A 72,089-nucleotide genomic window follows, 5' to 3' on the forward strand; every position below is an offset into this window, starting at 1 on the left:
TCTTTTTTGCTGAAAGCTACTCAAATGTCCAAATGACTTAAAATTTGGAGCGGCTCTCACGCAGCAAATTGTCTACCGCATAAAAAATTGGAAATTTTTGAATTTTTTAAAACTTTTTATGAATATTTTTCTAACCAGATGCAGATGAGTATGGACACCGAAACGTCCTACTCCTAGTTTGACATGCTTTGCCTCAAATAGGGGCCGAAATGCACAAGCGACCAAACGAGCGGGCGGACCCACTCGCAGCTACCTCATGTGTTCATGGGCCGGTGAAAGGGTCAGGTGCCGGGCTGGGCCGTTGCGGTCTAATTGGACCGATTTCATATACCAAGCCCACCCTATCCATACCTCACCCGGCCCACACCCTAGCCCCATTTCCTCGAGGTGCTGCTTCTTCCTCCCCCAATCCGACGACACTCGCGCTGGCGATGCTGCGGGGCGGCGGCAATGGAACGCCGCCGTACGCGTGCTTCCACCACCCAGTGCGCCGGCCCCGGCGCCGGCGTGGTGGAGCCACGCGCGTCGGTCGCACGCGGCCGTGAGCATCTCCGGTGCCACCGACTGCAGGTAGCCGTCGTCCGGCTTCTTCACCCCCAGGTGCCAGCCTCTTGCAGCGATCCCCACATGTTGCTAGTGATCGATGCTAATGGTTTATCCGTCCAGTCCCTACCAGGTGGTGGCTGGAATCACTGTGTTTTCGCGTCCCGCCATTGCCGCAGAAATCAGGACGACGAGACCATTAACCATGAATTGCAGAGATGATTGAGAAGCCGAAAGGGCAGTTGAATGGACAATAGATGCTTTACAGGCTGGCTCCCCTGTCCCCTGGCCGTACCATTTTCCTGGTCCATGCCTGAAATCAAGTGTGCACTTGCTGTTCCCCATACACTGTTATGAGTCCTGATATACTGCATGATCTGAATTCATGAAATTTTGACCGAAGGTGTAAATTGTTAGCATCAAGATCACAATTAGATAGGATGCTATCAAAACCCCCCATGTTTTGATGCTTAAGTGTGGGCCATTTTGGACCTAGGCCGGTGCAGACGCAGCCACGGCGGAGCCACGCTTCTCGCCATTGCCGCAGAAAAACAAGATCGGAAGTAGATCTAGGAGGTGGCCATTAACCAATAATTGCAGTGATAACTGAGAAGCCGCAAGGGCAGTTGGATGGACAATAGATGCTCTACATACAGCTCCCCTGGCCTGTGCCATTTTCTGGGCCATGCCTGAAATCAAGTTAGCATTTGCTGTTTCCCATATACAGTTTAGGAATCCTTGTCACGCAGGACCTGAACTCATGGATTTTGACCCCATATACTATTTATCATTTGCTGTTTTCAACCGGATCGTAACTATGGGCTATTACGTGGGACGTTGCTGTGGTTTAACTGTCTTTCTAGTCATTTGCCATCGCCGCCAAAATAGGATGAGCTCATATGTGAACGTCACTAGCATAGGAGGTGAGGAAACCATTAGCTATTAATTGCAGAGATGATTATGAATCTGAAAGGACAGTTTGATGGACAAAATAGATGCTCTATAGACCCCCTGGCTCTACCATTTTCATTAGGTGTGGACCATATTGGCTGTCTCTGCTTGCTGTTCTCATGCATCTACTGACATGCAGATGTATACTGGCTGGTCCTGTCGAAATGGCAGTTGGATGGATAATATATGAGAGACCATTAATTGCAGAGATGATTGAGAAGCCGAAATTGCAGTTGGTGGACAATAGATGCTCTACATACAGGCTCACCTGGCTGCATGCATCATTATGATGCAGAGGCCGGGGCTAATCCTCCATTTCCAAAAAAAAAAAAAATAGATGCTCTACATACAGGCTCACCTGGCTGTACCATTTCATGGGCCATGCATAAGATCAAGCGAGCATTTGCTGTTCCCCTCCATATACTCTTTAGGAATCCTTATCAGGCAAGACCTGAACCCATGAAATTTTCACAACAGGGGTAGGTTGTTAAGATGCAGTTGGAGAGGATTTATCAAAATCTCCCATGTTTTGATGCTTGACTATGGACCATTTGGGACTCTCATCTACCATGGATACTGTGGCTGGACCTGTCTCTCTCGCCTACCGGCATTACTGTCCGGACCCCAGGCCAAGTGTCCAAGTCAAGTCTACTCCGTTTGGTCTAGATCTGAATTTCGAAGCCTTTAAAGGTGGATTGACAGTCTGATGGTCTTCCTGCGCTTCGATCTTCTACGTGGACAGTACATGTTTTCTGAGAAGCTAGCAGGTGCATCACTATGAATCGTCCCGGTTAGTACTCCAGCTCATTACTGCTACACTTTGTATGCCTCGTTCTGATTGAGTTCGAACTTGATGCGTTCAGATCCGAGAAGTATATGAAGTACGGTTTTTATATTTGGTATTGATCAAAACAAATGTACACACAAGTAGCTAGAGGATATCGCTTTGTATATTCTGAAACTTTGTATTGGGAGTCTCATGTACCGCCACAAGTGGCTGGTTGTGTTTTGGGTGATTTTCCCAAGCACTCGTAATTAATAAAGCTTAGCTTTTCCTCAAAAAAAAAGTAGCGAGCTTCTTTTCGTACGGATCAGGACTACGGGTTAATACATGGTCACATTGATCCGCTGGATCAAGGTGTTTTCTCAGAATTAACAAGGTCCCTGCTGTAGATGACTACACTTCTTTTAGCAAATATCAAAGTTAACATGAAGACGAGGTGGTTTGAGTTGCTGACACGTACATAACTCACATCATAGTATCAGTCTAAAAGGGTATGTTGTTGTTGTTTATTCCATTCTAAAATGGTTGTTTGTATGATCAGAAATGTCTAACTCACATGATGAACCGGAGAAGCTACAAGATTCAAATGCAACACCGATGTGTAGTTTACGTGATGAACTGGAGAAGAAACTACAAGATTCAGATGCAACACCGATGTGTCTTCGTCTAGAATTTTTGAGAGCCATCACATGTGATTTTTCGACTGAATCGGAACTTGGTAGAGGTGGGTATGGAGTTGTTTACAAGGTATAGCCAATTACTGACTCCACTGTCAATTGTTAGCAACAGAAACTAAACAATGTCAGGTGGACATCTTTTGAAGAGAGGTTTAACTTACAATGCAGGGAGTTCTTCGGAGTGGTAAAATTATTGCGGTGAAGAAGCTTTTTGAATTACATCTAAAAGAGGAGAATTTCCAGAATGAGGTCAGTTATCTTATGGGTATCAAGCACCGAAACATAGTACAATTTGTAGGTTACTGTGCAGAATCGCATTGGGAAGCGATAGAGAAACCAAGTGGGAGTAAGAAGCATATCTTTGCTGAAGTTCCAAAAAGGTTACTCTGCTTCGAGTATGTATCCAACAAAGGCCTCGACAAACATATTTATGGTATGTTAACCGAATACATTATACATTGTTATTTCTCTCTCCTTAGTAAGTTTACTTCCTCAGAAAACACCTCAAAACTATGTACTCCAACCATGCATGCTTTCAAACAAAATAATTATGTTATGTATTAGCCTAAGGGCGACCGGTCACCCACTCTCAGTTATTCACACACAAAGTGAGCACTATTTTGGTACACCCACGTGGAGAGAAGAAAATGGCTTGAAGAAACAAGGCATCCTTTTTCATGGGAAAGTGGGAAACGATATAGGCATCTCTTTTTATAGCAGGGAAAGACTCCCAAATTATAAATTCTGAGTGGGTTTACAATTTCGTTATGTTTGTTTATCGGTCCATACAGAAAGATCTTTGGACCTCAAGTGGAATATGAGATATGAGATAATCAAGGGGATTTGCAATGGCTTGCGTTTCCTTCATGACGAATGCCGTATCATCCATCTGGACCTTAAGCCTGAAAATATATTGATGGACTCTAATATGACACCAAAAATTGCGGACTTTGGTCTGTCCAGGATCTTTGGCGAACAGCAGTCACACATTGTCACTGATAATCATGCAGGAACGCGGTAAGCTATACCTCTTGCACCTTATTCTTTTTTCTTTTCCTCAGCTACTTGTTTACATTTCCACTGCTTGCACTTCAAAATTTCAGTGGATATATGGCACCAGAATACTTAATTCATGGCGTAATCACTAAGAAGGCAGATATTTTCAGCTTGGGTATTATCATCATAGAGATAATTACAGGTCAAAGGGAGTATCCTTATTTTGACCTCGATAGTTCCAAAAATGCTGCTACATCTTGTCAGCATTTCAAAGAGAAAGTAAGATAAACTATTCTAACCTTTGCATCAATATTATCATTTAGCTCATTGTGCAAGCACATATAGGTACTTAGAAGTTGGAGGAGCAAATTTGTATCCACATCGAAGTATATATCAATGAAAAAATATAGCCAACAAGTAGAACTATGCATCGCCATAGCCCTAACATGTGTGGACCCTGCTATGGAGAAAAGACCTACAGCAAAGGATATAGTCCAAGTGCTTAATGCAGCAGACCAGGTATGGTCAGCATTCTATATGATGTCCTAAATTAATTATTATGAAAGCCACTACAAGAATAATTTGCACTACAACAGCCCTCGTATTTTCACATCAAATTGCCTTTGTTCCTTTATCTTCCTTCTCTTCGTTTTTATAAAATGTGTCCAAGATTTATGAATATCAAATTTACAAAAACGTACACATGTGATCAATTTTATTTGTCGAAAAGTCTCACCAGCTGTTTCTATGCATAGATGGAAGCCTGCGGAGGGTTACCTATAGAAATGCAGTGCAAGGACAAGTCACTGATTCTAGACACTACTGTTAGCAAGGAGCACAGTATCATTGAAGATGTATTCAGCAATGAGACAGATGGTCAAATGTGTGGGGTGAAGCAATCACAGGAAGGTTTGTCACCAACAACGCCCTTGTGGGAGTCAAACATACGCACTCAGAATCACCAAGAGGTAGTAAACGAGTCCAGTAAGCCAGAACAAGCAAGTGACAAAACCAGTGAGGTGAGCTGACTAAAAATACTAACTTCCAAAGATATGTTTATTCGATAAGTGGTCAGCCCAAATGATCTTTATTTATAGTTGAGTGACAGATAGTATTTAGTTAAGATTCTGATTGGATTGATTCTTCTAAATTATATTAATGCCGCAATATAAATTACATTATACTATCCCTATTGTATGTAGATCAGACTGACTTACACTTCTATTTATTTTTTATTTTCAAGTATCAAATTAACAAGAAGAAACTTTACTCTGTGAGTCTTCATTTTGTTTGTTGACAAGTCTCATCAGTTATGTACGTATGTGTGCGTAGATTGAAGCCCACGAAAACTTGCCATCAGATATGCAGTACACGGAAAAGTTGCTGGTACTAAACACTAGTGCAAGCAAAGATCTCACAATCCTGAGTGTCACAGAAGATATGTGCAACAGCGAGATAGATGGCAAAGTGGTAGACAAGACTGCATCTGAGGGGTTTTCACCAACACCTTTATTAGAGTTGAGGACCGAAAGTCCGAATTATCAAGAGGAAATGAAAGCCGCTAGTGAGCCACAACTAGCTAGTGACACAACATCTGCGGTGAGCTCCCTAATTAATTTAAATACTAATTCTACTTGATTCTAGTCACCCTCAGACCTCCTTAGTTATTTACGTATCTAGCAACTTGTGGTGTTCATGGATGTATCCTGGTCTACTCATGTGTGTGTTTGTGTGTGCGCGCTCGGACGTTGCTCTTGGTAGACCTATGAGCACAACAACACCAAAGTCTTTTAGTACCAAACAAGTGGGTAGGCTAGAGCTAAAACCCATAACATCTCGAAACCTAGGCATGGTTCTATCACATGGATAGCTAACTTCCACACACCCCTGCCCATTGCTAGTTCTTTAGTGATATTCCAGTCCTTCAGGTCTCTCTTTACAGACTCTTGGCATGTCAAGTTGGTCTACCCCGGCCTCTCTTGACATTATCAGCATGCTTTATCCTTTCGATATGCACTGATGCATGTGGAGGCATGCATTGTATATTCCAAACCATCTCAAACGATGTTGGAGAACCTTCTCATCACTTGGTGCTACACCAACTCTATCACGTATATCATCATCCTGGACCTGATCCATTCTTGTGCATGGCCACATCCATCTCAGCATGCACATCCATGCTACACCTAACTGTTGGACATGTCTCCTTTTATTCGACCAACATTTTTTCTGCCATGCAATATTGTAGGTTGAATCGCAGTCCTATCGAACCTGACTCTTTTAACTTTTGTGGAACTCTCTTGTCACATAAGTTGCCAGAAGCTTGCCGCCACTTCATACATCTGTCTGTGATTTGATGGCTCACATATGCATCGATATCACCGTCCTTTTGCAGCATTGACCCCACATATCAAAAGGTGTCCTTCTGAGGTACCACCTGCCCATCCAAGGCTAACCTCCTCCTCATGCCAAGTTGTATTGAAATCGCACCTCATGTACTCAGTTTTAGTTCTACTTAAAACCTTTTGATTCCAAAATCTTTCAACTCTAACTTGCTGTTAACCTCTATTCAACTATCATCGATTAGTATTACATGATTCACCAAGAGCATACACCATGGGACATCTCCTTGTATATCCTTTGTGACCTCATCCATTACCAACGCAAAATGGCAAGAGCTCAAAGCTAACCTTTGGTGAAGTCCTATTTCAATTGGAAAGTCATCAGTGTCGCAATCATGCACTTGTTTGAACACTTGTCACAACATTATCGTACATGTCCTTGATGAGGGTAATGTACTTTGGTGGGACTTTGTGTTTCTCCAAGGCCACCACATGATCTTCCGCGGTATCTTATCGTAGGGTGTATGTGCACACATTTCCATTGTTCTTGTAATCATAAGAAAACAAATCAACTTATAGTTTAAGGAAAATTAAGTTACTTTTGAGGAAGAGCAATTACCTCAAGAATTAAACATGCATGAGTAGGAACTTCATCTGATGTTAACCACACAAGTTTGATCAAATTTAACATTTTAAATACAAAAAACTTTATATACTATAGCAGTTGTAGTGCATATAGATCAAACTGTCTTATGCACTTCTCCTTAATGAAAACATCAAGATTCATGAAATATGAAATCAACAAGAATAATCTTAATTATGTTATTCTTAATTATGGTGTTGAAAGTCTCTACATTAATTTGTGTCTTTGTATATAGGTGGAAGCCCGTGAAGAGTTTCCATTATATACTGCGAGCAAGGATCTCGCTCCCCATAGTGTGACTGAAGAGAATGTCATGAACAAGACAGATGGTAAATTGGTGGATGAGGGGAAAACAGCATGCCATACTGTGACTGAAGACAATGTCATCAATAAGACAGATGGTAAATTGGTTGCTGAGGCGAACTCTGATGAGGATTTGTCGGACCTTCCATGGGGGCGAGCAGGGGTGGCTGCCCCGGGTCTCCGGCGGCGGATTAAGGTACATCCCCTGCCCAGCCACGAGCAGGCACAACAGGCTCAAGCATCACCGCCGCCCGCTGCTTCGGTGTTTTTGCGAGAATCGAGCATAGGCAATCAAAATGATCTAGGGGGAGCAAAGGATTCCAGTGTGTCACAATCAGCACATGACACAACCACTGAGACTGAGGTGAGATCACTAACTAAGCATGCCATCCTGCAAAGCTATATCTACTTGATTACGGGCCAGTACAAATGAAACTTGTGTGTTCTGAATAATGTTGCAAGTAACAGTACCAATACGGCAGCAAATTAAGCAAGTAAAATGTCATAATGGGCTACTACATGTTCTCTTTTCTTGCAGGTAATCACAGGCTCCAGTGCCCTTCCTGACGTTTGCCCGCTTGAGCTCCACTTTCGCTTCGAACCCGACAAGTTGATCCCATGCTCACTTGAAATAACAAACAACACAGATGAAAATTTGTTACTTGTGCTCATGAAGAAGGGCAATGACCAGTCATGCTTCTTATGTCTGCCATTGTATGGAATTGTTGCCCCGAGGTCCACTTACACTCTCGTTGTGACAATGAATAAACACAAAAACCTACCAAAAGAAAGAACTATAGATTTAATCCTGCAGAGCAGTATAATTGGTTATGATTCATTATGTACTGATGCCAAATACATTTGCGAAGAACATTTTAAGGAAGCCGAAGAGACGGGGACTACGGTGCATAAGGTTTCATTGAAAGCTGTTTGTGCCCTACAAGCAGAGATGCCATTCGAGGTCAGTTTTTTCAAGCAAACAATTATTTTCTGCTCAGTGGGGATAAGTGCAGTATTGGTTACTAGGGATGTTCAACCTTGTTTTACCGAAATTGTGCATACCATATGATGTAATGCACTAGAATGGTTGTACTTTCTTCTGTTGTGAGTCAATGACTTGATGCCTCATCTATGCCATTAGTCGCTAGACTACCAAATCAAAACTTATCCGGATTTCGAATGCTACAGAATATGGTCTCTTACATTTTGGTTTACCTACTCAAACAGAATGTTTCAGCAGTATGGAACAAATATAACATGGATAGGTGAAGGATTGGCTATGGATATAACACAGATATAACAGGCTGGGAGTTTGGGGTTACCCGAATTTAATTCGGGATGGGTAATTCGGGTTATAAAAACGTCGGGTTTTAAAAAACAACACCCAAAAATTGTCCATAATTTTTTATACCCGACAATTCGGGTACCAGAAAAATCAGGTTCGGGTTCGGGTAATCCTCAATTACACGAAATACCAGACATAGAAAAGAGAAACCATAGTTCAGGGGCATCGTGAGGTGGCCAACGGGCGAGGTGAGCGCCTGCAGAGGCAGTCGAGCTCGCAGGCCAGAACTTGTAGAGGGCGGTGGCCTGGAGTTGGTGCGCATAGCGCTGTGGCTGTGCCGCAGCCGGGAGGCTAGCCAGGCAGAACAGGAGGCGGAGGAGGGCAGCTGCGGCAGTGCGAAGGAAGCGCCGGCGGGTGGCTTGCGGCTCGCTGGGCCGAGTGGTGGCCATGCGAGGTGGTGGTCATCAGCTAGCCCTGCGGCGCGCGTTTGAGAAGGGAATGAGGAAATCGGGTGCGACTCGTGTGTGGGGTTGGGGTAGGGGACACGGCACTAGACCAATGTTTTCGAGGAGGCTAGCGAGTAGCGAAGCGATTTCCGGCTGGACCTTCTCCATGCGTGAGGGAATTTTATTTGGCTGCCAATATATTTCGGGATATTTGGGTAATTCGGGTACCATGACCTTTTACTCGAATTACCCAAATAAAATCCTGGTTTCCAAAACTATTACCTGATATAGTGCTCGGGTTTTTCAGGTTCGGGCTATACGGGTTTGGGTTTTTCGGGTTCGGACTACGGGTATCGGGTTTTATGCCCGCCGTGAGGCTGGGCATTAACTACCAAGCCGTGAGCCCGTGAATTTTTTTTGGTCTGGGAAGTTTGGAAATGAAATACTGATGACTTTTTGTGAATAAATCTTTTACAACAAAAAAGGACATGCCCTAAGTTTGTTGTACGAATCAATCCAAAAGTGACTCATACCATCTCAATTGTGCTATGCTAAGTGAAAGAAGTCATTAATTGCACTATAATAGAGAGGATTCAAGATGATCCACAAAGAGATCCCAGCTAAATCCGTTTATGGGGCCAATTGTGTTGTGCCATTGGGATGAAGCTCCTACATTGACGAATTGAACTGTGCTGATGTTTCCTTTTGTTTCTCTTTTTCTTTCATCCATTGACGCTGCATTAGGCAATGCCCCCTTTAATAAAGGTATATCAGGTTTCGGATTTTTCTCTCTCTTCATTAGATCCATCTTGGAGGTCGTTTCTCTAGTGTTGACAAGAACTTCATTTTGTCAGATCATATCGGTGGAGAATACAGATTCGATCCATTCCATGGATGCAAATCAGACAGATCCATTGTGAGTGCATAGCATAATATGGGCATTTGACTATTTAAACCTCAATTTTCAAGTTAGTTCATTGGATGTGTTCTGATCTTCTTGTCATACAGAATTTTAACAGGTTCATTTGGGTATGTTCACATGCATAACTATGGCCTACAGGTATGTTACTGTATTATGTGAGCAGACATTTTTCTATGATAACAAAAGAACTATATTGCCTCCTGGCATCTCCATCGAAAAGATGCATGTGGCAGTAACAGTTAGTACATATGAACACACTGTTGATTAGCAAATAGCAAAATATGATTAAGTTTGGTGATGTTCGACAGAATAATATCTCTTTTCTCGTGGTAATTCAATTACCATGGATAAATGTATAGGGTCCTCACAAAAAGCCCGATTTGTATTGGCAAATGTACATTCTTTTGTTTACCTTGGACTAACAAATGATAATTTGTATTTTATTGACAGAAATCGGTAGGTTCGGTTGAAGCCTCAAGGTCGCAAATAGGTACCCTTCAGACTTATTCGTTAACACAAGTTTCTCCCACGGTACACTGATATGCTAATTAGATGATTGTTCTCACTGCAGTTTGTGTTAAATTCATTGCACGAAAGAGATGGTTTGTGGCTGGGTCAAGTGATGGTTTTGTCCATGTGTACAAATATGAGAATAAAATGGAAAACATCATGAGTTTTGAAGCTCACAGTCTTGGTGTTTGTTCACTAGCCGTTCATCCAACAAAGCCCTATGTGCTGTCAGGATCTCGCGCACAAATAAAGCTTTGGGACTGGGACCAGCACTGGAGCTTGAAGTGCATACAAACATCTGAAGAACACTGGGGCTATGTTTGTGGAGTCGCATTTAACCCAGAAGACACCAACAGTTTTGCTAGTTTCACTGATGGTTCGGAGGATCACGCAATACAGGTCTTTCTCCCTCTGTCTGTCTCTACGATGAAGTACGTTCTATTTTCTAAGATGTCTAGTGTTCAGGTTTGGAGTATTGATTCTCCCGAATGCAAGTTTACTCTTTCTGGGCATTCGCGTAATGTGAGGTGCCTGGATTTCTTCACACGGGATGGTCGGAAGTGTTTGGTTACTGGCTCTTTGGACAAGACTGCCAAGGTCTGCCATTTTGTTGTAAAATATATTAACACAACACACACATAAGATTTCTAATAATGCATGCCTTGTTTTCTATAATAAAGATATGGGACATGCAGAAGAATGCGTGCACTGGTACACTACCTCATAGGTCCGCAGTTCTTTCTGTCGTTTCCCATCCCAATCTTCCAATTCTAGTAACAGGTACAGAAGACGGCCATGTTTATTTGTGGTGCTCCATTAATTTCAGGTAATCACCAAAGTATGCCCTTACGAAACAAGCACATTCCCTACATCTCATGCAACTAATACTAGCATAGATTGTGTATTCCAAAATGATACTGTAGATGCCGGTTGGCAAGCTCTCACATATGAAATATGTTTCCCATGTGATTTGTTAACATTTATGGTAAACTAGTGAGTGCTTCATATTCCCCAGGCTCAAGAGGATACTGAACATTCATGGCCGTGAAAGGGTCGAAGGTCTCGCATGTTTGGCAGGGTCGCGAAGGTAACTAGTATTTTTTGTTCTTGTTATTATTTCTACTGCCTAAGGATCATCTTTACATACTGCTTGCTTAGGTATATCCAAGGTTTTGGTTACCCAACGAGGCAATTTTACCGAGGGGGACTGGTAAATGTGGTTACCATGGTTACCGAGAAATACTGAGAATATTTCGAGTGAATTTTGTAGTTGAATTTTGAATTCAAATAAGTGAATGAACGAATATTCGAACCAGAGACTTCCCAAAACACGAACTAGGTTGCTACCAACATGCCAGAACCAACTCTCATGGCATTAATTAGATCCTACGTACTTTACAGTAAATCGAGTGTTTAAATTCAAAATTTTCAAAAAAATGGTATTTTTTGTTCGGTATGGCGATTTACCGAGGGTCGCCGAAATACACAGTAACCATGGGAAATCTTAAAATTTCGACCGGTAACCAAAACAGTGGGTATATCCATGTTTTTGTTCCCTATGATTCTGGACAAGTACTAAAGTGCATGCTCCTTTATCTGTTAGGGTCGCGGTTGCACATAATGACGCCCTATCAGTGATGGAAATTGGCGATGAAGAACATGGTGGCGGCGAGGGCAAGAGTGAGGATTCTGTATCAGCAGCAGATTGGGAAATCCTGTTGGATACAAACGTCAAGAGCATGCATGCAAGAAAGAAAGAAAAAGCTAAAAAATGCTGACACCAGCATGATGTATTCTGAGGAGGGAGTCTCAGGTGCTACACAGCAAGCTCGGCTGAGATCCACGGTCATCCGAGGAGCCCCTGGACATGCGTGTAATTAAGGGACTTCTGACAGGCTTTTTGAAAATTTGTCGGAGCACCTGAGATGACCGTTGGACCTCAGATCCAACGTTTCAGAAGCTCCTGGAGCACGGGAGAATGCTCCCTCCCATAGCACCTGATATTCTCAGGTATTCTGAGATCTGAAGATTTGGCTGGTTGACTGCTTGGAGCACAACTAGGCAACTCTCTCGCCAAGATTAACTCTTTCTACCCACGACGAAGCTGCAGGGAGTAGTTAGAGCTCGAGAGCAGAAAATGATCTGGCTAGGTGGTCTTGTTGCTTGAGAGTTGCTCACTGCTGCTCGACAGTCCAAGTTATCATGTGTTAATTATTAGTTTCATTTCTTTCTTTGGACTATCTTTACGAGGTATATTACTGTACTTTGCAGTGCATCACACAGTGGATGATCTCATTATTATATCAAAGTCCAGAGATGATAATTTTATCACTGTAATAGATCATTCTAAATGGACAGTATGGTTTTCTAACAAGGTCAGTCGTCATTCCCTTTCAATTCGACAGTGCAACATATGCAGCTAGAGCAGAAGCTATTGGACTTTCGCAAGTTCGATCACTCGCCATTACTCGAATAATGGTTACTACTGTTCCATTTTGGAGTTTTAAAGTTCTTCGATCTCTCATCCTCCGTGTGGGCGCCGATGAACCAAGCACTGGTGTTTTGAGGTTCTACTGAGATCTTTGCAGATCACACACAACGACACCACACGTCCTCCAGATCTGATGCAAGGTCCAAAACAACTGGAAACACTTTGAAATTGATGCAAGAGTAGCAACTATTCCAGCGAATGTGATTCTAAACATAAAATGCTATTTGAGAGAATATTGTTCATCCCCACATTCAGTGAGGACAATCCGGGTTGCTGTCACCTACTTGTGGTATCCACAAGTGGACTGGACGGCTTAGACCAATCTCTGCATCCGGAAATTTGTATTCAGAGAACCACAAAGTGATGATATCAATAGCCTTTGAAGATCACTGTTCCTCACTGTTCTCTCGTGGTTGCACGTCCAGGGACCGATCACAAGACAAATCGTCTACACACCTGCAAAGTTTGGTGCTCTTGGGTTTTTGAGTTTCGGTGTGGTGTGCTGCGACTTAAGCTCAAAGAAGGAACGATGCCCAATCTTCAGAGCCTCAAACTAGGTTTCTATCCCCACTGAGGAGAACTGTATGGTGGTTCACTTTTCGGCATTGAAGACCTGGCCTGGGAAACTTCATGGAGGTTTCACGAATAATCGGGGCAGCCGAGCAACGTGGCTTTTGATCATGCAGGATTTGGATCCGTGAAAACCGTTGGCAAGCAAGGCAGAACGTGACCCGAAAACTGCGGAGACTGCATTCAAGAAAGCCATGGGCAAGCACCAAGATTTTAGAAACAACCAGCCTCTCCTCATGGATTTCCAGTAAAGAAACCGACAACAGTTTTACAAAGCTCAAACAATCACCTACACAAAAAGCAAAGCACAGATAAAAGGGAGGAAGCTCCTCTGACGTACGGCGCCTGCCGTTAGGCCACTGACAGGTGGGTCAAGTTTCAGTCGGGCCCATGAGTCAGCGACGGAACGGCACCCTGCCGCACGGCAGGGGATCCTCGTCCAGATAAAAGAGGTACAGGCCTACAGCTGCCCTCATCACCAAAGTACCGGTTTCACAGCAGAAACAAAGCTACTGATACAGCACTAGCAATCAGACCAACTCCAACGCACGGCCCCAAATGAACGTCCGTTTGTAGTAGCAATAGTCCACCGTGCGTGCGCCCAACGCAGCGAAATCATCCCAAACGCTGTCCGGTTTTGTCCGAGTCTGTCATTTCTTCAAACACTTCAAGGGCGCAGGTACAAAGAACACAAGCGAAGCTCCTAGTGGCCGTTGTCCCGCGCGTGGAGCCGCTGGTCGTCCGACGCTCACCTGCGCACGCAGCTCGTCCGAAGCTCGCCTGCGCACAGAGCTCGTCCGAACCCGCCGCGTCCTGCCGCGCCTCGCCCGCCCGCGCATGCGCTCGCACCCGCCTGCGCGCTCACCTGCCGTCGCAGGCGGCGCCCGAGAGCTTCGGCGCGAGGTCCTACTCCCGCTCCCGCGAGCTTCTGCCGTCGCGTCCGCGGTCACGCCTGCGCCCGCTTGCTCCTGGCGCCGCGCCCCGGCCGGCCGGCCTCACCTGCTCGCCGTCGCATACAGCTGTGCATGGGGTTGGTGGGAGAGAGAGAAAAAGGAAGAGAGAGAGAGTGGTGGGGGTGGGTGGGTGACAGGTGGGGTCACTCCAGACTGGCATGGACGGAGAAGGCGCAGGAAGCGTCCGGTTCTGTCCGCTTTGGCCCCAAATCCAGCCCAATTCTGGTCTAAAAATAGGGTCTAACGGACACAAAATGAACGAAAATATAAAATGGGGTTGCTCGTTGGGTCTGAAAATTTGTCCGTTTGCTACATAAGAACGCTGACGGACCAATTGGGGATACGCATTGGAGTTGGCCTCGCAGCATGTGATCCAACACCTATCAACATTTTTTTTTCAAGAAGGGGATTACCGCAGCCGCTGCATCACAAGATGCACACAACCATAACACTGGAGCGAACAATCTCTTTTAATCGTGTAATCGTCAGAGATCCAGTAACTGATGGCACGCTCATTCCCTGGTGTGCGGTGTGCGTGTAATCAGAGTGACTAGAAGAGCACTGCTGGTTAGCTTCCTACGAGTACGTATGCATTCCGTCCTGACCTGATCTTTCTCCATTGGAGCATTGAGGGCGGCCAACGGAACGGAGAACCGGACGCATAGTTTTAAATAGCCGGCTATAGCGAAGCTTTAGCCCGCTATAGCTCCTCTATAGCTGATTTGGAGGCCCGCCACTATTTTCCATAGCCCGCTATTTAAAACATTGACAGGACGTCATCGGTGCACTTTTCGGGACGGCAGGAGTAGAGGAGCCATCACCTCACGATCATTGCTCCAAGTTGGCCCACCCAAAATTGCGCCTCGGCCGCCTCCGGCAACAACAACAAATTGCTCCAAGCTCCAAGCCGGCGATTTGGGGTTCTCCTAGATCTTCTTGGCCCACCGGCCCCGCAGTTGCACCTTTTTTTCGACAAGGGGTGCTATATTACTTAACAGGTCTGCAGTTGCACCATTGGCTGTGAGGAGAGTTGCGATGGTCTCGTCCGTCCTTGTAGTTTCCTTATGTTGCTTTCATCTTCGGAATTGGCTTCTCTGGGTTCTTCATTCTAGAGGAAAATATGTATCTCTGTACCAGGGATTGCTCCCTTGAAGATGATCGATTGCTCTCTAGCAGATGACCGTAGACATGGGAAAATTCATTTTTAAAATTTTCCATCTAGCTTTGTACTTCACAGCTAGCTGAAACCTGACAGCAAAAAAAAAAATCAATTTTTTTATCGTCGACAGCTTGCTACCAATTTGTCCAAAGGAGCAGGACAGGATACTCAAAAAACATTTGTGGTCCAAGTACCATTAGACCCCGAGCAATTCCTTAGCTGTCCCGGGTTTGAATATTCTTTTTAAACCGGGCATAACCCCTTTCCATTAACTGAATAAGGGAAATACAACTGTCTACACCAGAAATAAAGAGAAGGTTAAAGGGGAAGCGTGTTCAGCGCATCGTCGGGAAAGCCACTGCAGGTGCTCGTCATCGAAACTCCCACTGTAGGACAAATATCCGATGACACCAACATCTATTCTATCAACTGTTCATCGCTCCAGCAGGAGCAAAAGAGTATTACCCACTCAGGGGCAAACCAACCAAAAACAACGAAACAGGGTACCAAGAGATAACCGGCTGAAACCAAACATGTCCTCTACCAGCTCGCTACCACGGCTTTGAATAGCAAGCTAGCTAGCAGATTGAAGGGCGTCACAGCCAACTCAAACATAAGTTGAACAATCGATGTCAACCCTGCAGATGCCACGTAAAACATAGAGATCTGCACGACGCATCCTCTTGCTTAATTTTAATCTGTAGAGTGTAGACCAGCCAGCTGATTGCCGGGCGCTGCACGCACCCCTGACCTTGTGTTTGTCATAAGATATTACTACTGTGATATATAGAGGTTGTGTGCATCACTTGACGCATACCCTTTGTATAATCCTCCTTTTCGAAAGAAAAATTACTATGAAATAGCGCTCACCGACAGGTGTACTGTGCACATCTGTCCTAACGAGGCAACAAGTTGGTCCACGACGAAACATTTACGGTCTCGATCCAGTGACGGTGTCAAGACTAATTAAATAGTCTATGATCGAGGTCTACAAAGTGCAGACTCACACGGCTCGACTACTTGTTGAAAAACTTGTTTCAATCAATTATACGCAGTTAATGCTTACGAGTGGCAGAGCCTGACAAGGAATGAGGGGAGGGGTGGGGGTGGAGGGGGGGGGGCAACTTTCAAATTAAAAGGAAAACATGCATGAAGATGGACACAACTCACATGATACAACATGGCAGTCGTCGACTTGTCATCTTGGCAGTTCTGCGCATCAGCACGAGACAGTTCGTGCAGTTCAGACTTCCGCAAAAAAGAGGGTAAGTACACATTCCGATCTGTTTTCATTGATCGCAAATGGTGCAGAGTTTTCGCACAGAGAGAAGCAATCTAGAGCAAAGCTTCAAAGTTCAGCAAGTTGCTCGTACAACAGCCTCTAAAACCGCGGCGACTATGTCACGCATTGAGCGAGACGATAGAATGTCTCGTTGAAGGGGTCTAAGGAAAGGGGATTCGAACCCAGCTCTCCTCGTTGACTGGAAGTGCGACTAACCACTGGTCTTGGCTCACGTTTGTGATGGACAAGTAGGGCAGTAGTTCTTAAGTCGAAACAAGCCGGGTTTTCCACTGTTTCTTCTCCTTTTTCCAGTATCTTTTTGTTTTCCCTCCGTTTTTCTCTCTTTTCATTGGCTTTTTCCTTTCTTTCTTTTTTCGTTGTTTTTCTTTGGTTTCGTTTCTTTTTTTTGTTTTCCTTTGTTTCTTTTGTTTTTCCTTTTTCCATTCTTTTTTGCATTTTTTTCTTTGGTTTATTTTCTTTCTTTTTTGGTTTTTTTGTGTTCTCTATTTCTTTTGGTTTCATTCTACATTTTTTCTATATGTCAACAACATTTTTCTAATACGTATTTAACATTCTTACAATACAAATTTAACATTTTTCAATACATGGTCAACATTTTTTCTATCTATATTTAGCATTTCCAAATGCTTGATTAGCATTTCTCAAATACTTGTTCAACATTTTTTCAAATAATTCATTAACATTTTTATATGATCATAAAAATTCATCATCTTCCTTAATACATGGTCAACATTCTTTGTATGCACATTTAACATTTTTTAAATGCTTCATTAACATTTTAAATTACTTGTTCAACATTTTTTCAAATGGTTGATTAAATTTTTTATATACATGATAAAAAAATTGATCATTTTTAATACATGGTCAAAAAAAAGTTCTAACGTTTAACATTTTTCAAATGCTCGATTAATATTTTTTGAATACTTATTCAACATTGTTTCAAATGCTTGATTAACATTTTTTGAATAGATGATCAAGTTTTTATACACTTTTTGTATACGTGATAAATACTTTCTCTATGCACAAACATTTTTTAAAATGCTTGGTCAATATTTTTCAAATATTAACTTTGTTTTTTGTAATATATATATTTAGAATATTTTAAAATGTAAAATAGTTAACAAAATAAAGCAAAAACTGAAAACTGAAAATCTAAAAAGTAGGCTGGAGCTTCCCGTGCAGCTTGGCCGGCCCATGTGAAGCTCCCCTTAGGTGAGGCTGCCCACTGTCTTGCTTGCAGCGAGACATAGGGGCACCCCTCTAAAACCTTGTTTTTTTTTTGCGGGTACCCCTCTAAAACCAACATACATAATAACTCGGTTGGAGAAGAGAATTGCCAATTGATCGATGGGCTGGGCCAGAAATATCTGTAGTCAAATTCTTTTTCCAGTTTTGGAAGGGGATGTGACGACGCCAGTGATGCTTAGTAATTCCTCCTTCCAGGTTGACTAGCAAATATGACGCAAAAATAATCGTATTGGAAACTTCTTTTGAATATGAATACAAAACTACTATGCATACGACACTTCAGGCCATGATTCACACACTATGCAGTGGACACCCTTGCTTTCGTCAGATGCATTGATGGCTTCTATACAAGGGGGGGGGGGGGTATCACATACTACGAACATCGCCGCGTCGTCAGAAGGCCACACCGGATAGAGAGACATGCCGCCGCCACCGCCGCATGGAGCAGTCTCCACAGCCACGATGTAGCCGGCCGACCGTAGCCCGCGCCACCCACGGGTTAGATTTGGCCGCATCCCCGAGCATGCTCCGCCCCACGTTGCCCACTGCGCACCTGCCACACCACCGTCGTTGCCTTACTCTTGCGCGCCGCCGGCGCCGCACTCTGGCCCAACAGCTCGGCCCACGCCTGAGTCCACCACACGAGAACAGTAGATCCCTGCCATCGCCGGCCAGCCGTGCTTCGCCTAGTCGTGTCGTCTGGCTGCGGTGAGGAAGGAGGACAGAGAAGGGGAGGCCCCAGCAACAGCTGGGTTTTCCCTCCAGTCGCTCGCGGGAGCGACGGTAAGGACAGAGGGAGGTACGGGCTTGAAAGTTTTTGGATGCCATGAATTCACCGGTGTTCATGCAACACCGGCTCCTCCTTGCAGTGATGTACTTTGTCCGTTTTAAAATAAGTGACTCAACTTTGTAAAGCTGGTACAAAGTTGAGTCACTTATTTTGAGACGGAGGGAGTAATTAATAATTTAACACTCTAAAGGACCTCACTTTTTAATTAAACAAAATCAAAACAGCCGAGCAAAAGTATCATGACATAGGCTTTTTTGTGAAAAGAAAGATGACCCCTGGCCTCTACATCAGGGTGATGTATACAGCCAATTTATTAATTATTCATCAAGTCCTTAAAAAGTGGCATGGTTTTTTTTTCCTGCTAAATGATTGCTCTCTGCCTTCATTCAATGAAAATTTAGGTGGGGAAACTCTTCCGCCTGGTGATGTTTCAAACAAAATAAGGTAGTTACCAAAGGACCTATATGCCACTTAGTGGCAATATTTTCCTCCTGTCAAGCAAATCTATTTGTCTCCATCCGTGAGATGAATCAGAAAGTGTTTTTTCTTTCGGCTAGATATCTGTGAGAAGTTGGTCACGATCGATCTTTTTCGCTACCATGTACGTCCTGCGTGTTCGTTGCTCCCCTGCTCATACGTGAACAAGACAACGAAGACTTTGCGAGCTGCGCGCAGCGTGCTTCGGCTATTTTCTGCCGCCGCCACCAGCTCCGGTGAGGTTAGAGTAAGCTGGTCATGTACGGTGCCGGTAGATTATCTCGCGTGGAGACAACAAGTAGTACAGATGAATGAACATGACTTCCATTTTATATGATTAATGAAATAATTGACAGGCTTGCAACTTCTCTCCTGAAAAATACAGGGAGAGTTTTATTATCTGCGATCCATCTGGTCATCTTAATTTCTTGCTCACATAAGTACAACTTGCTGCAATAATGCAATCGTTAGTTTATTTCCTTCATTTTGATTCGTGTGACCACACCAGGATAATTGGTTCTTGCATCCGATCGGGACAGCTTATTTAGTTCTTTAAGCAACTTCAACGGGAAGATCTAAACGGACACCGCTTCTGTCCGTATTTTGTCCATCTGGGTCACTCGTCCGCGCGTCCGTGTCTGTTTTTTCGTTTGAGTCACCCCGTGCGCCCAACGGGAGGCAGACGCATTGTGCATGTCCGCGTCGGCATTCAGTCTAACACATGGCGAGCGAGCTCCCGTGTCGCCCCGCCCCGCTCCGGTGTTGCAGCTCTCGCCCCGCCCGCGTTCTGCAGTGTCCCCGTCGCCTGCTCGCCGCGCCCGCCGTAGCTCGGCCCGGCCCCGGGACCGCTGCAGCTCGCCGCAGGCGCCTCGCTAGCTCGCTCCGCCCGCCACAGCTCGCGCCCTGCCCACCATAACTCGTGGCCGCCGTGCTAGCTCGCGCCCTGCCCACCATAACTCGTGGCCGCCGTGCTAGCTCGCCCCCGCCCCGGGACCGCCGCAGCTCGCGCCCCGCCGACCACAGCTCGTGGTCGCGGCGCTAGCTCGCTCCGCCCACCGCCGCAGCTCGCTGCGCTCCACGAACACGCCCGCCTCGCGCTGCAGCACACTGTGCGTCGCGCGCTGCCGTCCCCTCCGCGCTGCAGCTCACCGCTTCTCTGCACCTGCCCGACGCCCCGGCCCGCGCGCTCCTGCTGCTCCGCGCTGCAGCTCACCGCTGCTCTGCACCTGCCCGACGCCCCGGCCCGCGCGCTCCTGCTGCTGCGCGAGCTCCCGAGCCATGGCGAGCTCCTCCTGCTACGTGGCGGAGCGCCGCCGTGTCGGGCGCGCGAGCTCCCAAGCCATGGCGAGCTCCTCCTGCTGCGGGGCGGGGCGAGGCCGGGCTGGGCACACGCGAGCTTCTGTTGCTGCGTGCGGGGTGAGGCCGGAACAAGCACGTGAGCGACAGAGGCGGCCGCTCTGCATGGCGGGACGAGGCCATGGCGAGCTCCTGTGCATAGTAGCCGGAAACGGGGAACGGTAGGCCGTCCCTCGATCCCGATTCATCGACCCGGAATCGGATTCGGGAACGAGGTCGGATTCGGTACGATTTGATGAAGATTCGGCGTCCCCGCAGCCTGCTCCTCGATTCAGGTTCCAGGATCCAACAGCCAAAACGCGAGGCATAATTTACTCACGCCGTCGTTTCTTTTCTCAAGGACTCTTCGTTTTTCCTCCAGTCCATTAATTGCAAGGGATCCATTAACAACAAGGAATGCTGAACGTCAGGGAGTCGTCGTTCTTCAGGAACTGCGTTCCTCGATCCATGGTACCGTACCGGGTTCATCGTACCTAAATGGATTGGATCGCGTCCCCGCTATAAAAAATTCGTTCGAGAGATGTATACCTTCGTTGTATCCTATTTTTCTCAACCACCGACTCTCGTCCCTCGTTCCCGTTTCTCGTTCCCACCGTACCGGAAACATGGCAACTATGCTCCTGTGGCTGCGTGGCAGGACGAGGCCGGGTCGGACGTGAGCGGCGACGTGGCCGAGGCATGCGCGCGAGCTTCCGAGCCATGGCGGAAGTGCAGAATGGCATGCCGCGAGCCCACGCCCACAATACATCAGCTAGCTAGCGTGGGGCGCCATGCACAGGCCGGCATCCATGCAACTAAGCTAGCTAGCTCGCGTGGATGCTTGTACTGCCCCCGGCAGGGCAAGCGCGGTAGCACGGCGGCGTCCGAGCAGGGCGAGCGCGACGGCGTGGCAGCACCTGTGCCATGGCTGGGCGAGAGAGAGGAGAGAGAAAAAGTATTCCGCGAGTGATGGCAGGTAGGCCACGCGGTGCCGACAGCGGACGGATGCAGACGAGAGGGACACAGCAAACGCCCACTTTGTGTCCGTTTTGGACCCAAATGTGTCTTAAATTTAGGACGGAAATGTGTCCACACGGACATAAAATGGACACAAAAAATGGATCGCTGTGTTGGGCCGTTGTTTTTGTCCGCGCAGGTCCAAACGGACATGAGAGAATGAAATGGGTCTCTCATTGGAGTTGCTCTTATATATGCTCTCTCTCTATCTCCTCTAGTACATCACGGAGTTGATGGCAACTGCAAGTTGGCAAAGACAATGATGGCATTTTCAATTTTTTTCCTGAGAGACGGCAGATCGACACAGCTATATTATCCTACAGCACAGGGACACGGACCACGCAGCTGGCCCTTCACCACCTGGTTGTCAGTGCCGTTTCCTGCGCTAATAGTTAACCATATGCTTATACCTGCTTGTGGGTATATATTTTCTTTCATCTATATATCATGACGCAAGTGGTAGGCACCAAAATTATTTCCTGCCCCCTCCGTCCCTCTCTCTCTCTCTGTCCGTGTTTGGTATGTGCAAACCCATAGCTCTCCTCAAGGCAGTTTAATCTTCTTCATCCTCTCTCTCTGTCTCTCTCTCTGCGATATGTGCAAAGCCACAGCCCTCGTCAAGGCAGTTTAATCTTCTTCGTCCTCTCTCTCTCTCTGATATGTGTAAACCCACAGCTCTCGTCAAGGCAGTTTAATCTTCTTCGTCCTCTCTCTCTCTCTGTGTGTTCGTGTGTGATATTTGCAAGCCCACAGCCCTCCTCACGGCAGTTTAAGCTTCTTCTTCCTCCTCTCTCTCTCTCTCTGTGTGTGTGTGATATGTGCACACCCACAACACTCCTCAGGGCAGTTTAACTTCTTCCTCTCTCTCTCTCTCTCTCTCTGTCTCTCTCTGTGATATGTGCACACCCACGGCCCTCCTCAAGGCAGTTTAATCTTCTTCTTGCTCTCTCTCTCTTTCTCTCTCTCTCTCTCTCTCTCTCTCTCTCTCACACACACACACACACACACACACACACACACACACACAGACGAACACAAGGTTAGCTCCTAATTTTAAGAAGCTGCGCAGGCAGGCGCGGACGGTGTCTTCTCTTCCCAACTTGCTTACGGTCAGTCTTCCTAGATCTCAAGGTTCCTGATTAGTTTATGCAAGATCTGGCTGTTTTCAGATTTTAATTCGTAAAATATCCCATACTTATTTTAGGATCCTGTTTTAAAACAACTGTCGTGTTTTGCTAATGAGAAGAAGTAGCAAATCCAATAATAGGCTGCTCCTTCGCATCTCCCTTACTTTCTTAGATCATCAGAAATGGCAACTGAAGAGAAAACCGAAGGAAGCAGCTCCAGCCCCGAATTATCAAAGAAATTTCCATTCATGTTTCTGGAAAAAATTACGAATTGTTTCTCCCAAATATTCTGTAAAGATCCATTTGGAACAGTTTATAAGGTTCGATCTTTTTTCCTCATATTTTTTTTGTCTTTCTCAAAAGTTTGATGATCAAATAGATGCTAATATGTAGAACTTAAATGATCAAACAGGGAACTCTGCCAGATTCTAACAAAAAGATTGCTGTGAAGAAACTTGAGCAAAGCGAAGAAATTCCACGTGACGATTTTGAGAATCAGGTTCAGAGTATTGTGGGGCTTAAACATGAAAACATTGTAGAGTTGGTTGGGTTCTGCAATGAAACACACCAGAACAGTACAGAAAGGTTACTCTGCTATGGATTTGCTCCCGATGAGAACCTTCAACAGCATCTTTTTGGTACCTAACACACCTTGGAAATTCTCTTCTTAATTAATTCCCTTGATGTTTGCATGACTTGGAATTTAGGAGTTTGGACGTGTTTACATTCTTTATCTTCTAATTTCTTTAGCTTTTACCCTGATATATACAGGGACTGAAGAGACGGAGGATTCTTCTTCGACTGAACCTAGTAACAACTGGAACACATGCTTCAAAATAATCAAGGGGATTTGCCAGGGTTTACTTTTTCTACACAAGCAGTTAGATAATAATCCCATTACCCATATGGATCTTAACCTGAAAAATATATGGTTGGATAAAACAATGGTGCCCAAAATTGCCAATGTTGAACTCTCCAGAATCTTTAGCCATGAACAGATCACAAAGGAATCATGGTAAGCTAATCACAAATTTTGACATTATTAGTTTGTTCCTTTATTGTTGTAAATGACGGTTTCACCTCTTTGTAATTCATTCTAACTCTCGGTGCCAATAATATTCAGTGGATACATGGCTCCAGAATATATAAACGACACTCGCAATGCCATGTCATTTCAAACAGACATATATAGTTTAGGTGTAATGATAATACAAATCACCACAGGGGAGAAGAGTCGTGGCAAAATGGAGGACCGTGCCTCAAGGAGTTACATTGATAAAGTAAGAAAATAAATTACTTTATGTTTAATTTTGAGGATGAAACTTAGTAGGCTATGTTTATTGTTTGTATATTATCACTAGTTAATAATCATAATTTTAATTCTGCATACAGATACGTAGAAAGTGGACAGCAGAACACATAGCATCCAAGTACTCATCGTTGGATTCAGAATGCCTCCATCAAGTACATGCATGCATAAAAACTGGGCTAGAATGTGTGCAGATTGATCAGAAAAATAGGCCTTCCATAGAGGAAATTGTTGACAGGCTCAACACAATCTGAAAGGCAGATGAGCTATGGAAGCAGAGTGACACATGTTTTGAGATGATCTAATTTCACAAAGATGCGGAGAAGACGCTTGGTAGTCTTTTTGAAGGCCATGTTTGACAAATCCATTGTTGAATATACTCTTGTGTATATTCAATCTGTACCGGTATATTCCCTAAAAACACAAACATGTCATGTTCAATTATGTTTGTATCATTTTACTTCAAACTTGTGCATACTTACATTTGAACTACCATTTGGGTTTGTTTCCGTATTTACCCTTTGAATGGAAAAATCATGTCAATTGTGAGTGCACAATTGAACATGTAGTCCAGGCCATAGGTAGCACAGTTGAACTACCACTAGGTTCACTCATTCCAGTCCGTATATAGTCTATATTGAAATATCTAAAACAAATTATAATTATGAATGGAGGGAGTACGGTTTAAATATTTTCCATGTTTTTTATGTAGCTAATGTAAGTGATTGACGCTAGGAACACACATCCACACAAACACACACAAAGAATCAATTGCAACCACGGAAGAAAAGAAGTCTACGCACAGCCGCCGCCACCACCCAAACCCTAAGTCGCCGCCTCTACCTCCCTGTCCTCCCAGCCTTCTCAGCTGCTAGAGACTAGTGGCCAGACTAAACCCTGATACAAGTTGATGTAGGTGGCGGCCAGGAGAGCTCTAGCACTCTGCTATGCTATAGTAGCCTTCCGCGAGTTGCATTCTATGGGTGGCGGCTTGAGGTAGACGGTATGATTGTACAATGACATAAATAGTGTATTCGATTGTGTCGATGGTCTCTAGTGGCGAGGTGTCGGTGGTCGCGATCTCATCTGCTTGTACATGGGAACCTTATGCATCCCAATGAGGTGGTCCATGCTTCCACACTCGGGTGATGCTGTCTCCTGCACTTCTAGGCCATTGCCCCGACGGGCTGGAGGGTCCAGGACCTTCAAGCCTGATGGCTATGGCGAGTATGTTAGCGGGTCGATTCTACTACCCCATGCAAGCACGCGAAAGCAAGACGATGGTGCAGGACTACAAAGCGCCCCAAATTAGGATTTTTGGTCGTGCCGATGACTTTCAACCTCGTCAATCTTCGTCGCATGTGTGACGGCGACCTTCACCAATTGGAGCATTTGGTGGCGACCGACTGTTGCCACGGCTTAATTGGTTGCTTGTGCAAGCATGGTCTTTAGTTGTGTGGCATCTCACCGTGTTACATGTGTAGTTATTGAGATAACATAAGGTGGTGGAGACAACAACAAATGACTTTGATTTGATGGTGCTTCTCGAATACCAGGTCTCGGCTCGAGGGTGAAAATCCTAGGTTTGGTAATGAAAGTGTTTTTGCATCATTACCTTGTTGAAAGCACTGCTCAGATTTGCACAAACCTGATCTTAGGGATGAGAATGCACGATTTGACATTCGGTGGAATCTAGCGGCGATAATGCTCGAGTGGCATTCCCTTGCAAGAGACATTGCCGTTGGAGAACCATTCTCGTTGTGCTCGTAATGTCAAGGGATCGCTGATCATTGTTTTGATCACTCCAATTTTTTTCCTCTGGCTAGGCATAGTTTCAGTCTTGTATGATGTTACTATACTTGTCGACATGATTCAGGTGTTGGCGTTATTTGTGTGCATCCGAGCAGTTTTAACATGTACTTTCTTACCTCCTCTTTGCACATGAGAGATAAGAGTATAAAATAGATCTGAGTCGTTGATCTCATTTAGTTAGTGGCCCGATTAACTCTTAACTTTTTTATCTCACATGTAAAAAGAGAAGGTAAGAGGGACCATTTTAAAATTTATCGTGTGCATCCTAGTCATGAAGAAGCTGTACGTATGCTCATTTTTTTAGTTGCGTATGTACGCTTGTTATGTTTGTATCCTATTGATGCTTTATTTTATGTCAATGGTAAAATCAAGTGACTGATGACTGAAGGATAGAAACAACTACACTTGATTTTCTTAAGGCCGAGAAATCTTGAAACAGATTTTGCCAAGGGGAGGGATAATATCATGGGCATAATTAATTACGTTGTAGGGATGTACTAGTTCTACAAGTTTGGATATTCGGAACAACGGAACACTTGAGCTGAGCTCCACGATGTATACGTACTCCTAACGGATATGTACATATATGATAGTTTGGCCATGTGTCTCGATCTATATATATATATACTCCCTCCATTTCTTAATATAAGTCCTTTTAGAGATTCAAATATAAACTACATATGAAGCAAAATAAGTGAATCTACACTCTAAACTACGTCTATATACATCTGTATATAGTCTATATTGAAATCTCAAGAAAGACTTATATTTAAAAACGGATGAAGTATACGATAGTTTGGCCATGTGTCTCGATCGGAGACATAGTCATACAGATCTCCATCAATCATAGACTTAATTAATTGTCTGTTGATTCCATCAAGAACGTCAAGCGTTGAACAACAAATGCCTCGTTCGTTGCAATGAATATGTATCTGCATGATAAATCCACACGGCAGTAGCGGTGGTTTTATTGTAGCTGCTGGGATAGCGGAAAAGCGATGGAGACAACACATGTGAGATTTGGATGGTGCTGCGTGCACCCGCTCTCGAGCTTCGGGGCGAAAGCCCCGTGTGGTTATTCCTGGCAATGATGATGTTTTTTACGACGTTACCTTGTTGAAAGCATTGCTCGGATATATTCGAACTGATTCTTTAGAGTGAAAACTTTGATACCGGCCTTTGTGGTTGGATCTGATGACGGCGTCGCTTGAGTGTCGCTTCCTTTCTGAAGGTGTTGCTGTTGAAGATCCTCGTAATCCATGTGTTGCCAATGGTTGCTGCGGATATGGCCTCAGTTGTAGTTTGTTGGTCGTTCATCTGATCGCTTTGGGGCTTATTTGTTGTTTCCTTTTCTCTTTTTCCACACCTGCACATAGCTTTTGGTCTTATGACTTTGCTAGTTGTTGGTGTGTTTTCACGTGTGTGTTGAATTGGTTGTGTGCATCTTAGTTATGCAGAGGCCGGGTGTGTCCAGTGTGATGTATCCTCTTGATGCTTTATTTGAGCCAATAAAATTCACCCTTTATGGAAAAAAAATCCACACTGCAGTACTCATTTGACTCATTAATTTTCAATGACGCATCTAAACAGTCACGACATTAATTTATACTATAGATGCAATAATTCAAGATTCGTTACATGTGTAGCAGCAGTATACTGATAGTTGATGCTTTGCTACCGGGCCAGTCAATTTGACTGGGCAACCCTGACGCATGCATGCTTATGAGTTTGAGAACTATTGATCCTTGAGTGAGCTTAGACCATACCGTGTATAGACCAGAGAGTATAGTTACTTCCTCCCTTCTGATTTGTAGGGCTTGTCTAAAAATATTATTTTATAAGTCTCAGTTTCATTGCTTCTCGTCATATGTTCAGATTTCAAGGTGCATTAAATTACTAGATGCAAGATTAAAAGAAAACTTATCAATGAACGACTGGATATACTCCCTTTGTGCAGGCCCTCGCGGAGATCATGAACCTCTGGAACGTTCTTCATCACGTTGTGATTCAGCAAAATCTGGACAGCTTCAGGTGGCGGTTGGCCTCGAACGGAAAGTTCTCCGCGAAGACGGCCTACGCCGCCCTCTTTGCCAGCAGAGAGTTCTTTCCGGGCATGGTGGAGCTTTGGTCCTCTTGGGCGCCTTTGGAAGTCAAGATTTTTGTCTGGCTGGCTTTACATAATCGTCTCTGGACCGTCAATCGCCTTGCCAAGAGAAATATGCAGCACCCACCCCAATGCGTGATGTGCTGCTAGGCGCAGGAGACAGCGAACCATCTTCTGCTGGGCTGCCCCTTCGCTCGGCAGGTCTGGTTTTCGGTGTTGCTCCCTGGCAGATTGCAACATTTCACGTCGTGCGCAGATGGTGAACTAAGTGCATGGTGGCCGCGGCTAAGCTCATCACTGTCAAGTGAGCAAAGAAAGGAAATCAACTCGCTGGTCTGTTGCAAGCTAAGGTTGCTCTAGTTGGAAAGGAATAGCCGTGTGTTTGGTAGCATCGGGACGGTGGAATCTGCTGTAGTCGGTAGAATTCGCTCCGAATTTGAGATGTGGAAGCTAGCTAGGGTTTGTGGAACAGTAGAAGATGATGTGAGATATGATTAGTTTCTGTTTGTAAGGTGGATGCTCGCCTACGGGCGCGGCTTTGTAAAGGATCTTGTATTGTCTTTTTCTCCTCCCCACCTTAATACGGAAGACACACCTCTTGTGTGTTCATGAAAAGAAAACTCATGAATGAATGTAAAAGTTTTTATCATGCATGTATGCATCATAATTAATTCATTTGGTAAACACAATTCTCTTAGAAAAAAAAGCACATTAATTGAGCACTTTTGTAAACTAAAAAAATTATTCCACCACCCACCAACTACCTTCATTGGTGAGATTTTTTAATTAAGCTCTATAAACTGTAAGGAAGAGAGTATACGAGATCATTGAGTTGATTCATACACTCTCGAGAACCGAGTGCCAAGGAATTCATTGAGCCTTTCTACCGTGCATGCAAATTCCCCAAGCACCGTTAGGAGTAGCACTATCTGAACGAGCCATCTGGCCTTCAGTTCAACCTCATAGTCGTCTACTATGCGGATTGTGGTACTACCTACCATCATAATATATACTCCCTCCATTCCATACTGTAGTGCGCCCGCACTTTCTAAGATCTAAATTTGACTATAAGTTTAACCAACTAAACCGACTACGGCAGGAGCAAAAATTATATCATTGAATTCATATAAAAAATATAAATTCAATAGTATAATTTTTTTTCTCCCACCGCAATCGGTCTCGTTGATTAAATTTACGGTCAAAATTGAATCTCAAAAAGCGCAGGCGCACTACATTGTGGAATGGAGGGAGTATGTCAAAACATACCGCCAACTTAAGAAAGAAGAAAAAAAAACACCTATGTATACGTTCATAGAGCATGTGCATGCTTATGCAACATGTGTGTGCTCCTCCTAATGGATGAATCGCGATGTATAATTACTCGTAAAGGATGATAGCTGAGCTACGAAAGTCGTCGGTGAGATTCGTCTCGATCAGATCTCGATTCATCACCGACTTAATTAATCGTCTGTTGATCCCACCGAGACAGTGAAGTGTGGAATAGCTAATGCCCCGTTCGTAGCAATGAATATGTATCTGCATGTCACATCTGCACTAGTATCAAGCTTGTTTGATTCATTAATTTTCAATGACAACTCTGAACAGTCATGATATTGATTTGTACTATGGATGCAATAATGCAAGGTTCCAACATGTACTAGTAGTTGTTTCATTGGTCGAATCAATTGGGCAACTATCCATGCTTATCAGTTCGAGATCTATCGATCCTTGAGTTATTTATAGACTAGAGTGTATAGTTACACAAGATCATTGGGCTAAGGCTAGTCATAGTGAGGAGTAACTTAGACTAGTACTCCCTCCATCCCAAAATTCTTGTCTTAGATTTGTCTAAATACGGATGTATCAAGTCACGTTTTAGTATTAGGTACATTCGTATCTAGACAAATCTAAGACGAGAATTTTGGGACCGAGGGAGTAATATGCATATGTTACTAGTCTATATTACTACCTCTATAGTGCATAGTATTATAGATTAGTATCATACTCCCTCCGTCCGTGAATAAGTGTACATCTAGCTTTTGTCTTAAGTCAAAGTTTTAATACTTTGACCACCTTTCTAGGAAAGAGTAAAAGCATTTATGGCACCAAATTAGTATCACTAGATTCGTTTTGAAATGTACTTTCATAATATATCAATTTGATGTCATATATGTTACTACTATTTTCTATAAAGTTGGTCAAAATTTTAAAACTTTAACTTAGAGCAAAAGCTAGATGTACACTTATTCGTGGACGGAGGGAGTAGGTGGTCTCATTTATTACCATGCATGACACATAGTAGCATCACATTTATTATGTTACGGTATCTACCTATGTTACTATAACTATCTCTTTCTTCTTTAATTCCCTGCCACATAAGCATGTTTGCGAGTCTCAAGTGCATGATACTACTTATGTTACCCCCACTATAGCCAGCCTAATGCATACATACTCGAGAACCGAGTGCCATGGAATTCGCCGAGCTTTTCTACCATGCATGCAAATGTCCTCAAGCACCATTGATAGTAGCACGAACGGTACGAACCATCTGAACTTCGGTTCAAATCTCATAGTCGTCGATGCTGTGGATCGACGTACTACCTGCCATGACAACACGTTAACGTCTACGTATGCGCCAACTCAATAAAGGAAACACAAACACCTACACAAGCGTTCTCACAGAGCGTATGCGTGCTTATCCAACATCTATTAATTCACACCAGCCAGACAATCGTTTCCCCTCTCCATATGCATGACATGTCACCGGTAAGGCGGCATGCAGGTTCCATCTAGTGCCTTCCATGCGCTTCCCTTGTACCGAAAATTAAGAAGCTCATAATTATACGGAAAGCCAGTATGTCAGAAACCTCGCAATGTTATGATATTACTTAAAGAAAGTTACGATATTATGAGACATTCAGGACTAGCTTGGCATGGAGGGAAACCCTCATTGGTGTCTCCGTCATGCCACTTGCTGCGTGTGCACAGTTTTTTTCAGTCTGTTTTAGGCCGCCATACTTTAGTCCAAAGATTAAATTACCGAAAAAGGATTTCCCCCGCTTTATATTATAAAGCAACGAACATCGGTACAAGCAACGGAAACCACACAACACCAGACCACACCACCACACAACACACCCAAGGCCTGATACAGCAGGTACAGGAGCAACCACATCCCCAACACTCCACGCATACAGCAAATGAGCAATGAGGGCAGAGCTTGGAGGCAAAGATTAAATTTGTCTGCATCCGCCTTGTATGATGTACTCCCTCCCTAAAGACATACTATTTCTTTACAGAGGGAGTATCAGTGAGAGGAATTTCGTTTTTTTAGCAATGCATCCGCTCTTATTTACCCGGAAGAAGACTTGACCTCAAAATCTAGTCCTAAGTCTTTGTAAACAAATGTCCAATGTTAGCTTAGTTGGCTCATAGATGATCGATCGGTCTAAGTGAAGCCCTTTAAGAGAATGCTCAGTCGATGTGGGAGTCCAGCACTGCTACTGCTGCTAGCATATCAGGCACAAGAAAACAGCCACCCATTGAACTGAGACAGAGAGAAAGACATGGCAGACCTGGTTGTTGGGTTGGCCAAGTCAGTGGTGGAGGGGGCGTTGACCAAGGCCCAGGTGGCCATCGAAGAAGAGGCCAAGCTTCGGCAGAGCGCGCAGCGCAACCTGGTGTTCATCACCGGCGAGTTCGAAATGATGCACTCGTTCCTCAAGGTGGCCGACGAGGAGCGCCTAGAGAACAAGGTGGTGATAACGTGGGTGAGGCAGATCCGCGAGCTGGCGTACGATGTGGAAGACTGCATCGAGCTCGTCATCCACCTCGACATGAAGAACAGGTGGTGGTGGCGCGTCGTCCCGTCCTGGTGCATGGCGCTGCCGTTGCCGCTGGACGAGGCGGCCGGCGAGATCGAGCAGCTCAAGGCGAGGGTGGAGGATGTGAGCACTAGGAACACACGCTACAGCCTCATCAGCGACACGGGATCCAAGCCCGTCATCCTGCAGCAGGAGCCGATGGCATCAAGCGCCGCCATCGTCGCTGCAACCACGGCTGACATGCTCGCCGAGGCAAGAGGTGCCACCAAGAGGCAGCAAGGATTCAGCGACCTCACCCGGCTCATCTCCAAGAAGAAGCAGGACCACGACAATGGCCTTCAAGTCATCTCGGTTTGGGGTGCAGCTGGCGACCACGGGACGACATCCATCATCAGGAAGACCTACAACCACACAGAGATATGCCAAGAATTCCCCTTCCGCTCCTGGGTGAAAATCATGCATCCTTTCAATCCGCACCAATTCATGCGCAACATGATGGCTCAGTTCCATGCAACCTCTTGCATGGAGCAAAGAGGAACCATAGGCAGGGATGTCTTTGAGAAGATGGAGGCCACTCAACAAGATCTCTTAAGTGAGTTTGAGCAGCTATTCAACGAGAAGAGGTACCTCATCGTCTTGGAAGGCCTGTCACACATGGTAGATTGGGATGCTATCCGGGCATTCCTTCCTGACACCATGAATGGCAGCTGGATCATCGTGTCGACGCAGCAATCCGAGATAGCAACCTTGTGCATCGGACACTCATACCAGGTGGTGGAGCTTCGAAAGTTCTCGGATGAGCACTCCATTTGTGCCCTCTACAAGGTAATTAAGCTTAAAATGCCATCAATTACTTCCAGTAAATCTTTTTTTTAATAATTTTCAGGGGTTGTTTGGATACCTGGATTTTAGTAAATCAGTTTTGCCTAAACACGATTACAATTGTAATTCTAAAACTTTATTTGGTTAGTGTAACAAATTATAAGGATAAGTAAATCTTAGTTCTCCGAAAACCGGAAAACCGTGTTTATGCGAAAAATATTCAGACCTTTTTCTATAAACAACTTATAATGCATCTCTTGCAACCGTTCTCATCCAACAAGGATTTTGCGGATACTTGTTCCTGACAGAATTACTATTAAAAGAAGTTTTCTAAAATTATAATAAAACACATTTGGTTAAAATTATGTGTTAATTTTGGTTATCGAACCAGCCACATCCTTTAATGCACAGCTTGATCATTGATGTGTGTGTGAAAAATTATTAACAATACGTACAAAATTTCAAGAGAATATGTTATTTTCATTTTCAGGTGACAAACCTACTTATGCCGTAATAAATATATTCTCTAATAGATGATATTCTGGGAAGCATGCATCCCGTCCAACTTCTCTGCTATTATTAATATCTATCTACTATATAATGATGTGCTACAAATTCGCACAAAAAACAAAACACCGGGTCCTCAATTTTGGTGGACCATCTCTTTATTAATAGATCACAATGATGTACATAACAATACCTAAATAGACAGGCCTGTTACATCTACTACATCCGTCCTGGTTTATTGGTCCCCATTGTATTTCGTGCCAAGTTTTGACCATAAATTTAACTAACAAAGTGTTCATGCATGTCACCAAAAATTATATAATTGAAAACTATGTTCAAATACAATCCAACGATATAATTTTGTTGACATGCACTAATATTTTGTCAGTTAAATCATTGGTCAAAATTTAGCACAAATTACAAAGGGGACCAATAAACCAGGACGGAGCATATCAATGTACATAAACAAACATAAATAGATCACACTTATTAGGTATACATCAATGTACCTAAGCATATCATAAACAATAGAGATAATAATCATACCTCAACTGCGCCAGTTCTACATATTCATGTCTAAACAAACAAATATGTTAGCTATTCGTAATTATAACTAAACAAGTCATAACTAGTAGATCTTTGTATCTGAAAAAAATTCTTTTTAGGCCCACATGTTAATCTTTAGTTGAACTATAAAGGACACAAACATGTTATGCATATTTAAAGACATTAGTTCTCACCAGACAGACCAATACTATAGTCTAATAGAATGGATATATACATGACCGGAATCTACAAAAAAACTAATGGATGTTCCTCTTACCATGTTATGTTATAGACAATTAGTACTATCATTACAGAATTTCTTAGGAAAACTAGTAGTATCACATATAACAAATCTTGTCTTAAATTCTTAAGTGATGTGAGACCATGTTTTATTTGAGGGAACTTATAAGTGTGCTTTTAATTCCCTCTTTTAGAAGTCATCGGTTATCCCACGTGACAACCGTAAATTAACATGACATCACCTCATTCACAAGCCCTTTATGACCTACAAATTTTTGACATCATTCCCTTGCCTTAAGCTAGCTAAGAAAATAGTCCCAAGTTTTCTATGTATATATGACTTGCCTCTCTTTAAAGTATTTGACTGTTAATCTATCTTCCAACCCGCAGGCCTCTCAAGGCGATGGGGCTAAAGACAAGAACCCAATGGTAAGCTAGCCAGGAAATTTCCCCCACTTGTCTATATATGTGTCCTTTCCTGGCTCTAATATCATTATATACATGCATATAGGGTTCTGATGGCGGTGAAGATAAAGGCAAAGAACCAATGGCTTCTCTCGAGAAAATAATTAGAGAGAAGAAAATAATGTCACTTAGAGAGGAAGCAGATGAATGGAAGCAGAAGAATGATGCCCTTGTTGGACGTGAGGCACGAATGACTGAACTTGTTAAATGTCTAGCTCAGGCACGTGTCAATTCTCTCCCAGTGATGTCCGTGTGGGGTATAGCTCAAGTTGGGAAATCAGCACTTGTCAAAAACTTGTTCTATGACACAGTACTTCAGCTTCAGGGTGGAAACTATGAGGATTATTATTGGGTGGATGTATCCCATCCATTTAATATTAGAGACTTGTATCTTAACTTGCTTTCAGATTTTCATTCGGAGAAAGATCCAACTGAAGAGTGTCACCGTCTTCTGAAAAAAGGTTGGTGCCTCATAGTTATCGACGATCTCCGGTCCACAAAGGACTGGGACATGATACAAGCTGCCTTGGTATCCAAACATTTAAAGAGTGTTGTCATTGTTATAACAACCGATCCAACCATTGCTGAATATTGCACAAATAAAGAAGAACTTGTGTTTAATGTCAAGGCTCTAGAAGCTGATGCGGCCTTTGATCTCTTCAAAAAGCAGGTATGTTTTTTTTTCTTGGGCAATCATCTAACGAGCTAATTTTCTTCAATCACCTGGGGAGACCAAGAAACTGCATATGTCAGTCTTATTAAATGTCGGTCATAGTTTGCTTTTAATTTGTGGAGGAATCAAGCCTCCAGAGAACATTTTCAGCATCATATGTTCACAAAATCATTGCTCTTTTGTAAGGTTTTACAGAATTATAGTTCTAGTGTTCAACTCATTTGTGTGTTGGAGATCATGAAAATAGCATGTGTCATGTATATGATATTCCATATTATTTTTCGGTTCTCTAGCAAATGAATAATCCTTGTATTAGTTAGGTGATGATGTTTTTCCTCGTTTCCCTGCTTTATTTATTTATAACTGGCAATTCAGCATTTATAATTCGGGCATTCATACATGAATATTGAATAACTTTTGCATTTACTCTCAAAACTATGTGTACTCAACAATCATTAATTTGGAATAGAAGCGTGTGTTTTTGTAGAGCGCTCACATTTTATGTACTCCTTATCAGATGTAATTGATGTTTACTCCTAATGCTAGCTCATTTACTCTAGCTAATCAAATCCTTTTAACAATATATGCAGGTACTTAAGAAGAGTTCAACATACCCTTTGAAGGATCAGGAGGCGGATGTAAAAGACCTTATTTCAAAGTGTGGCGGTCTTCCCAAAGTAATATCTGCTATAGCTGGATTACTGGCCACGAAGACAAACAGAAGGATGGAAATTATTAATTCTTTGAATCAAAAATTTATGCACCGTCTGGAGACCAACCTGGAGTATGATAATCTGCAAGATTTATTTGGCTGGATGCACTCTTACTTCCGTACTTGTCCTGATGCACTCAAGCCATGTATCTTCTACCTGTCGATTTTTCCTCAAGATCAAACCATCCGGCGAAGACGACTGGTAAGGCGGTGGATTGCAGAGGGTTACTCCAGGGACAGTGACAATGAATCTGCGGAGGAGAATGGGGAGAAACACTTCTCTAAGCTCCTTGAATTGAGCATAATCCAGCAGATATCATCCGTCGACAGCTGTGCATTCAGTGTGGACGAAGTTAGGATGGTTATGTGCCAGGTGAATGGTTTCATTCGAGAGTACGTCGTGTCACGGCGAATGGAAGAGAATCTTGTGTTCGAATTGAGTGGAAAATGTGCACTAACAACCCAACGCAACGGGCGTCACCTTGTCATATTGGAAAAGTGGAAAAGAGATGAAATTGTGTTTGCAAGCATGGACTTCTCTCGGCTACGGTCACTAACAGTGTTTGGAGTGTGGGAGTCATTCTTCATCTCTGAAAGTATGAAGATGCTTCGTGTGCTTGATCTAGAGAATGCAGAGGCTTTAAATGATGGTGATCTTGACAAGATATTTGAGTGGTTGCGTCGGCTCAAGTTCCTCTCATTGCGAGGGCACACTGAGATCAACCATCTACCAGGTTCATTACATCATCTGAGGCAGCTCCAGACACTCGATGTGAGGGGCACCTCAATAACCACCCTGCCAAAGAAGATCACCAAGTTACACAAACTGCAGTATATTCGTGCCGGCAACCGCACCATGGGCATTGAACGAGCCGTTTCATCCAGCAGCTGCAGCTGGTTGCCTGAGTTCTGCAGATGTCATCATCCTACAATCAGTGTTGAGGTGCCTACAAAGATTGGGGAACTGACTGCGTTGCACACCCTTGGTGTTGTCAACATCACTGCTTCAGGTGCAAAGAATACTGTGAAAGAGCTCAAGAAGCTCACCCAGTTGCGCAAGCTCGGGGTGTTTGGCATCAACGGGAAGAACAGCAGCAATTTTTTCTCTGCAATCGAAGATCATGCCCATCTGGAGTCCTTGTCAGTTTCACTCAACAAGGACACCACGCGAGATTGTTGCTTCATCAGTAAGGACAACAACAGTCAAAGATGCTTGGATGACATGATCTCCCTGCCTTGTACAAACCTTCGGAGCCTTAAACTGTATGGGCTTGAAGATAAGTTGCCGAAATGGGAGGGGGAGCAGCCTGTAAAGTTTGGAAAGCTCACAAAGCTGGAGCTGGAGATGGCGTCTTTCCCAGAAGATGTCATAAGGTTTGTTGGCGGGCTTCCAGAACTATGTATTCTTCGTGTTAAGCAGCATCAAGATCGTCCCCTCAACTTCTGTGTCATGGTGAATGGATTCGAGGATGACTCCTACAAAAAGGTCAAGATTCTCGAGATTTCCTGCTCCAACAGTTTACCTGTGAGTGTGACTTTTGGATCATGGACAATGAAAAAACTTGAGCTGCTCAAGGTTGACTGCTACGGTGGGTCACCGCCTTATGAGTTCAGTGGCCTGGGAAACCTAGAAGAACTCAAGGAAGTCGTGCTAGTTAACGGCTCCAGCGCCCAAGCACTGAAGCAAGAACTCGATCACCAGCTTGCCGAGGAGCACCCGAAAGAAAAGAAGCCTGTCGTGAAGCTGGAGCAACCACCACCTTCGTCCTGAAGGGTCATCAATCATAGCAGTTTGGTTTGTTCCCCTTTGTGTTTTTACCATACTAGCTCAAGATCCAGTACGTCTAGATTCATTTGTGTAATACACTTTTCTTCTACATTGGCATCATTGTGATATGTGTTTAATTAGTTGAGTGAAGGGCTCTGTTTATTTCCCTTTTTTTCCATTTTTAAACTACTTGCCATTGTAATTTCATCTTGCCGGTTCCATACTTGCTCATATAATAGTGTAATACTCTACTAGCTATTTGTACAAGTTTCTGCTTAATTGTATTGGTTATGATTAGTGACTGTTATGGAGGGAGCATAGTGTTCGTTGGTGTTAACGCTACAAAAATCTATAAATTAGATCCATCTTCCTATCCTTTCGAAAGGATATCTATATGCAATTTTGATGTATATATATCGATCTTTGTGTTCCTGTCATTTTGCTCAGTTCCTGAAATGGCTCTGCATGCAGTGACAACGTTGATTGAGTTAATATAGCTAACTACCACTAGCTAGCTGCAGATTCGTTTGGTTAGGTGAACTAACCAAATCAGCTGAGTTTCTTAATGATGACCTTGGTTGAACCTCCCAAGCTAGTCTCGTCATACTTATCTAGGTCTGGCAAGTCTCCATCTATATCTATATCTATCTACACTTCTATATCTATACTTCTATATCTATCTATCTATCTATATCTATATCTATATCTTCTATCTATATCTATCTATCTATATCTATATCTATATCTATATCTATATCTATACTTATACTAATTATAGCCTCCCTGAAAATTACCACGTTAATTAGAAAATAGGAGCCGTTAATCTGGTGGGACCGAATTATTACGGTGTAGATTAACCGACGCAAATTTTTTTGCAGCGAACTCACATAGTCGTTTCACGGTTGGACTCTATTTACATGAAAATGGAATCAGATTGATTGGTTTCACCTGAATGTTCCTATGGAGTCCGAAGGGCCACGGCCGAATTATCAATCTCCTCTCCACTTCATGTAAAAACACATTTTTTTATCCACCCGACCTATCTGTTCAATCTGTCTCCAGGTCCTCCTCAATTTCTATCTCTAGGCTCTAGGAGCTGCCGCCATGGCTGGCTTTCCTCCTTCAACTTTTTTGTTCTCTCATGATCTAAGGGACTTTTCTTTGTTAGAGTTGAAGTGGACGATCTATTAGGAATAAGGATACTGTATAAGTGCATCTACAGGTCAACTGAGCCAGCTTTCCTCCTACGCCTCTTTTCTCTCCCACAATCTAATGAGATTTTTGTTTTGGTTTTTGGTCGATTTGAAGTGCACGTTCGATCAGGAGGCTGTATCCCGGATGTTCAGGGCAATAGAGCCAGCGTTCTTGCTCTTTTCTCGCCTACAATCTAATGGAATTTTTAAAGAGTTCAAGTGCATGTGCTAGATCAGAAGGATGTGTACGTGCATGTTCAGGACCTTCTCGGATTAATCGATCAAGCTTTCTACGTGTGCATCTCATCGTGGAACTACATAGCGTGTCAGGAAGGAATCAATCCAACTTGCGCAATTGTGACGTTACTGCCACTCTGCCAGTGATGTGCAACCAGTGCTACTCGGCGTATATTACCTTCACCGGTGCAGGAACCTACGAGGCTGTCGGCGACCATGTTCCTTTAATCTAGATTGAGGTCACCGCTCCATCTTGGCTGACCCATGCGACTTGATTTAGTTGTCACTGTTGTTCTCTCCTGCATCCCACCACCTAGGGTTCGCCCTTAGGTCCGTCCATATGATGCTACAGAACCATGGTAAGCTGCTGCACTAATAGAAAAAGGGGCTTTCGTTCAGGCCTGGCCAGCCCATTAGTCCCGGTTCTGCCATGAACCGGGACCAATGGAGGCATTTGTCCCGGTTCATGAGCCCAGGGGGCCGGCCGGGGCCTCGTGGGCATTGGTCCCAGTTCGTCTGGGCCCATTTGTCCCGGTTCTTGGCACGAACCGCGACAGAAGGATGGCCTTTCGTTTCGGTTCCACCCACGAACCGGGACAAATGAGTTGCCTATATATACCCCATCGCCAGCGAGCAGAGCACTCCACAGTGCTCTGTTTTTTGCTGGCCGGCGAGGGGGAGGGCATTGGGTGCTCTAGCTCACCTCCTATGCACATGAGGTGTTCGATGAAATGCCCGAGCCACACTACTTAAGCTTTCTCCTCTCGAAGCTCGACCTCTGAGCTCCATTTTTCTCGAGATTTATCTAGGTTTATATTAGCGGTCCGTCACGCCCCGTCCCCGTCTTCACCGCCGTCGATCGCCCGTGCCAATCTCGTCTCCGGGACCACCGTGGTGAGCCTCTTGTTCTTATCTTCTTTCTGAAAAAAAATTCTTACTTTACATAGATACTTGTCTAATTTTCTTACTTTTGACACACATAATTATATATAATGCACGCAGATGAACCGGCAATGGATGTATGGTGACAGACACACCTCCGAGTACATTAAGGGCGTGCATAAATTTCTCGAAGTGGCTGAGGCAAACAAGCAGAATGGTTTTATGTGCTGTCCATGCCCTAGCTGTGGGAATACGAGGTCTTACTCTGACTCGAAAACCCTTCACACCCACCTGCTTTATAAGGGTTTCATGCCACACTATAATGTTTGGACCAGACACGGAGAAATAGGGATTATGATGGAAGACAGCGAAGAAGAAAAGGACGATGACAACTATGTGCCCCCTGAATACGGTGATGCTGCAACGGGGGAAGCTGCTGAACATCAAGAGGAAGCTGAAGATCAAGAGGAACCAGACGATGTGCCCGATGATGATCTCCGCTGAGTCATTGTTGATGCAAGGGAAAAGTGCGAAAGTGAAAAGGAGAAGCTGAAGTTCGATCGCATGTTAGAGGATCACAAAACAGGGTTGTACCCCAATTGCGAAGATGGCAACACAAAGCTCGGTACCGTACTGTAATTGCTGCAGTGGAAGGCAGAGAATGCTGTGCCTGACAGAGGATTTGAGAAGCTACTGAAAATATTGAAGAATAAGCTTTCAAAAGATAACGAATTGCCCGACAGTACGTACACAACAAAGAAGGTCGTATGCCCTCTAGGATTGGAGTTTGAGAAGATATATGCATGCCCTAATGACTGCATGCTCTCCCGCGGTGCGTATAAGGATTGGAACGCATGCCCGGTGTGCGGTGCATTGCGATATAAGACCAGACGAGATGACCCTGGTGATGTTGGGGGCGAGCCCTGCATGAAGAGGGTTCCTGCGAATGTGATGTGGTATGCTCCTATAATACCATGGTTGAAACGACTGTTCAGAAACAAAGAGCATGCCAAGTTAATGTGATGGCACAGAGAGGAGCGTAAGAAAGACGAGAAGTTGAGAGCACCCGCTGACGGGTCGCAGTGGAGAAAAATCGAGAGAAAGTACTGGGCTGAGTTTGCAGGTGACCCAAGGTAGGTATGGTTTTCTTTAAGCGCGGATGGCATTAATCCTTTCGGGGAACATGCAGAGCAGCAATCACAGCACCTGGCCCATGACTCTATGTATGTATAATCTTCCTCCTTGGATGTGCATGAAGCGGAAGTTCATTATGATGCCAGTTCTCATCCAAGGCCCTAAGCAACCCGGCAACGAAATTGATGTGTACCTAAGGCAACCATCAATTTCGAAAGAAAGGCAAGCATTTCAAAGGCGAGGCAGATCACCGAAAGAAGCCCCCCCATGCGTACCGGTGATCACATACTTGCTATGGTCTCTGATTTAAACGTAATATTTGGAAAGGGTCCCGGCGGAGTAGCTGTTCCGAATGACGCTGAGGGACGCGCACCCATGTGGAAGAAGAAATCTATATTTTGGGAGCTACCTTACTGGAAAGAGCTAAAGGTACGCTCTTCAATCGACGTGATGCACATGACGAAGAACATTTGCATGAACTTGTTAGGCTTGTTGGGCGTGTATGGGAAGAGAAAAGATATACCTGAGGCACGGGAGGACCTGCAACGTTTGCACAAAAAAGACGGCATGCCTCCAAAGCAGTATGAAGGTCCTGCCAGCTACGCTCTTACCAAATAAGAGAAGGAAATCTTTTTTGAATGTCTGCTCAGTATGAAGGTCCCGACTGGCTTCTTGTCGAATATAAAGGGAATAATAAATATTCCATAGAAAAATTTTCAGAACCTAAAGTCTCATGACTGCCACGTGATTATGATGCAACTGCTTCCGGTTGCATTGAGGGGGCTTCTACCGGAAAACGTCCGATCAGCCATTGTGAAGCTATGTGCATTCCTCAATGCAATCTCTCAGAAGATGATCGATCCAGAAATCACACCAAGGCTAAGGAGTGATGTGGCGCCATGTCTTGTCAGTTTCGAGCTGGTGTTCCCACCATCGTTCTTCAATATCATGACGCACGTCCTAGTTCATCTAGTCGACGAGATTGTCATTCTGGGGCCCGTATTCTACACAATATGTCCCCCTTTGAGAGGTTCATGGGAGTCCTAAAGAAATATGTTCGTAACCGTGCTAGGGCAGAAGGAAACATCTCCATGGGCCATCAAAGAAAGGATGTCATTGGGTTTTGTGTTGACTTCATTTCTGGCCTTAAGAAGATAGGTCTCCCTAAATCGCGGTATGATGGGAGACTGATTGGAAAAGGCACGCTAGGAGCAGACTCAATAATATGCAGGGACGGGCATTCTTGGTCTCAAGCACACTACACAGTTTTACAGAACTCTACCTTGATGATCCCGTATGTCGATGAACACAAGAACAGTCTGCGCTCCAAGAACCCGGAGCAGTGTGACGACTGGATTACATATGAACATGTCAGGACTTTCGGCATTTGGTTGGAAACACGTCTCAGAGGTGACAATTTTTTTTGTGATGAGCTGTACTCGTTGTCCAGGGGACCATCTTCGACTGTATTGACTTACAAAGGATACGAGATAAATGGGAATACATTTTACACGATCGCCCAAGATTAAAAGAGCACCAGCTAAAACAGCGGTGTCCGCTTTGATGCAGCAACCGAGAGGGGAAAGGACACATATTATGGTTACATAGTGGAAATATGGGAACTTGACTATGGACATGATTTTAAGGTCCCTTTTGTAAGTGCATCTAGTGCCACCCCTAGTTGGTTTTGGAGTATTGACGACAAACCTAGTTGAGGGACTAATGTGTTTGTGAGAATTGCAGGATAACACAGGTAGAAGTCCCTCATTGATTCGGTTTTCCTACCAGAGATGACCCCTAAAAATGTATGAAGACATTGATGTCAAAGGTGGTATATGAAGATATTCACATTGAAGACTATGACAAGAGAAGACACCGCATGAAGCCTATGGAGCTCGAAGACTTAGATCTTTCATAGTTCTTTTTCTTCTGTGTTGAGTCATAGGAACCACCGTACTGTTAAGTGGGGTCCAAGAGAACCAGTCAGAATGACTGAAGTGATGCTTAAACAAAAACCTATGTCTTCGAGTGAAGACTATGAGAGCAAAGCCTGTCTAGAGTCGGACAAGTCAGCTTTGCTTGTAGCCCAAGTAAAGTTGTCGTGTGAGTTTGAAATCTAACCGTTGGAACACGTGTCAGTTCCTTAGTGACCCAGGGTCATTTCGGACAAATCAGGTCGGGTTGCCTAGTGGCTATAAATAGCCCACCCCCTACAACCATAAACGGTTGGCTGCTCAGATTCAAAGTACGGCTTTTGTCGTTTGAGAGCAACCCACCTCGAAGCCTTTGAGAGAGAATTCCTTGCGAGGATAAAGCCCTAACCACCCAGAGCCAAAGAGAATTAGGCATCACTTAAGTCTTCTTGTCTGAGTGATCTGAAGACTTATTACACTTGAGGACTGTGCATCCTCCAGCCGGTTAGGCGTCGCGTTCTGAGCATCCAAGAGACATTGTGGATTGCCGTTGAACAAAGTCTGTGAAGGTTTGGGAGTCTAACTTGAAGACTTACCTGAGTGAATGGGTGAGGTCTATGTGACCTTAGCTCAAGGGGAATACGGTGAGGACTGGGTGTCCTGAGCTGCGTGTTCAGGACTGGGTGTCCGGGACTGTGTGTCCTTTGGTTTAAATACCTAGCCGCCCTAACCAGACGTACAGTTGTCATAGCAACTGGAACTGGTCCAACAAATCTTTGTCTTCAACGAGTCACTGGTTTCATTCTTCCCTTCTCTCTACTTACTGTTACTCTGTGTGAAGTCATTGTATGTTTGCTCTATCTTTTGTCTTCATTGAGTGCCTGTGTGATCCGTTTGGCTTCTTAATATCTTCCTGCCTGATCCTTACTACCTAGCTACTATTAGTCATTGTCCTTTCACTTCATTGAATACATGACTATGGTTTATCTAGTGTAGTCTAACTTCCGCTGCATGGTAATAGGTTTATTTCTATCGTTTGTCTTTGAAACTTCCATGTTTTGAAGACTTTCATAAAAATCGCCTATTCACCCCCCTCTAGTCGATATAACACACTTTCAATTGGTATCAGACCAAGGTGCTCCCTTGTTCTGTGTGATTCGGTTTAACCACCTGGAGTTTTAGCTATGTTAACTGTAGGGATAATTAAAGTCTCCATTGCGTGCCCCGTCTTCGATGGAACTGAATATCCCTACTGGAAGAATAAGATGCGCATGCATCTTGAAGCCATTGACATCGACCTATGGTATGTCTTCAAGAACGGTGTTCCCAAGGCTGGAGAAGGTGTCACTGCTGCTGATGTCAAGAAGTTTGTTCAACTGGACTCTACTGCCAAGAACATTATCTGTGGTCATCTGACCAAAGGACATTATGGCCGTGTGAGTGCTTTGGAAACATCTAAGCTGGTCTGGGACTGGCTCTCCAAGGTCAACGAAGACGTCTCAACCCAGAGAGATCAGAGAATCAGCGTTCTTCGCAACCTCTTCAACCGCTTCAAGTGAAATGACAATGAGAATGTCCAGCTCACATTTGACCGACTCACTGACATCACAAATGAGCTTCAAGCCCTCGGCGCCACTGAGATCACCAAGCATGAAGTCGTCAAGACACTACTGAGATCACTTGACAGTTCGTTTGACACCCTAGCCCTGATGATTCAAGAACGACCTGATTTCAAGACACTCGATCCGTCCGACATACTTGAGAGGCTCAACACACATGAGTTTCAGCTTTCTGAGAAAAGAGATATCTACGGTCCAAACTATGGGCGAACTCGTGCCCTAAAGGCAAAAGCTGTCTCCTCATCTGAAGAAGAATCTGACAGCAGTTCTGACGATCCTGAAGACATTGGAAAGGAACTTGCTATGCTTGTAAAGAAGTTCCAAAGATTCACCAAGAAGAAAGGCTTCAGAAAGTCTTCACGATCAAGCTCAAGGAATGATGAAGCTTCTGCTCATGACTACAAGAAGAAAACATGTCACAAGTGCAAGAAAACTGGCCACTTCATCTCTGAGTGTCCGCAGTGGGACAATGAGAACAGAAAGAAGAAGAAGAGCAAGGAATATGACTCTGACGACAAGAAGAAGAAGAAATACTCAAAGTCTTCTTCCAAGTCTTCCTCAAAGTCTTCATCACACAAGAAGAGCTCATCTGGCAAGGCACGTGCGTTTGTTGGCAAGGAAATGGATTCAGAGGAGGAGTCCGCGTCTGAGGAGGCGGAGGTGGAGTCTGAGGAGGAGTCTGATTCTGGTGTTGCAAGTCTGGCTACATCATACGTTGCCAAGTCCATCTTCAAAACTGAAGACAATGACTTCACCACCGACGCCGATGCAAATGACAAGGACGACTCTGCTCCTACCTACTGCTTCATGGAACGCGGTGCCAAGGTAAACACACGCACTACTCACTATCAAACATTTAGTGACGATGACTCTGATTGTGATTCAAGACCCAGCTACAAAACACTTGCTAAAATTGCAACTGAACAACAGAAAGCCATGGAACATATTCAAAAACTGTTAGACAAAAGCGATGATCTGTTGGGCGCTGAAATGACTCGATCTGAATCCTTAATTGAAGACATAAAAAATCTTCACGTTAAGTATGAGGAACTTGAAAGTCGTCATGAAACGCTCTCAACAACGCATGAAAAGCTTTCCTATGATTATCTTCAAAGGAAGCAAGATCTTGAGAAATTGAGAGTGGCTCATGAAGATCTTCAAAAGGAAAACGAGTCACTTCGCGCCGAACAGATCAGTTCCGCTCAGGAAGGATTTGAACCACCATGTCTTAAATGCATTGAGCGTGATAATGCTGCTTCTGTTGCTGAATGTTCTACTACTGCTACTGTTGCAATATCTTCAACTGTTGATGTGGTAACTAACCCCTCTACTGAGGATACTACTGCGATTGCTGATGAGAATGCTAGGTTGAAGACATTGCTTGAAACAGGGATGTACAAAAGTCTTAAAGGGCATCAGACACTATGTGATGTCCTCAAAAGGCAGATTCTGAACCGAAACCCGAGGAAAGAGGGTGTTGGGTTCATAAGGAAAATGAATGCTGATGGCTCTTACTGGAAACCCGAGCAGTATCCCAAAACCACATGGGTTGTTGCAAAGGAACCTTCAGCAGATCCATCCAGTCTATCTGGCTTCACTTGTGCTAACCCCGTTGTCATTGATGAATCCTTTGATGCAAACTATAAACTATTTAAGAATCAGAATGGTGAAGTGTTTGCCAGGTACATTGGTACTAACTACAGGAATGGACCGCCTATGAAGAAGATCTGGGTGCCCAAAAGGTGTTTGGAAAATCTTCCTGTGAATGTCATCATGACACCATAGATGAAGAAGACAAACCCCAGACCACAGGCTTCATATGGCCCAAAGGCTTCATACAGACAGAGGACTCACCTGAGTCGCACTAATGTAAATGTTTTGCAGGGAAACCATACTCAGGCCTATGAATATGAGCGCGGTTCATCGAACTGCCATGTTCATAAGACCAAAAACTATTCTGCTTATTCTTATGAGTATTATTGTCCACCTGCAAGACTTTTTGCTAGAGCCCCAAAGCCAAAGTTTTTAGACGCTGCACTTAGACTTATCGCTTCTAAGCCACCCTTGAAGATGTGGGTGGTTAAGAAGGCTTAACTCTCTTTTGCAGGGAAAGGTCTCCAGCAGAAAACCAAAATCTTCTGACGCTATCACTGGGGACCTTAAACATCTTGTAGGGCACAATATCAAATGCCTGAATGGTCTTACTATGTACTTCGTTCCTGAATCGCTTGCTACTCTCCCTATCAGTCCTAATCTGGATCTAAGTTTCATAAACCACTGGTTCGTCAAATGTTTTTGCTTCACAACTCTCTTCGTGAAGCCTATCCCCCTAACTGCACTGTAGGGTACGACACCAGCATCTACAAAATGGATTATTGATAGTGGGTGTACAAATCACATGACTGGCAAAAGAAGCCTTCTGATGGACTCAACCTTACGTCCATCCGACAAGAGCCACGTCACATTTTCTGACACTGGTAAAAGTAATGTATTGGGTCTAGGTAGAGTTGCAATCTCAAAGGATCAACACATGGATAAAGTCATGCTTGTTGAATCCCTTGGCTTCAACTTAATGTCTGTTTCAATGCTATGCGATTTGAACATGATCGTAATATTTGGAAAATATCGTTGCCTTGTTCTAATGGAATTTGACAAGTCTCTAGTGTTTGAAGGGTATCGGAAAGATGATCTGTACGTGGTAGATTTCTCAGCAGGACCACAACTTGCCGTATGTCTTCTAGCAAAAGCTTCAGAATGCTGGCTCTGGCATCGGAGGCTTGGGCATGCTGGCATGAGGAACCTCCACACCCTTGCAAAGAAGAAGCATGTCATAGGCATCGAGGGCGTCAAGTTCAAGAAAGATCACTTATGCGGTGCCTATGAAGCAGGAAAGATGACGAGGGCCAAACATCCCTCGAAGACAATCATGACTACTGCTCGACCCTTCGAACTGCTTCACATGGATCTTTTCGGTCCCACTCATTACTCAACTCTTACTACTACTGCTTGTCTCTATGGCTTTGTCATTGTTGATGATTATTCTAAATACACTTGGGTGCATATAATCCTTTACAAGACTGAAGTGCAGGATGTCTTCAGACGCTTCGCCAATCGAGCAATGAACAACTATGGCGCCAAGATAAAGCACATCAGAAGTGACAATGGCACTGAATTCAAGAACACTGGCCTTGATACATATCTTGATACCTTGGGCATCACACATGAATTCTCAGCCCCGTACATGCCACAGAAGAATGGCATCGTCGAACGCAAGAACAGAACACTCATTAAGATGGCCAGAACAATGCTAGATGAATACAAGACTCCAAGAAAATTCTGGCCTGAAGCCATTGATACTGCATGCCATACAATAAATCGTGTTTATCTTCACAAGCTTCTGAACAAGATATCGTATGAGCTCCTCACTGGCAAGAAGCCAAATGTCAGTTACTTCAGAGTATTTGGCGCAAGGTGCTGGATCAAGGACCCACATCACACTTCAAAGTTTGCCCCAAAAGCACATGAGGGTTTTATGCTTGGATATGGAAAGGATTCGCACTCCTACAGAGTCTTCAACCTCTTTCATTATAAAGTGGTTGAAACAGTGGATGTGCGGTTCGATGAGACTAACGGTTCACAAAGAGAGCACCTGCCAAATGTGCTAGATGAAGTTCCATCCAGTGAATCAATCAAGCTAATGGGAACTGGAGAAATCGTACCTTCTGAAGCTCATTCTGAAGAGGAACTCATCATCTTCGCACCAGATCAACCTGAAGACAATGATCAACCTGAAGACAATCCCTCCAACAACGACAATGATCAGCAAGAGCAAAGTCTTTGCCCTGTACATCCTCATGTTGCCAATGAAGTGCAGATTGAGAGAATAATTGACAACATCAATGCACCTGGTCCGCTCACTCGATCAAGGGCAACCTAGTTGGCAAATTTCTGTGGGCACTTCGCATTCGTCTCAATAACAGAATCCAATAAAGTGGAAGAAGCCTTCATGGAACCTGAATGGATTCAAGCTATGCAAGAAGAGCTTCAACAGTTTGAGCTGAATAATGTATGGGAACTGGTTAAGCGTCCTGATCCTCGGAAGCACAACATAATAGGCACAAAATGGATATACCGCAACAAGCAAGATGAGCATGGTCAAGTTGTCAGAAACAAAGCTCGTCTAGTTGCTCAAGGATATACTCAAGTGGAAGGCATTGACTTCGATGAAACATTTGCTCCTGTGGCTAGACTTGAAGCCATACGCATACTGCTGGCCTATGCAAATCATCACAACATACTTCTTTATCAAATGGATGTGAAGAGCGCCTTTCTCAATGGAAAGATTGAAGAAGAAGTGTATGTTGCACAACCACATGGCTTTGAAGATCCAAAACATCCTGATATGGTATACAAGCTCAACAAGGCACTGTATGGCCTCAAACAAGCCCCTCGGGCCTGAAGTACAGTGAAGAGTTTGGATATATGATGCAAGAGCAATATCAGATGTCCATGATGGGAGAGCTGAAGTTTTTCCTCGGTCTTCAAATACGACAGCAACGCAACGGCATCTTCATATCTCAAGAGAAGTATCTCAAAGATTGCCTTAAGAAGTTCGGTATGCAAGACTGCAAAGGGTTCACGACGCCAATGCCAGCCAAGCATCATCTGGGTCCTGACGACAATGGTAAAGAGTTCGATCAAAAGGTATATCGCTCCATGATTGGTTCTTTGCTTTATCTATGTGCATCTAGGCCAGATATTATGCTTAGTGTTTGCATGTGTGCTCGATTTCAAGCGGCACCAAAGGAGTCGCATCACTTAGCTGTGAAGCGAATTCTTCGATATTTGGCTCACACCCCAACTCTAGGATTATGGTATCCAAAGGGCTCAGAGTTTGATCTGGTTGGATTTTTCGGGTGCTGATTATGCTGGTGACAAGGTGGATCGCAAGTCTACATCAGGCACATGTCATTTTCTGGGACGATCACTTGTATGTTGGTCTTCAAAGAAGCAGAACTATGTATCTCTCTCCACTGCTGAATCTGAATACATTGCTGCTGGATCTTGCTGCGCTCAGCTTCTGTGGATGAAGCAAACCCTCGAGGACTATGGCATTCATCTGAAGCAAGTGCCACTCTACTGTGACAACGAAAGCGCCATCAAGATTGCCAACAACCCTGTTCAGCACTCGAAGACAAAGCACATTGAAATTCGTCATCACTTTCTCAGAGATCATGTTGTGAAGGAAGATATTGATATCATACACGTCAACACTGAAGAGCAATTGGCAGATATCTTCACCAAGCCCTTGGATGAGAAGAGATTTTGCAAGTTACGGTGTGAGCTAAATATCCTGGAATCCTCAAATGTCCTGTGATCAGGCACACATCCTAACCCTTATGCATATTGATGACTTAGATGTGCAACACACGAAGTAAAGTATATCTTCAATCAATGAAGACATACATTCTAAGTGTGAATACATTAATGTGGAATTTGACTTCGGAGCGCCACGATAATTGTGCGCCGTGTCTGGGTCTAATACTTCCTATACGGTGGGTAACGCCACCACCAAATGTTCTATTTGAAGTGTTTCACTCATGGCGTTACCTTGCTATGTCTTCACATTTGATTTGGTTTCAATCTCAACATGTTTTCATGATTATCTTCACTATGTTGATTATATATATATAGTAGTTTTCTGTCCTCTACAGCATTCACTTATAGCTATGTCTTCTTGTTGAATCTTTTGATCTAAGTGAATGTGATCGGACCCTAACCTCTCTGTGCTCTCTATCTCAAACTCTATCTCTCTAAATCATATGCATTCTATTGAAACTGTCAAATGTCTTCTCTGCGTCCTTGTCAGCAGAAGATACAGAGACAAACATTAAGTCCGTTTTCAATGCTCATTCCTCCACATGAAACCCGGAGAAGTAGGAACGACCACCCGACAATCCAGGCGTGCGTGGGACGTGGAACAAACCCCAATATACTACATGATGGCCACGTGTTACTCAGATGTGAATTGCCAGGGGCACCTATGTAATAACGCAGTGCCGCCCCTGTACCTATAAATACACCTTCACAGCGGTCATTATCTCTTCTTCCACTCTCGCACGAACCCTAGCGCCACCGCTAGCCCTCGACGACGCCAGCAACGAAGCGCTTCACTGCCGCAACATCTCTGACACCGTCTTCACGCCGACCGCAGACATCGTCCTCTCCGCCGTCGCCGTAGGTGTCCTCCGTCGCCAAGTTAGGGCACGGAAGATCGAACTGCTCGGCATCCTCTTCCACTCCATCTAGCAGTTCCCAGTGTGGTAAATAAAACTTCTTTTTACGGCCCCTTTGATCCTATGGCTTTGTCACTTTCTACCACAAGCAGTTTCTATTCACACAAGTTGGATCTCTTTCATACTTCATCTCATAACATGCCTAGTATATTCACTTGTGCTTCACCAAGTAGTTAGATTCCTCACTTGTACTGATCTCTGGATTCGTACAAATTTGGAACCAACTCCTTATCTATGAGTGAATGTTTTCGCACAATGAGGTCAATGTCTTCTAAACTGATTTATCTTCAAAATTTTCTGAGAATGCATATGACCTCTTCCCCTTCCCTCGCACCTTAATGCTGTCACAGGTACATGTCCGTGGGAGAATCCCTTGGTTCTCATAGTCTGCATTCATTTGCAGAATTCTTACAGTTTCACTTAAATTCTCCTGAAGCCAGTTCCTGTCTGTCCAGCAAGCGAAAGCCTTTGAAGCCTCTGAACGTATTGAAGCCTTTCAGATTAAGGTTCATGGCTTCAGAAAGATCAGCAAGGAAGGGTGGCAGACAGCGTCGTGGGGGGACATCAAGAGATTTGCCTGATGACCTCTCAGAACTTTACAAGACAGATCCTGAAGAGGATTATAATCAGCGCAAGACCCAAATCCAGTGGATTCGAAGATATTGGGCAGAACAATGGTTCAAATACCGGTTTGTGACCCAGGAATATGCTGAGAAATGTGCCATCAAGAGACCGTGGGGAGACATTCTATACAAGAATCTTCAACCCAGGACTAGAGAAGAAGCTATTGAACAAGGTTTATATCCCTGCATGGTCCGTGGGCCACAGCCTGCTGATGCACACCCCTCGTCACTACTATGGTGTCGTGACGACATTCTGTTCAAGCGCAACTTCCAGTTTTCCCAGAACTCAGCGAAGTAGAACAAGAAGTCTTTTGGATTAGACTTTAACCCTGGTCCTTCTGCTCCAAGGGCTGACGGCACACGCGATGCAGAACCCAATGTCGTCGGTCCTTTCTGCAACCTTGCAGGACTCATCACCCATATCTTGTTTCAAGGGACAGCCGTGAATGAGCCTGCAGCTGACGCTGAATCAAATGAAGCGCCTGCAGCACCAACGCCAAAGAAGTTGAAGAAGCCCAAAGCTTCAAAGCCGGCCCCTTCACCAAAAATCTCAAGGGCGAATCCACTGGCAACTGCACCTCCTGAAGACAGTGTGCAGTCCGAAGATTTATCACGCATCTCCAAGCCCCAGAAGGCCAAGGTGCCTCTGCCATACACCGGCCAAGAGCTAACAGCTGCTGCCATTCTGCGCAATGATGACATTGATCTGTCAAGTGATGAAGATCTTGCAGATAACGCTCTTGAGCAACTCATCAAGAGCAAAGAAGAAGCCGAAATCTTCAATGATCTGCCTCTCTTTGATGTAACCATCATCCACAACTTCATTGACGAGTGGTTTGACACGCCAAACATCAGCTTTGATGATCTGCAGCTACCCATTCGCCTCAGTGTCGCCTTCCAAGGCGCCATTGCTTCAGAGCTAGCCATCGCCCAGCGCGTTGTTGAACTAAAGCAGAAAATTGACCATGAAAAGGCTCAGTTCAAGAAGCATATGGCCAAGCTCAGTGTGCAAGAAGTGAAGAACTTCAAGATCATGATGCACGAGCTCAAGGAATCCTTTCTGAAGAAACGTGCAGAAGCTCAGGGTTCACGTGAGCGCATCAAGGCTCTGGCTGACAGATGTGTGCAAGCCTACAATGAGGCTGAGAAGCGCAAGGCCCTTGGGCGTCCTGGCATTGACCCCAGGATGGCCGCAAAGAAGAAGAAGAAGCCTGCTACGGCTGAACCCAACGCACCAAGGCAGGAAGCAGTTCCGATTGTCTTACCAACTAGACTGACTGGCTCGAAGCCAAAAAGCTGGTTAACCGCTTCAGAGCTCAAGAAGACAAGGACTGCTGAGGCTGAAGCCAGGAAGAGGAAACATCCTGAAGCCTCTCCTACTGCCCCCTCCAAGAAGAAACGAAAGACCAAGAAGGAACGGGCTGCTCCCATAGAGCCCTTGATTGTTGAACCCATTTCCATGGTTCACCCCGACGCCCATCCACAAGAACGTCAACTGACTGTCCATGAGCCGGCTTTCATAGAGGCTCATGAAGCTGAAGACATTGGTCACCATGACCATGTTGAAGATAATGCAGTCCTTCCTCAGCTAGAGCACCAACAGGTATCATCGCCTGTGCTAACGCACAACGAACGCATAAGCATTGGTCATCCACTGACGCCAATTGCACAGGATGCTTCATGGGCTGATCGCCCACAAGAGGAAGAAGACTCTAAGGCCCAGCCAACACCAACTCCACAGGCGTCGCCCGCGTTGCGCAGGCTTCGCAAAGGTCCAAGGCCTCAAGTCTCTGCGTCTGAAGCTAAAACTGCTGAAGACATTCCGGCTGCATCAGCCGATGAAGAAGAAGTACCACAAGCTGCTACTCCCCTGTCCCACCAAGAAGCGGTTCTCGAGGAGAATGTGATTGTGCCCGACCCTCCATCTCGTCAAGTGGAGGTTGAAAATCTTGAGGGTGCCACCACCAACACCACTGAAGCCACTGACGCCGTCATGGCTGAATCTAATGTGGAGCCCTCACCCCCAATAGCACCAGAAGTCAACGAAGCCACTGATCCTGCTGCTTCTGCTCCTTCGTCTGCTGCCGGTCCCCAATTCGACTATCATGTTGAGCACAGGCCTCAGGTCCAGAAGCCAATCCCAAGATTGCCCAGGTTCCCAGGTCCTGCATCAGCACTTGGCTCCTTCAACATCAATGGCTTCAAAGCAGACAACACATTCTTCAATAGCTCCAGGAACCCCTACTCCAGGGAAAGAATATCATCTGATCGGTTCTGGAGCTATCAGCAATGAAGCTATTACTCATGCATCCTTTACAACCAAGGTTGCATCTTCCCACACAAGCACCTTGACATTGAAGCTATAGCTGGTCTGCCCTGTCTGGAAGAAGCTTTGGATTGCTTCAAGGAAGTTGGGCTGCTGCCATTGTTCACTGACCAAGAGCATTGGAATGAAGAGTTGCTGCTCCAGTTCTATGCCACACTTCACATCCGCGGGTATAACAGAGATCTCTACGAGCATGGCTGTCAGCTTCATAGTGAAGCCGTTGAGAGCATCTTTCAGAAGACTGAACCTAATATGAGTCAGATGCTCAGTATGATGAAGCCATTGCCCCAAGATGCTGCTTATCCCACGGAGTTCTTCGTTGAAGACCTTGAGTATCTGCCAAGAACCATTTATCACATCATAAGACGAACTCTCTGGACAATCAAAGGACATTCTCCCCATGCCAAGCTGGAAGGTGCAATGAAGACTTTGGTCTTCTATATTCTTCATGGCAAATGCTTCAATACACAGGATCTCTTCATTCGCCAACTTGCTGCATCTGGCTCTGATCTGTTAGGATTGAAGTTCTACGCCCCTTGGGTGATGCGGCTGATCAAACTTCACTCTGCTATCTCATATCAGCCGTCTGCCCGCAATCATCGGATCTTCTTGCTTGATGTGGATATGTCTATTGAAGCCATATATCCTGAGCCTTCCAAGGAACCTCTAAGTCTTCAGAATGCAGAGCATCAAAGTTTCTCTCAGAATGTTGAAGGCATTGAAGCAGTAACATGTGTGTATCCTTTGGCTGGCACTACCCGTGCACCGCATCCTGCTCTTACTGAAGCCACTGATAGCACCATTGCTCAACGACCCAAGAAGTGCACTCGTGTCCTCAATGACCGAGAGCTTCTGGTGGCCCTTCATCAGAAATAGGATAGGCATCATGACTGGCTAAAGCGTCAAATGCAAAGCCTCTTGGTGAATGTTAATCGCATTCGCAATCTTGCCACCAAGAACGCCTTTGTTGCTCATGAAACATCTCGACGCACATGGAAAGGGCTGACGCTGCTGTGTTCTGAAGATGATCTGCAAGAGGATGGCTTCACTGAGCGCTTCAAGTTTGACTCCATCACTTGAAGACTCTGAGTTCTCTTCCTCTGCTGCAACCGTGAATGCCAGAGTGATCGAGGATGAAGACGATGCTACTTCTTCGCCGCCTCCTTCAGCACACGTCGACACTGCTCCAAGCTCGTCTGCACTGCCAAACACCATCAACGACCCTGCTGCTTCACCTACTCCTCATGGGAACGAGTAGAGGCTCTATGTCTTCAAACCTTTTTGGTCCTTACTGACAAAAGGGGGAGAAGCATATGAGTTTGATAGTCTTCAAGCGGGTCCATATGGGCGGGTGTTTTATATTTTGCTTCGTGCTTACAACTCTCGTTTTGAAACATTTGGTTCTTTGAGTTGCAACACTTAAACTTGATGGTCATCTGCTACCTTGTGTTGCGATGATAAATTCCGCACTTAGATCATCTGCAGACGTCCATTTTCCATTATGCATGTCATTATCTTCACATACTTTCACATGCATAGTGAATTGTCATCATAAGTTGAAGTGGATCTCCACAAGTACAACCTGCCATGTGCATTTGCATTCCAAAAGCAAATTAATTATATGCACATCTTCAGGGGGAGCCCTTGCAACTTATGAAGACAATTCCTTATCCTTTACAATTTCACAGATTATATTCCCCGTTGAAAACTTCAACTAGTTTGTCATCAATCACCAAAAAGGGGGAGATTGTAAGTGCATCTAGTGCCACCTCTAGTTGGTTTTGGAGTATTGACGACAAACCTAGTTGAGGGACTAATGTGTTTGTGAGAATTGCAGGATAACACAGGTAGAAGTCCCTCATTGATTCAGTTTTCCTACCAAAGATGACCCCTAAAAATGTATGAAGACATTGATGTCAAAGGTGGTATATGAAGATATTCACATTGAAGACTATGACAAGAGAAGACACCGCATGAAGCCTATGGAGCTCGAAGACTTAGATCTTTCGTAGTTCTTTTTCTTCTGTATTGAGTCATAGGAACCACCGTACTATTAAGTGGGGTCCAAGAGAACCAGTCAGAATGACTGAAGTGATGCTTAAACAAAAACCTATGTCTTCGAGTGAAGACTATGAGAGCAAATCTTGTCCAGAGTTGGACAAGTCAGCTTTGCTTGTAGCCCAAGTAAAGTTGCCGTGTGAGTTTGAAATCTGACCGTTGGAACACATGTCAGTTCCTTAGTGACCCAGGGTCATTTCGGACAAATCAGGTCGGGTTGCCTAGTGGCTATAAATAGCCCACCCCCTACAACCATAAACAGTTGGCTGCTCAGATTCAGAGTACGGCTTTTGTCATTTGAGAGCAACCCACCTCGAAGCCTTTGAGAGAGAATTCCTTGCAAGGATAAAGCCCTAACCACCTAGAGCCAAAGAGAATTAGGCATCACTTAAGTCTTCTTGTCTGAGTGATCTGAAGACTTATTACACTTGAGGACTGTGCATCCTCCAGCCAGTTAGGCGTCGCGTTCTGAGCATCCAAGAGACATTGTGGATTGCCGGTGAACGAAGTCTGTGAAGGTTTGGGAGTCTACCTTGAAGACTTACCAGAGTGATTGGGCGAGGTCTGTGTGACCTTAGCTCAAGGGGAATACGGTGAGGACTGGGTGTCCTGAGCTGCGTGTTCAGGACTGGGTGTCCGGGACTGCGTGTCCTTTGGTTTAAATGCCTAGCCGCCCTAACCAGACATACAGTTGTCACAGTAACTGGAACTGGTCCAACAAATCTTTGTCTTCAACGAGTCACTGGTTTCATCCTTCCCTTCTCTTTACTTACTGTTACTCTGTGTGAAGTCATTGTATGTTTGCTCTATCTTTTGTCTTCATTGAGTGACTGTGTGATCCGTTTGGCTTCTTAATATCTTCCTTCCTGATCCTTACTACCTAGCTACTATTAGTCATTGTCCTTTCACTTCATTGAATACATGACTATGGTTTATCTAGTGTAGTATAACTTCCGCTGCATGGTAATAGGTTTATTTCTATCGTTTGTCTTCGAAACTTCCATGTTTTGAAGACTTTCATAAAAATCGCCTATTCACCCCCCTCTAGTCGATATAACGCACTTTCACCTTTGTTTCAGTGCAAATGGGTCAATCTGTCAGGAGGCAGGGTACAGGTAGACCCACAGTACGGAATCACTAGTGCAGAACCGGGCAATAGCACCGGTTCGTAAGGCCCTTTAGTGCCGGTTCCGTAACCGGCACTAAAGTGTGCTCACTAAAGGCCCCCCTCTTTAGTACCAGTTCAGCACGAACCGGTGTTAAAGGGCAACCACGTGGAACGAGCCAGCTCCGGGGGCCGGGAGCCCTTTAGTACCGTTTGGTAACACCAACCGGTACTAAAATGTTTGGGGGGGTTTTGGTTTTATGATTTCTTTTTCATTTAATTTTGTGTTTTCCATTTTAATTCTTTTTCGTTTGCTGGTATTTTACGGTACTACACATTGTACATGTTATGCATATATATATATATATATATATATATATATATATATATATATAGAATTTCTAGTAGAACCAATCATATATATATCATCAATGTCTCACAAACCACCATATTAATTCACACATACACACATGTATAGCTATATACAATTTCTCCTACATATGCATGTTGCCTTCGGAGCCAGTGGCATTAGCCTAATTGGTGCCTTCGAAGCACGATGACAATTGGAAGTGGTTCATGACCTGGTCGATGGGGGCGGTAGCGGGTAATAGTATTCTCCCTTCGGATTTATGACCTGGTCGAGCAAAAGTCCCGCTATTTCCTCTTGAAGTGCTTCTACGCGCTCCGTTTCTAGGAGCTTGTCCCGCACCTCTTTGAACTGTTAAGAAGGAGATCAATATGCATATGTATTAGTTGTGTGACTAGATATCGATAATGGTGTAAAAATTGTGAATAGTGTTCTAACAAGCGTACCCATTCCTGTCTTTGAGATCTGCTCCTTTCGGACGCCATCATGCGAATGTTCTCGCAAACGCAGAATGCACACAGATCAGTCCCCTACGCCTGCTTCAGGGCCTTTATTACGAGAATGAAATTTAATTTGATCAGATAATAATTAATCAAGCATGATAATTAAATAGATGGCAGCTAGCTAGCTAGCTAGTACTACTTAATTACTTACCTTGGGTCGAAACCATTTCAGCTGTCGTTTCCATTCGCCTTCCGTGACACTGATGAACCTTGTCCAAGCCCTGCCCGCCGACAAAGAAAATGAATAAAGGGGTTATTAAATAGTTCATATCATGAAATGACGAACTAAATAGGCCGAGATATATAGTTAATAATGATTGAAATTACCTGTTGACTATCCCAAACAAGATGTTATAGTCAATATTTGCTTTGAGTAGCGAGTCCAGTATTTGAACTGTTCCGGCGTCAACTTTAATGATACACAAGATCCAGTGAAATCTGCATGCACACACGTTTGCATGTCTTAATTAAGCGGGCATATGTAAGCAAAAACATGTAGCTAGCTAGTAGGCAAAAACAGAGAATTTGTAGTACAAGAAAGTGTGACTCACTGGAAGTTGTAAGGAAGTAGTATATCTTCATTGTATTTGAGGCGCTTCAAGAACTCTAGCATGCTGTCCTCTACCTGCTTTTCATAATGCAGGTTTATTTTCCATGTGTATTCATTAACGGTGTTTGGGTCAATGAACCCAATGCCATAGCGTCCACCTTTTTTCATTTCATACATCTTCATCCTGCATAATACCACAGAAAAGAATATAGTGAGGATAATTACAGGTAATGATTGATCAAAAGGATCACTACAACTAGCTTGAGACTTAAATTACAGAAAGAAATCACTTACAGACAATAGCAACTGACGATAGATTTGTTGAGTGCGTCTTGATTGTATAACTGAAACAGTTCAGAATACTCAACGGTCACAGGTTTCTCATGGTAGTAATGATCCTTCTTGACTTGCACCATGAGGGACTCTCGATCGGATCTCTTGATAATGTCCATGTACCATTCATGTAATTCATACATTCTCGTTGGGAGCTTCTTGACCTCTTCTGGCTTGACCAAAGGTTGGCCCCGGGCATATTTCCGTTTTATTTCCTCCTCTTTAAGCACAGGCATGTCCTCGATCTCGAGGAGTTGTCCAACAGTGATTTTGAGAGTTTCAGCCTGCATTATATGCTCCTGGGTTATTACCACATCGCCCACCTCGGGAACGTAAACTGTTTGGCCACAATAATATTGGGCGCGCGTACTGTCACGTGTTGTTGGCGGCACAACAAGCAGGGGGATCGATTGCGCCGCCTGTTCTCCCAGCTGGGCAACGGTTTTCCCGCATTTTTTGACAGCTGCTTGTTGTTTGCTCGAGCTCGAGCTCGCCTCCTTCTGTAGACGTTGTCGATGTAACTTCCTGATGTGGCGCTCATAGTCTGTGTCAACAGGCTTAGGAGCTGGTGGTTGAGCCATACGAATGAAGTGGTCAACTACTTCCACAGGCACTTTCTCCCTTGGCGGCGGTGGCGGTTTCGGTCCAAAATGGGCGTCGACTTCTGCCCGCACTATGGCATTGGTTTAGTTCCACAGGAGTAGTGAGGTTTGGACCATATTTATATCGCTTGCCTCCGCCTATACTTCCTGTACTATGACCTCGACTCGTACTGCTACGCACCATAGCTGCGGGGTGTCTCTTCTGCAATTGCTGAGGCGGCGGAGACGGCTGACGGGGCTGAGTTGGACGAGGAGGAGTGGCCTGAAGCTGTGCCAGACTTGCAGTGGCCTGAGGTTGTGCCGGACTTGGAGGAGGAGTGGACGTTTGACGCTGTGTCGGACTTGGAGGAGGAGTGGCCTGACACTTTGCCGGACTTTGAGGAGGAGGAGTGGCCTCACGCGTTGGTGGACTTGGAGGAGCGGGAGTCTGCTGACTCGGTGGCGGACTTTGACGAGGAGTCGGGTGACGCGGTGTCGGTGGCCTTCGAAAGATGATGCAATCCTTTCTCCATAGGATGATATGATGTTTGGCATCTCCGAGTATGTACTCCTCGTCACCTCCAGGAATGTCAAGCTCTAGCCCCGAATATTGGTCCACCACCTCATCAACCACGACACGAGCATAGCCTGCTGGAATCGGGTTGCAATGGAAGGTTGCATCGGGGAAATTTGTATAAGCAACACCGTCCGCCATCTTCAAGGATATGTTCTTAATTTTGAAGTGTAGCTCGCAGTTAGTGTTCTCCGCGATATCATCCACGGGGTATCTATCCAGCATTGTGTCAAACGGGGCGGAACCCACGCTGCTTCTCGGCATGGATGGGGCGGTGGTATCCAATGCTGGATCATCCGCTAGCTGCTGCAGCTGCTGAGACCCCCTTTGCTGGCTAAGTGAGTCGATCTGCTCCTGCTGCCGCTGGAATTTGATTGCCAAGTCCGCGTGCACTGATTCTAGGCCTTGAAGGCATTCATAGTCGAGCTTCCTCTGCTCCTCCTCCATCTTCCTCTTCTTCTCCTCCGCAATCTTCTTTCTCGCACGGGTTCTGTAGTCGGCGTTCCAGTCTGAAAACCCCTCATACCACGGAATAGCGCCCATGCCTCGTGTTCTTCCCGGGTGTTCAGGATTTCCCAGGGCACGCGTAAGCTCGTCGTTCTCTCTGTTGGGCTCGAACAACCCGGACCGAGCCTCTTCTATTGCAACAAGTAACTTATCTTCGGCTCCGTCCAGACATGCCTTCTTGGAAACTTTGCCTGTCTTCGGGTCCAACTCCCCCCATGCGCATAGAACCAAATCCTGCACCTAGGGGGCCAGCTCAATGTTTCTGGAGTGACACTTGCATCCAACATCTCTTTCTCAGACTTATCCCACTTAGGCATTCCCACCGCATAGCCACCTGGCCCCAGCTTATGGAACTTATCCTTTTTTGCGGCATTGGCCTTTTTTATTCTTGACTGTTCCTTAGATAATTCTGAATCCTTGAATTTCACGAAATCGTCCCAATGAGCACTTTGATTCTCTAGTGTTCCCTCGAATACTAGAGTCTTCCTTCCTCCCTTGACGTACTTGTCCCATTCACGATTCTTGTGGTTCTTGAATGCAACCGCCATCTTCCTAAGAGCAGCGTCCTTGACTTTCTGCACATCTGCTTCTGTGAAATGATCTGGAAGGGTGAAATGTTCCATGAGAGTATCCCAAAGCAGACTTTTTTGTCTGTCATCGACAAAAGTAAGATCTGGACGTGGCTTTGCTGGCTTTCTCCATTCTTGAAGGGAGATCGGGAGTTGGTCCTTCACAAGAACTGCGCACTGACGAACGAACTTGTCCGCAATCTTCTTAGGCGCTAATGGTTTGCCATTCCGTTTGATTGCCTTGATATTATACTTTACGCCCTCCTTCAACTTTTTGTTCGGGCCTCGTTTCGTCCTTTTGCCTGAAGATTTGCTCGATCCGGATGGCTGAAAGAAGAAAGATCGATTCGTTAATATATCTTCAACTCATTTAAAACATGTGATGATCACCAGATGCCTGCTTATAAAAATATATATACCTCTCCGGTGTTGTCATAATCGTAGTTCATGACTTCATCAATTCAGTCGTCGCGATCGAATATCATATCACCCTCTCTGGTGTTGTTTAGAAATTTGGAGCCGTCATAATCTTCTTCATTCTGATCATCATCTAGCCCGCGTATTATATCGAACATGGTCTGTTCTCCCTCTCTGTTGGTATTGTCCGTCATAGCTTTTATTTAACTATGCCAAAAGAAATATAAAATAATTTAGTATTCAAATTACATCGTCTCGAATAATAGATATAATCTCGAATACATCGTCTCGAATAATAGATATAATCTCGAATACATCGTCTCGAATAATAGATATAATCTCGAATACATCGTCTTGAATAATAGATATAATCTCGAATACATCGTCTCGAATAATAGATATAATCTCGAATACATCGTCTCGAATAGTAGATATAATCTCGAATACATCGTCTCGAATAATAGATATAATCTCGAATACATCATCTCGAATAATAGATATAATCTCGAATACATTGTCTCGAATAATATATAATCTCGAATACATCGTCTTGAATATTATATATCGAGTACATCACTGGCTAGGTAGTTAATAAAGATCGAATACTACAGAAGAATCTAGGACACTCGCGGTTCCTGCGGCGCGGGCGGTGGACACCCAAAGAGAAGGAACCCTCACAAGATCATAGCTGAAGTGAGATCCCTGAAGAAACTGCCAGGTATTGGAGAACATGCCGTCCTCTAACGCAACCATGTAGCGATGGACGTGCTCATCCTCCTCCCTGACACGGCGACGTACCACCTCCGGCGGGGCCGGCTCCCTCCGCACCGAAACTGGCCCACGCGAACGCCACCAAATGAGATCAGGGTCGACGACGGGACCCGGGGCCGGGTTCCTCATCAAGCGGCGCGCCCCTCCAGGCAGCACCTCCCAGTGCCAACCCGGCGGAGCCCAGTCCCGGACATGGGTCAGTCGGACGTCGTCGCGGACGGGTCGACGGCGAGGATGCGGGCCGGGCATCGTCGAGAACAAATACTAGCTATATGCCCGCAAAAAGTAACATTTTTTTAATGATTGGATTTTGATAACTAAAATTTCTAACATTTCTGTATAACTAACATTTCTATAACATTTCTAGAACTAAAAAAAAAAAATTTCTAACTTTTTTATAACTATTTTTATAACTAAAAAAAGAAATATTTCTAACAATTCTAACTTTTTTATAACTATTTCTATAACTAAAAAAAGAAAAATTTCTAACAATTCTAACATTTCTAACTATTCTAACAATTCTAACATTTCTAACTATTTCTAAAAAATAGAAAAATTTCTAACAATTTCTAAAAAACAGAAAAATTTCTAACAATTCTAACTTTTTTATAACTATTTCTATAACTAAAAAACAGAAAAGTTTCTAACAATTCTAACATTTCTAACAATTCTAACAATTCTAACATTTCTAACAATTCTAACAATTCTAACATTTCTAACTATTTCTAAAAAACAGAAAAATTTCTAACAATTTCTAAAAAACAGAAAAATTTCTAACAAGTGTGTGTGTGTGCGCGCTCACCGGCGAGGCGAGAGGCGACGGGGGGCGGCGACGGGGACGGCGACGGGTGCGGCGATGACGGGGATGACGACGACGGGGACAGGAACGGGGCGGCGTTGACGAGGATGGGGACGTACGGGCCGGGGCGGCGACGACGACGGGGACGTACGGGGCGGCGACGACGGGGACGGGGACGACGTGGGACGGGCCGGGACGGGGCGGCGGTGACGGGGACGGGGCGGCGACGGGGGTGGCAACGAGGGATGGAGACGTACGGGGGGCGCGGCGGGCGACGGTGCAGAGGCGAAGAAGCAGATGAGAAACTGAAATTTTCGTAAGTGTTGTTTATATAGGAGGGGCCTTTAGTACCGGTTGGAGCCACCAACCGGTACTAAAGGCCTATTTTGGCCAGGCCAAGCGGCGGGAAGCGACCCCCTTTAGTACCGGGTGGTGGCTCCAACCGGTACTAAAGGCCCCCCCTTTAGTACCGGTTGGTGGCACGGCCCGGTACTAAAGGGGGTGCGCTGGCGCAGGTGCGGTGCGGCAAGTTTAGTCCCACCTCGCTAGCCGAGGGGCGACCGCACTGGTTTATAAACCCCCGTGCGGTAGCTCTCTCGAGCTCCTCTCCAAAGCAGGCCTACTGGGCCTACATGTTCTGTGCTGCCCTGTAGGCCTACTGGGCCTTTGAGGGCCTGCATCCTGGCCCAACAACAGGTTGGGTTTCTAGTCGTATGCCGGCCGCTTTGGCCTAGTAGGCGGGTTTTTATTTTTATTTTTTTGCTTTATTTATTTTTGAGTTGTTTTTTTGTGTATTTAGAGTTTCTTTGTGAATATTTTTGCTTTAGGTACAAAAAATTACAAACTTTCTGTTAGTGCCCGTAGTTTTCAAATTTGAATAGTTTAAATTTTGAATTATTTGAAATTAGTGTGAATCACTAGTTTGTAAATAACTTAACTTTAAAAATCAGTAAAGGCATGAAAGAATTTGTTTGCACATAAAATTTCTTCGTGTTTCAAATGCCAAAACACATAGTTAACTACCCTAACTATTACAGAGATTCCCTTCTAGGTGTGAAACACAGAAGAAAGTGATGATAGTGAAGCCGATCACATCCCAGATCTTTAGGTGTGAAACTTTTTCTTCGCGTGTGTCCCTTTGCGCCGTAACCATGGAAAATCTTCATCATTTAACGGGATGCTCGGGTCAATATTCACTGTGAATGGAGCAATTTCATCAAACTTTTCATAATCTTCTGACTTGTCTGTCTTGTCATCCACTCCCATGATGTTTCTCTTCCCAGAAAGAACTATGTGCCGCTTTGGCTCATCGTACGATGCATTCGCTTCCTTATCTTTTCTTTTTCTTGGCTTGGTAGACATGTGTTGGAAATATGCCCTAGAGGCAATAATAAATTGATTATTATTATATTTACTTGTTCATGATAATCGTGTATTATCCATGCTAGAATTGTATTGATAGGAAACTCAGATACATGTGTGGATACATAGACAACACCATGTCCCTAGTAAGCCTCTAGTTGACTAGCTCGTTGATCAATAGATCGTTATGGTTTCCTGACCATGGACATTGGATGTCATTGATAACGGGATCACATCATTAGGAGAATGATGTGATGGACAAGACCCAATCCTAAGCCTAGCACAAGATCATGTGGTTCGTATGCTAAAGCTTTTCTAATGTCAAGTATCATTTCCTTAGACCATGAGATTGTGCAACTCCCGGATACCGTAGGAGTGCTTTGGGTGTGCCAAACGTCACAACGTAACTGGGTGGCTATAAAGGTACACTACAGGTATCTCCGAAAGTGTCTGTTGGGTTGGCACGAATCGAGACTAGGATTTGTCACTCCGTGTGACGGAGAGGTATCTCTGGGCCCACTCGGTAGGACATCATCATAATGTGCACAATGTGATCAAGGATTTGATCACGGGATGATGTGTTATGGAATGAGTAAAGAGACTTGCCGGTAACGAGATTGAACAAGGTATCGGGATACCGACGATCGAATCTCGGGCAAGTATCGTACCGCTAGACAAAGGGAATTGTATACGGGATTGATTAAGTCCTTGACATCGTGGTTCATCCGATGAGATCATCGTGGAACATGTGGGAACCAACATGGGTATCCAGATCCCGCTGTTGGTTATTGACCGGAGAACGTCTCGGTCATGTCTGCATGGTTCCCGAACCCGTAGGGTCTACACACTTAAGGTTCGGTGACGCTAGGGTTGTAGGGATATGTACATGCAGTAACCCGAATGTTGTTCGGAGTCCCGGATGAGATCCCGGACGTCACGAGGAGTTCCGGAATGGTCCGGAGGTAAAGAATTATATATAGGAAGTGTTATTTCGGCCATCGGGACAAGTTTCGGGGTCACCGGTATTGTACCGGGACCACCGGAAGGGTCCCGGGGGTCCACCGGGTGGGGCCATCTGCCCCGGGGGCCACATGGGCTGTAGGGGGTGCGCCTTGGCCTATATGGGCCAAGGGCACCAGCCCCAAGGGGCCCATGCACCAAGAGATAAAAAAAGGGGAAGAGTCCCAAAGGGGGAAGGAGGGATTCCTCCCTTGGCCGCCCCCCCCCTAGGAGATTGGATCTCCTAGGGCCGGCGCCCCCCCCCAGGCTCCCTATATATAGTGGGGAAAGAGGGCCTCTCCACCACGCCTTTGGTGCCTCCCTCTCCCTCTCCAACACATCCTCCTCCTCCATAGAGCTTAGCGAAGCCCTGCCGGAGTACTGCAGCTCCATCACCACCACGCCGTCGTGCTACTGCTGGAGCCATCTTCCTCAACCTCTCCTCCCCCCTTGCTGGATCAAGAAGGAGGAGACGTCGCTGCTCCGTACGTGTGTTGAACACGGAGGTGCCGTCTGTTCGGCGCTAGGATCATCGGTGATTTTGATCACGACGAGTACGACTCCATCAACCCCGTTCTCTTGAATGCTTCCGCGCGCGATCTACAAGGTTATATAGATCCACTCCTCCCTCGTTGCTAGATGACTCCATAGATTGATCTTGGTGATACGTGGAAAATTTTGAATTATTGCTACGTTCCCCAACAGTGGCATCATGAGCTAGGTCTATGCGTAGTTTCTATGCACGAGTAGAACACAAAGTAGTTGTGGGCGTTGATTTTGTTCAATATGCTTACTGTTACTAGTCCAATCTTGATTCGGCGGCATTGTGGGATGAAGCGGCCCGGGCCGACCTTACACGTACTCTTACGTGAGACTGGTTCCATCGACTGACATGCACTAGTTGCATAAGGTGGCTAGCGGGTGTCTGTCTCTCCCACTTTAGTCGGATCGGATTCGATGAAAAGGGTCCTTATGAAGGGTAAATAGCAATTGGCATATCACGTTGTGGTTTTGCGTAGGTAAGAAACGTTCTTGCTAGAAACCCATAGCAGCCACGTAAAACATGCAAACAACAATTAGAGGACGTCTAACTTGTTTTTTGTAGGGTATGCTATGTGATGTGATATGGCCAAAGGATGTGATGAATGATATATGTGATGTATGAGATAATCATGTTCTTGTAATAGGAATCACGACTTGCATGTCGATGAGTATGACAACCGGCAGGAGCCATAGGAGTTGTCTTAATTTATTTATGACCTGCGTGTCAACATAAACGTCATGTAATTACTTTACTTTATTGCTAACCGTTAGCTGTAGTAGTAGAAGTAATAGTTGGCGAGGCAACTTCATGGGGACACGATGATGGAGATCATGATGATGGAGATCATGGTGTCATGCCAGTGACGATGATGATCATGGAGCCCCGAAGATGAAGATCAAAAGGAGCAATATGATATTGGCCATATCATGTCACTATTTGATTGCATGTGATGTTTATCATGTTTATGCATCTTGTTTACTTAGAACGACGGTAGTAAATAAGATGATGCCTCATAATAATTTCAAGAAAGTGTCCCCCCTAACTGTGCACCGTTGCGACAGTTCGTTGTTTCGAAGCACCACGTGATGATCGGGTGTTAGATTCTAACATTCACATACAACGGGTGTAAGACAGATTTACACACGCGAAACACTTAGGTTGACTTGACGAGCCTAGCATGTACAGACATGGCCTCGGAACACAAGAGACCGAAAGGTCGAGCATGAGTCGTATGGTAGATACGATCAACATGAAGATGTTCACCGATGATGACTAGTCCGTCTCACGTGATGATCGGACATGGCCTAGTTGACTCGGATCATGTAATCACTTAGATGACTAGAGGGATGTCTATCTGAGTGGGAGTTCACAAGATGAACTTAATTATCCTGAACATAGTCAAAAGGTCTTCGCAAATTATGTCGTAGCTCGCGCTTCAGTTCTACTGTTTAGATATGTTCCTAGAGAAAATTTAGTTGAAAGATGATAGTAGCAATTATGTGGACTAGGTCCGTAAACTGAGGATTGTCCTCATTGCTTCATAGAAGGCTTATGTCCTTAATGCACCGCTCAGTGTGCTGAACCTCGAACGTCGTCTGTGGATGTTGCGAACATCTGACATACACATTTTGATAACTACGTGATAGTTCAGTTAAACGGCTTAGAGTTGAGGCACCGAAGACGTTTTGAAACGTCATGAAACATATGAGATGTTTCGAGGGCTGAAATTGGGATTTCAGGCTCGTGCCCACGTCAAGAGGTATAAGACCTCCGACGATTTTCTTAGCCTGCAAACTAAGGGAGAAAAGCTCAATTGTTGAACTTGTGCTCAGATTGTCTGAGTACAACAATCGCTTGAATCGAGTGGGAGTTGATCTTCCAGATGAAATAGTGATGGTTCTCCGAAGTCATTACCACCAAGCTGCTTGAGCTTCGTGATGAACTATAATATATCAGGGACATATATGATGATCCTTGAGATATTCGCGATTTTGACACCACAAAAGTAGAGATCAAGAAGGAGCATCAATTGTTGATGGTTGGTGAAACCACTAGTTTCAAGAAGGGCAAGGGCAAAAAGGGATGCTTCATGAAACGGCAAATCAGCTGCTGCTCTAGTGAAGAAACCCAAGGTTGAACCCAAACCCGAGACTAAGTGCTTCTGTAATAAAGGGAACAGCCACTGGAGCAGAATTACCATAGATACTTGGTAGATAAGAAGGCTGGCAAGGTCGATAGAAGTATATTGGATGTATTATGTTAATGTGTACTTTAATAGTACTCCTAGTAGCACCAGGGTATTAGATACCGATTCGGTTGCTAAGTGTTAGTAACTCGAAATAAAAGCTACGAAATAAACGGAGACTAGCTAAAGGTGAGATGACGATATGTGTTGGAAGTATTTCCAAGGTTGATCAAATATCGTACGCTCCCTCTACCATCGAGTTTGGTGTTTGCGTTGAGCATAGACATGATTGGATTATGTCTATCGCGATACGGTTATTCATTTAAGGAGAATAATGGTTACTCTGTTTATTTGAATAATACCTTCAATGGTCTTACGCCTAAAATGAATGGTTTATTGAATCTCGATCGTGGTGATACACATGTTCATGCCAAAAGATATAAGATAGTAATGATAGTACCACCTACTTGTGGCACTGCCGCGTAAGTCATATCGGTATAAAACGCATGAAGAAGCTCCATGTTGATGGATCTTTGGGCTCACTTGTTTTGAAAATTTTGAGACATGCGAACCATGTCTATTGGTGTATATGCATGAAGAAACTCCATGCAAATGGACCGTTTGGACTCACTTGATTTTGAATCACTTGAGACATGCAAATCATACCACATGGGCAAGATGACTGAAAGCCTCGTTTTTCAGTAAAATGGAACAAGAAAGCAACTTGTTGGAAGTAATACATTTTGATGTGTGCAGTCCAATGAGTGCTGAGGCATGTAGTGGATATCGTTATGTTTTTACTTCACAGATGATTTGAGTAGATGTTGAGTATATTTACTTGATGAATCACGAGTCTGAATTATTGAAAGGTTCAAGTAATTTCATGGTGAAGTTGAAAGATCGTCGTGACAAGAGGATAAAATATCTATGATATGATCATAGAGATGAATATCTGAATTACGAGTTTGGCATAGAATTAAGACATTGTGGAAATTGTTTCACAACTAATACAGCCTGGAACACCATAGTGTGATGGTGTGTCCGAACATTATAACTGCACCCTATTGGATATGATGCATACCACGATGTCTCTTATTGAATTACCACGATAGTTTATGGGTTAGGCATTAGAGACAACCACATTCACTTTAAATAGGGCACCACATAATTCCAATGAGATGACACCGTATGAACTATGGTTTAGAGAAACCTAAGCTGTCATTTCTTAAAAGTTTGGGGCTGCGACGCTTATGTGGAAAAGTTTCAGGATGATAAGCTCGAACCCTAAGCGGATAAATGCATCTTCATAGGACACCCAAGACAGTTGGGTATACCTCCTGTCTCAGATTCGAAAGCAATAAGGGATTGTTTCTAGAATCAGGCCTTTTCTCGAGGAAAAGTTTCTCTCGAAAGAATTGAGTGGGAGGATGGTGGAGACTTGATGAGGTTATTGAACCGTCTCTTCAACTAGTGTGTGGCAGGGCACAGGAAGTTGTTCCTGTGGCACCTACACCAATTGAAGTGGAAGCTTATGATATTGATCATGAGACTTCGGATCAAGTCACTCCCAAACCTCGTAGGATGACAAGGATGCATACTACTTCAGAGTGGTACGTAATCCTGTCTTGGAAGTCATGTTGCTAGACAACAATGAACCTACGAGCTATGGAGAAGCGATGGTGGGCCCGGATTCCGATAAATGGCTTGAGGCCATATAATCTGAGAGAGGATCCATATATGAAAACAAAGTGTAGACTTTGTAAGAACTACTTGATGGTCGTAAGGCTGTTAGGTACATATGGATTTTAAAAGGAAGACGGACAATGATGGTATGTATCACCATTAACAAAGCTCGACTTGTCGTTAAGATGTTTTCCGACAAGTTCAAGGAGTTGACTACGATGAGACTTTCTCACTCGTAGCGATGCTAAGAGTCTATTGGAATTATATTAGCGATTACTGCATTGTTTATGAAATCTTGCAGATAGGATGTCAAAAAACATTGTTTTCTCAACGATTTTCTTGAGGAAAGGTTGTATGTGATACAACCGGAAGGTTTTGTCAATCCTGAAAGATGCTAATAAGTATGCAAAGCTCTAGCAATCCTTCTAGGGACTGGAGTAAGCATCTCGGAGTTGGAATGTATGCTTTGATGATGATCAAAGATTTTGGGTTTATACAAAGTTTATGAGAAACTTGTATTTCCAAAGAAGTGAGTGGGAGCACTATAGAATTTCTGATGAATATATGTTGTTAACATATTGTTGATCGGAAATGATGTAGAATTTCTGGAAAGCATGCAGAGTTATTTGAAAAGTGTTTTTCAATGGAAAACCTGGATTAGGCTACTTGAGTATTGAGCATTAAGATCTATAAGGATAGATCAAAATGCTTAATAGTACTTTCAAATGAATACAAACCGTGACAAAATTTTGAAGGAGTTCAAAATGGATCGGCAAAGAAGGAGTTCTTGGCTATGTTATAAGGTGTGAACATTGAGTAAGATTCGAAACCTGATCGCGGCAGAATAGAGAGAAAGGACGAAGGTCGTCCCCTATGCTTAAGACGTAGGCTCTACAGTATGCCATGTTGAGTACCGCACCTGAAGTGTGCCTTGCCATGAGTCAGTCAAGGGGTACAAGAGTGATGCAAGAATGGATCACATGACAACAGTCAAAGTTATCCTTAGTAACTAGTGGACTAAAGAATTTTCTCGATTATGGAAGTGGTAAAAGAGTTCGTCGTAAAGGGTTACGCCGATGCAAACTTTGAAACTGATCCAGATTATTCTGAGTAGTAAACTAGATTCATATAGTAGAACAGTTATTTGGAATAGCTCCAAATAGAACATGGTAGCTGCATCTAGGAGATGACAAAGAGATTTGTAAAGCACACACGGATCTGAAAGATTCAGACCCATTGACTATAACATCTCTCACAAGCATAACATGATCAAACCTAGAACTCATCGAGTGTTAATCACATGGTAGTGTAAACTAGATTACTGACTCTAGTAAACTCTTTGGGTGTTAGTCACATGGGGATGTGACCTTGAGTGTTAATCACATATCGATGTGAACTGGATTATTAACTCTAGTGCAAGTGGGAGACTGTTGGAAATATGCCCTAGAGGCAATAATAAATTGATTATTATTATATTTCCTTGTTCATGATAATCGTGTATTATCCATGCTAGAATTGTATTGATAGGAAACTCAGATACATGTGTGGATACATAGACAACACCATGTCCCTAGTAAGCCTCTAGTTGACTAGCTCGTTGATCAATAGATGGTTACGGTTTCCTGACCATGGACATTGGATGTCATTGATAACGGGATCACATCATTAGGAGAATGATGTGATGGACAAGACCCAATCCTAAGCCTAGCACAAGATCATGTGGTTCGTATGCTAAAGCTTTTCTAATGTCAAGTATCATTTCCTTAGACCATGAGATTGTGCAACTCCCGGATACCGTAGGAGTGCTTTGGGTGTGTCAAACGTCACAACGTAACTGGGTGGCTATAAAGGTACACTACAGGTATCTCCGAAAGTGTCTGTTGGGTTGGCACGAATCGAGACTGGGATTTGTCACTCCGTGTGACGGAGAGGTATCTCTGGGCCCACTCGGTAGGACATCATCATAATGTGCACAATGTGATCAAGGAGTTGATCACGGGATGATGTGTTACGGAACGAGTAAAGAGACTTGTCGGTAACGAGATTGAACAAGGTATCGGGATACCGACGATCGAATCTCGGGCAAGTATCGTACCACTAGACAAAGGGAATTGTATACGGGATTGATTAAGTCCTTGACATCATGGTTTCATCCGATGAGATCATCGTGGAACATGTGGGAACCAACCTGGGTATCTAGATCCCGCTGTTGGTTATTGACCGAAGAACGTCTCGGTCATGTCTGCATGGTTCCCGAACCCATAGGGTCTACACACTTAAGGTTCGGTGACGCTAGGGTTGTAGG

At 44.4% G+C, this 72,089-nt stretch overlaps 2 protein-coding genes and 1 pseudogene across 6 annotated transcripts; all 3 read left to right on the plus strand.

The window, feature by feature from the left end:
• Positions 1 to 1,831: 1,831 nt before the first annotated feature.
• LOC123149712 (uncharacterized) lies at positions 1,832 to 12,840 on the plus strand (annotated as a pseudogene).
• Positions 12,841 to 22,136: 9,296 nt separating this feature from the next.
• On the plus strand, positions 22,137 to 27,973 carry LOC123149714 (cysteine-rich receptor-like protein kinase 26). Of its 5 annotated transcripts, XR_006474817.1 has the most exons (7): positions 22,139 to 22,854; positions 22,950 to 23,192; positions 23,285 to 23,510; positions 23,644 to 23,887; positions 23,996 to 24,152; positions 24,265 to 24,586; positions 27,951 to 27,973. XR_006474817.1 is itself a non-coding variant. In XM_044569424.1 (6 exons), the coding sequence occupies exons 2-6, from the start codon at positions 23,055 to 23,057 to the stop codon at positions 24,433 to 24,435; spliced, it is 936 nt and encodes a 311-aa protein (XP_044425359.1). In that variant the 5' UTR covers positions 22,137 to 22,854; positions 22,992 to 23,054; the 3' UTR covers positions 24,436 to 24,670. The 5 variants fall into 5 exon arrangements, 4 of the variants coding, with proteins under 4 accessions (XP_044425359.1, XP_044425360.1, XP_044425358.1 ...); XM_044569424.1 differs by lacking the exon at positions 27,951 to 27,973 and having other exon boundaries at positions 22,137 to 22,854; positions 22,992 to 23,192; positions 24,265 to 24,670; XM_044569425.1 differs by lacking the exon at positions 27,951 to 27,973 and having other exon boundaries at positions 22,137 to 22,854; positions 23,053 to 23,192; positions 24,265 to 24,670.
• A 3,690-nt stretch (positions 27,974 to 31,663) lies between these two features.
• On the plus strand, positions 31,664 to 37,876 carry LOC123147084 (disease resistance protein Pik-2-like). Its single transcript, XM_044566324.1, has 4 exons — positions 31,664 to 32,746; positions 34,427 to 34,465; positions 34,548 to 35,171; positions 35,765 to 37,876. Exons 1-4 carry the CDS (start codon positions 31,664 to 31,666, stop codon positions 37,655 to 37,657), a joined length of 3,639 nt encoding a protein of 1,212 aa, XP_044422259.1. The 3' UTR covers positions 37,658 to 37,876.
• The last annotated feature ends 34,213 nt before the right edge of the window (positions 37,877 to 72,089 follow it).

This window comes from Triticum aestivum, chromosome 7A (genome assembly GCF_018294505.1).
Source record: "Triticum aestivum cultivar Chinese Spring chromosome 7A, IWGSC CS RefSeq v2.1, whole genome shotgun sequence".
Classification (NCBI taxonomy): Eukaryota; Viridiplantae; Streptophyta; class Magnoliopsida; order Poales; family Poaceae; genus Triticum; species Triticum aestivum.

Excerpts from the sequence above, each read along its gene's own strand:
- LOC123149714 (XM_044569424.1), top strand. The coding sequence starts at position 23,055 with ATGGCAACTGAAGAGAAAACCGAAGGAAGCAGCTCCAGCCCCGAATTA. Across the intron at positions 23,511-23,643 it reads CCTTCAACAGCATCTTTTTG|GGACTGAAGAGACGGAGGAT; the intron begins GTACCTAACACA and ends TGATATATACAG. Across the intron at positions 24,153-24,264 it reads CAAGGAGTTACATTGATAAA|ATACGTAGAAAGTGGACAGC; the intron begins GTAAGAAAATAA and ends TTCTGCATACAG.
- LOC123147084 (XM_044566324.1), top strand. The coding sequence starts at position 31,664 with ATGGCAGACCTGGTTGTTGGGTTGGCCAAGTCAGTGGTGGAGGGGGCG. Across the intron at positions 32,747-34,426 it reads CCATTTGTGCCCTCTACAAG|GCCTCTCAAGGCGATGGGGC; the intron begins GTAATTAAGCTT and ends TCCAACCCGCAG. Across the intron at positions 34,466-34,547 it reads CTAAAGACAAGAACCCAATG|GGTTCTGATGGCGGTGAAGA; the intron begins GTAAGCTAGCCA and ends ACATGCATATAG.